We start from the raw sequence: 72,089 nt of genomic DNA, 5'->3' as shown, positions 1-72,089 counted from the left end.
AATAAGGGGTCCTTTAGACACCAAGATAATTCACCAACACCATCCAGTATTTGACATCTTCAGAAACCACCAGTGGTTGGGTTTCTTTGATCTACTAAAGGGGTATGATGATGATCTTGACCATGAATTTTCCATGGAATTACACTCTCAAGGGGAGGACAGTGCCACAACTGTTGTCAGAGAGTCGGAAATTTCTCTCAGTCCAGAAAATATCAACAAAGTGACCACCTTTCATTTAGGAATTAGATGGAGAAAAGAAGATAAGAAAGTAAGTGTCACTGCTAGGAAAAACTTCTTCCTTTCAAAAGAGAATCGTGTAGAAGACAAGAATGGAGTGAGGAGAGAATTTTTTCCTTACCGTTGGGATGATGTATCTTACCATATCCTTAAATACATATCTTGTGAAGGGAGATTAAGTGTAGTTTATGCCTACCGCTTCAGGTTTCTCCAGGAGATGAGATTCAAGGTAGAATTACCCATTTCTCAAAGACTTAGTGTCCCTCATTTCCTTTTGCAGTAAATCATGGAGATGAGTTAGAAGGTAAAGGAAGGAAAACACCAACATTTAGCTCACCATGGCCTCATCAAATCGATAGTGGTATATGCCCTGAACCACCTGATAATCCTTGTCCTATGGAACAAATTTGTAGACATGGATAGAGAGACTTTCATAAAAACACAAGACCACACACCAAGAGAGACTCTATCCTCTAGTGTTGGAGGAAGACAGGGAAAGATAGAGGAAGAAGAAGGAGAAAATATAGAAGAGGAGGAGGAAACAAGATTAGAAGAAGAAGAAATCAATACAGAGGAGGAAGAGGTAGAAAGAACAGAAGAAGAGGAAATAAAAGGAGAGGAAAAGAGGCAGCAGAGACAGAAGAAGGAGAAGTGCAAATGAAAGGAAAATAGGAGAAGAAGAAATAATAAGCCCTGAGAATACTTCTCCACCCCAAGGAATGGAAGAAACTGAACAGGAAGCATCTGCAACCTTAGCTACATTGGGCACTCCTATCAAGCCCAAGAGGAAGCAATCAAGACCAAGTCAAATGTATTTCAAAACCAGGAAGAGAACTAGAATTAGACAAGGAAAGCCAAAAACTCCTACAAGGGTTCCTATAATTATTGATGAGTCACCAAGAAAAAAGGAAGAAATTGGACCCAATGAGGGAAAAATTGAGAAGTTCACACCTCCTAAAACCAAAACCAAGTCACCCATAGCACCTATAAGTAGGCCTACCACTATATCTAACACCTTCAAGAAGCCAACTACATAATATTCCTTTGAGGAAGAGGAAAAATAGAAGCTATAGGAGGATTTTGGTTTTCTACAGGGGAGACAGGGTTTGCTACAAGAGGGGAAAAGTTTGCTATAGGTAGAACAAGGGAAGCTACAAGAGCCCAAGAAAGACTCACAATAGGTAGTCACCACCTCAAAAAAATGTTGTAAAATGCCTAAAATAGCTCCAAGAACATAGCCCACAACATAGATTGAGCTCCTACTTCAAATTCATTGAAGGAGGGAGGATTATTAGTGAAAAATTTGTAGCCCCACTCCTTTATGAGCTAGAGATAGAAAGAGGTAGAACCACAGATGGATGAAAATTACTAAATCTAATAAGGTAGAGGATGTAGGCCTCATGGAAGAAAAGGTCATTGAAATTAGCAAAGAATTAAGTGAGCTGAGAATGGGAGAGTCTATAATGAAGGAGAAACTACAGGAAGAAAACATGAGGTTGAGAGAGAGACTATAGGAGAAAGGAACACAACTTTCCACCATGGCAAGTCTCTCCATTGAAGCACTGCAATGTAGACAACCATCAAAGTCTTATGCCCTATTTCTCAAAAAACAAAACTTTGGCACAACATGGATCTATGCCCTTTCAGGGTTACAAGAAGTTCATTGAATTTTGCAGCAAAGCTAACATGGAAGATAAAGTAAAATTGGATGAATTTTACATGCACAAACTCACTTTGACAAATATGTATTTTTGGGATCCCAATGCAAGATTGGAAGATATGCAGCTGATGGCCTTAGCATCATAGATGACTCATGATGAGACAAGAGCTGAGAAAGTGAAAAGGGTAATGGCAAAGGAAGAAAAGGAACCATTGTATATTAGGACAGATCTAATGAGCCCAAGGGCTATCATTAGAAATCGTGGCCTCATCTCCAATGATGTTTCTTTAGCACCTAAATACTTTACTACCTAGGAGCAAGCCATTCTAGACTTTGAAGACACATTCAGGTTGTTGGGAACAGAAATTCTACAAGCTTTCCAAAGGAGATGGCATGTCTTACCCCACAGTCTATAGATCATAGAATATCACTCTCCTGAAAGGCTAAGGAATGCCTTGGAGAGAACACCATTATACAAGAGGATCATGCAGAGGATGAAAATTAGGTGGATAGGACTTAATCTCAGTCCACCCTTGCTGCTAGGCTTACAAGAAGGAAGAGATGAAGCATGAGAGTAGAAGGAATGGACATAAATATAGAGGAATGCAGGTGTTTACCCCCAAGAGGGAAAAACATCTTAGGAGTCTTGGCATGTCAAGGAGGCTAGAAGGGCCATGAAAGAGTTGCACATGGATGTCTGAGTTTCTCAGAGGATGAGAAACACCTTCAACATGGGGGTGATGATTGTTGGGACGAGAAAAAGGTATGTTTTCTATTGACTTTTACTATCTTTATGTGCAGAAGACGCAGATTGGACGATGATTGTTCAATTGACAGAACAACAGTAGCCTGTAAAGGAAAAAGACAGTGTCTGAGGCAAAGCAGTACAATGGAAGACCAGGCAGACCAATGCTATTTTATGATGGAATCAGATCGAGTATTGTGAAATCCTCAGGATCCCTTGATCCTAAGGATTCCCTTTTATCTATTTACTTTTCTAAACATTATATATAAGGCTAAAAGGCAAACTAGAGGGCTAGTTCAGAAATACACAGTTTGTAACTGTTCTTTTTGACATATAATAATTTCATCTTCATGATGTTGTAACTCTATTGTTTTAATGAAGAAGATTGTGTTTAATTCATAATCATCTTCTGAGTATCTAATCACGAGGACTTCCAGAGACTTTGGGACCAGTCAAGAGAAGATTTGTTGCTTCACCTATGTTATAATCCTTTCTGTTTATTCTTTATTGTTTTTTATTGTTAAGTTAATATCATTTAATTGCCGATAGGATTGATGATTCTGATTAACATTTGTTGTTTATTCAAGATTCAGATTTAGATGCACGTTAGATATGTGTAATGCTCTTGATTGAATTGCTTATGTAAGTTCAAGCACTAGATCATTGTTCATTCCAAGTAACGTTATCATAGACTTCAAAGACAGAATTGATTGCCTTCTGTAGCATGCTTACATTGTTATTTGATGTTCACTTATAACTTGTTGTTCATTTATCATTTGTTGTTCAATTACTATTTGTTTTTCAATTGTTTTAGTTCTCTTTCATGATTAAGTGAGTTAGTTTCAATTCTAATTAAGATTTCCAAGTGTGATTATTTCTAGTTGCAATCATATTTATTTGCTTTCATAATAGATTAAGTAGAATTGCAAAGTGTGTTATGAATCTCTCTTAGAGCTTTCAAAGTGGTTTGGATTGGATTTAAAAGAGGTAGTCATTAGCAATTGCAACGATTCCAATTTCTTTCATTGTCAGTTAACCTCTGAATTCACTGCATATATAGTGTTGACACTCTTGAAATAAAAAGACTTGCCCTGGGTTGATTATTAATGTATGAATTAAGATTTCCTGTAAAAAAGACATCTTAGTGCACCAACATTTTGGCGCCATTGTCGGGGAGAGTGTTTCAAAGTGATTCCCTTTTATCTTGTTGTAAAATAATTGGGTTTTAAAAACAGGAAGCAAGAACCTACATAACTAGCAAGTGCTTGCTCTCCAACCCGTTTTTCATAAAAAACATAGAGGTTAAATAGGAATAGGTTTTTTTATGAATGACCAGGAATAGAAAGATAGAAAAAGATCAGCACCCCCCATATAAATCCACAAAACCCAAGGGATTGGTGAACCTTGGGAGAACAACTTTTATAGACGAAATCGTAAGAAAAGAAGAGTCTCAAGCATCAGTAAGATTCCAGACTGTATCTGGGAAAAGCCCTACTATAATCCCTCAAGAACTAGGCTCTATCTGCAGCCTACGCTGAGATTCAAAGCCAAATTGGAGGATCTGAACAGAGTCTTCAGGTTACAGCAAATTTACATTATGATCCTCTACAAGAGGGAAAATCGTGTAACTTAAGAGAAGGAGAGGGAGAAACTAGTTGAACTACTAAAGAGGGACCTCAATTGTCTGAACAAGGATCTCCTATGATCCTAGATCTAGGCAATGTTGCAAAACCAACTCAGATTGCTAATCCTCTGCTTACTCAAATAGCACCCCCTAAAATCCCTGAAGGATATTGGCACATCTTTGACCAAATGGAAAATTAACCACCTCAAGGTCAAACCTCGACATTAGAATACCCCATAGTCGACCAAGTGGAAAATGCCCCTATGAAGGCTATTCCTTTGCAGAGCATCCCAACTTTTCAATGGATGATCACGGAGGATCTAGATGCCTTCCTGTTCAAGTTTGATGTCCTTTGCAGAGGGTATGACTACACCACAGATCCTCAAAAGCTAAAATTGTTCCCTTCTACTCTGAAAGCAGTAGCTTTAATATGGTTCATGGATCTGGGTGGACATACTATTAACTCTTGGGATGATATGAAAACTTCCTTCCTCACAAGATACCAAGAATTTTGCAAGACTAGGGAGCTAAAAGATGAAATCTTTAAGATGGCTGCAAAGGATAATGAAACTCTAGAAGAATATGTCGAATGGTTTCATTATAATTTGTAGAGATCTCCACACACCACCTTACCAAAAGAATTCCTAAAAGCTATCTTAATTAAAGGAATGAAAGAAGAATGGATAGAAACTCTAAATTTAATGGGGAAAGGAGATATTTCTCAAGAATATTATGATGAAATCATTCTCTTGTGTATCAGGTGTTAGCAAAGAAGCACACTTACAGGAGCAAGAAGCCGATATCCCATGAATAGGGGAAGCAAACCACACAGTGGAGGCATAACACAAATGGAAATCAGTAACCTCATGGAAGATTTAAAGATGGGCATTCTGGGCACCCTCATAATGCAGTTGGACATCCTATAGGCTAAACAGAAACAAGCATTAGCAGAACAAAACTTGGCCATTTTCTGCCCACACTGCCGAAAGAAGCACAACCAACGGGAGTGTCCATTGGATATGGTTAAGACATGCGCTATTTGTACCAAGGATCACACCACTGAACAATGTCCTTCACTTCCAGGGCTGAAAGAAGTCTTCAAGGAAGCAGAAGAATAGACAGAGCCAATGTATCTAATGAACCAATGTCGACAGTGGCAAGCCAAACCTACAGGTATGTCACAAGACACATCCCAATCTTTCCTTCTTCATTGTTTAATCAGCAACAGAACACTAGGGTAGCATGGCAAGGACAATCACCTTACTAGAATTGGCAATCCCTTCCATTCCCTATGACACCTTGTCCAACTCAATCCTTTATGGGTAATGGCTAGCCAAATTCTCCTTTTACTCCTATTTGGAAAAGTAATCCCTATCCATCCCAGTGGCCTGCCTCCACTTCTGAAAATCGAAACTGGTCTACGAATTGGCAGCGACCTTTGGGAATATACAATACTCCTATTGGGATAGGTCCTCAACCTCAACCTACATTATTAGCTCCTTATCCATTATAGCAAAATCCTCAACCTCTTTTGCACCCTCAATTGCCAGCTCAACCGAATCCAAATCCTAATAACAGACTGGTTCAGCTGGTGCAATTGTCAAAAGCTCGGACTATGTGATTGAACAAAAAGAATGTAATGAACTTAGATTGAGGTCGGGATGTATCATCACCCCTGAGGAAAATAGGGACCAGCCATCAATTGAGATCGAAACCCCACCTATACATATACCACCACCTGTAATTGATACAGAAATAGAGCAAGGAGAAGAGACAGATCAACATAAAGATCCTGAGAAACTCACAGTCACTTCTCCCCTATTTCCTAAAAGGTTAACAATACCTACACCAATTTTTTATCTAGATTTTGATCTTGTAGGGGAACTAAAAAATCTTTGTATAAAAATTCCTCTCCTTTGGGCCATCCAAGATATTCCCATCTATGCTAAAACAATTAAAGAGCTATGTGTAAAGAAGCCTGTGAGGAAAGAAAAAACTTCACCCACCATTCATGTTGTAGGAACCTTATTTGATTTACTCTTGGGAGGGGAAACTCTAGTAAAGTATGAAGATCCTGGGAACCCCATAGTTACAGTTCAGATATATGGTCGTTCCTTTCCCAATACACTAGTGGATCTGGGTGCAACCATTAACATCTTAACAGTAGAAACTTCTCAAGCACTTGGTATTATAGCTCTGGAACCAACCACCACCCTACTAGAACTTGTTGATCGTTCGGTGGTAAGGCCAGAAGGAACTTTATAAGATATTATGGTTTATGTTTATTCATGGGAGTATCCAGTATATTTTCTTGTTATAAATCCAAAGAGTCGAATGGATGGGCACCCTCTGATTTTGGGCCGACGTTGGCTGGCAACAGTTAATGCTTATATAGGTTGTTGAGAAGGAAGCATGACCATTGCTAAGGGGGATGCTGTAAAAAATCTTGTTTTATATCCTCCTGCCAAACCAAGTCTTCCCATTGTAAAAATATGTAAACAACCACCTCCATACTTGGAAGAAAGAATCTATTCACCACTCATAGTAGCAGAAGCACTTGAATTCAAAGATCAGACTGAAGATGATGTTATCAACAAATTTATCAATCAGCCAGCTAATGTGAGCAATGTCAAATGTCAAGTTTTAAAAGAAATTCTTGATAATGAATCCTTGGAAGATCCTTTGAAGGATTCTGATGATTAGCATATCCAGACGACTGTTGTTCATAACAGCAAGCCTATTGAGATTGAACTAGGAAAAGTCCTAAATATTAATGATAGTATGGACAGTGATCAGCAGCAAAAGCTCATTCAGGTCCTGCAAAAATATAAAAGGGCTTTTGCCTGGGATTATCCTGACATGAAGTTTATAGACCCACAGTTGTGTACACATCACATCTACACCGAAAAGGATGCTCGTCCTATCTGGCAGCCTCAGCGGAGATTGAATCCGCATCTCAAGGACATTGTAAAAGAAGAATTACAGAAGTTGTTAGAAGTGAATTCGATTTATCTTATTTCGGATAGAAAATGGGTCTCTCCATTGGTGGTTGTCACCAAAAAAAATGGGAAGTGGCATATCTATGTGTATTATCGAGAATTGAACAAGGCAACACATAACGAACACTTCCCTCTTCCATTTATTGATCAAGTCCTTGATACTTTAGGAGGGAAGCAAAATTTTTCCTTTCTAGACGGCTTCAGCGACTAATCAGATTCAAATCCCCCCTAAAGACCAAGACAAAACAACCTTCACCCGCCCCTAGGGTACATTCTCTTACAAAGTGTTACCATTTGGCTTATGCAACGCCCCAACTACATTTCCGAGAGATATACTCAACATTTTTGTTGATCTGATAAATGAAGGACTTGAAGTTTATATGGATGACTTTACCTCGTATGGGGATGACTTTAATCAAGTACTTCAAACACTAGAAAAGGTTTTAGAATGATGCATTGCTACCAGGTTATGTTTAAGCAATGTCAAGTGTCACATGATGATGACCGAAAGCGTAATATTGGGACACTACATTTCTGCAGCAGGGATACAGGTAGATCAAGCAAAAATATAGGTAATTATTTTACTGCCTACACCCTATACTCAGATGAAGGTACGTAGATTCTTGGGATATGCAAGTTATTATCGCAGGTTTATCAAAAAAATTTCACAAATTGCTGCATCTTTATATGCTTTAAATGGAAATGTTGATTTAAAAGGTTTGACAAATGTGACACATCTTTTACAAGTTTAAAGAAACTAGTCTCGACGGCACCAGTATTATATGTACCAAATTGGGAGTTGCCTTTTCACATATCCAAGATGCAGCAATAGGCATTGTCTTCAGCAGGAGGAGGACAGAAAACCTTATGCTATATATTATATTAGCAAAAATCTTGTTGTTGCAGAACTTAATTATACAGTAATAGAAAAAGAATTCTTAGCTGTCATTTATGCCATAAACAAATTTAGACATTATATAACTGGATACCAAGTTTTTCTTTATGCTGATCACTCTACCATTAGGTATTTAGCTAACAAACCTATCACAAATGGTTAAGTGACTCATTGGATATTGCTTTTGCAGGAGTTTTACATTACTATCAAAGATCGTCCGAGGAAGGAAAACCTAGTTGCTAATTTTCTGTCTCGAGTCCCAAAGATAAATGATCCACTAGTAGTGGATGACCAATTTTTAGATGAGCATTTTCTTGTCGTATCATTCAAGGTGCCATGGTATGTAGATGTAGCAAACTATCTGGCAGTGGGGAAGTTGCCCAAGCATTTGACAGCAAGGGAAAGGAAACAGATTGTCCAGCACAAGCCCGATTCTCTTGGATTGGCGGATATCTTTTTCACATAGGGTTTGATATTTGTATACGTAGATGCATTCGCAAGGATGAGATTTATGACATCCTGGAGGCTTGCCATGACAAGCCTTGTGGGGGACACTTTGCAGATCGAAGGACAGGGCATAAGGTACTACATATGGGCTATTATTCACCCACAATTTTTAAAGATGCTAAGAAATATGCCTAGGCTTGTGATATCTGCCAAAGGATGGGCCGGCCTACCCAATTTGATGAAATGTTGTTGCAACCCCAACTAGTCATAGAACCCTTTGAACGATGGTCATTGGAATTTATTGGCCCATTCCATCCGCCATCAAATCAAAAGGCCTATATACTAGTTGCCATAGATTATGTGACGAAATGGGTGGAAACAGTGGATTTTCCAAGAGCTATAGAGGAAGCTGTGATTAACTTCCTTTTTGGGATATTTGTGCGGTATTATTTACCGTGGGAAGTGATAACAAATGGGGGAGGACAATTTGTAGGACACAAGATTACAACCACTCTCAGAAACCATCACACTGCACACAGTATCACTTCCCCGTATCACTCGCAGGCAAACGAGCAGGTTGAAAGCACCAATAAGGTCATTGAAGCAATTCTTACCAAGACAGTCTCAACACATCAGTGAGACTGGGCTACTAGACTGCTAGAGACCTTGTGAGCCTATCACATGACTTGGAGGAATATTAATGGATACTCTCCGTACCAACTCGTGTTTGGCAAAGAACCTATTTTTCCGATTGAATTCGAAATAAATACTTTAAGAATGGCTCAGGAAGTGGGATTGGATTTAACATAAGCCCAAACCAAGCGACTTCAACAAATCAACGAACTAGACGAGGCTCGACTACTTTCTCTCCAACAGACTACAATTATCCAATAGCAAAGGGCAAAGTGGCATGACAGCCTTATCAAAAAGAAGACATTTTAGAAAGGAGATTGGGAACTCCTTTATGACTCCAAATTCCAAGACTTTCTGGGCAAGTTACAAACAAGATGGCTCGGCCCTTATGAAATTCAAGAAGTACATAACAATGGTACTCTCAATTTGACTACCATTGATGAGTATGGGCATTATTTCAACGTGAATGGGCATCAGACACGTCTCTATCAAAAACCACTCACCAAGGAGTCTTTCTGCCAACAGGTACGTGAGGACCCCACCATGCAAATTCTAGCTACAGGGAGTGATGACCTGGCAGCTTTTCTTTCGTAAAATTGTGATTTTCTTTAACTATAAATAACGTATATATTCCTTTTTTCTTATTGATTGCAATTTAGTTAGGCATCACCCTGTAAATATGAGGATTTTTCTTGTTTTAGGTGTTTGATAAGTTTTGTTCAATCGATTGAACAATTGTTGTTCAATCAATTGAACAACACTTATGCTTGTGTTTGTGTTGTTGTTCAAGCGATTGAATGATTGTTGTTCAATCAATTGAACATCACTTATTTTTTTTTGTGTGTTGCTTTTCAATCAATTGAACAACACTTATTTTTCTATTTATATTGTTTTTCAATCAATTGAACAACACTTTTTTTTGCATGCGTATTGTTGTTCAATCGATTGAAATATCGTTGTTCAATCGATTGAATGATCGTTGTTCAATCAATTGAACAACGCTTATTTTTGCACATGAGTTGTTGTTCGATCGACTGAACAATTGTTGTTTAATCAATTGAATAACACTTTGTATGTTTTGTTGTTCAATCAATTAAATGGTTGATGTTCAATCAATTGAACTGCACTTTTTTCGTTTTTTGTTTTGATGTTCAATCAATTGAACAACACTTTGTGTGTTTTTCTATTCAACAGGTTGAATGATTGTTGTTCAATCAATTGAACAGTACTTTTTGCATTTTTCAATTTTTTTGTTCAATCAATTGAATGATTGTTGTTCAAACAATTGAATAGCACTCCTGTGTTTTTAATTTGGCTGTTCAATTGATTGAACGATTGTTGTTCAATCAATTGAACAACACTGTTTGCGTTTTACAATTTTTGTTGTTCAATCGATTGAGCGATTGTTGTTCAATCAATTGAACAACACTTTGTGCGTTTTATGATTTTTTTTGTTGTTCAATTGATTGAATGATTGTTGTTCAATCAATTGAACAACACGTTTTTTCCTTTTTCGATTTGGTTGTTAATCGATTGAAAAATTGTCGTTCAATCCATTGAACAACGCTTTCTCATTTTTTTCCTTTTACGATTTTTTTTGTTCAATGGATTGAACGATTGTTTTTCAATAAATTGAACAACACGTTTTGTAATTTTTCGATTTTTATGTTCAATCGATTGAATGATTCCCGTTCAATCCATTGAATAGCACTTTTGCATTTTTTCCTTTTTTGATTTTATTGTTCAATCGATTGAATGATTGATGTTCAATCAATTGAACGATGCTTTTGCATTTTTTTCCTTTCAATTTTGTTGTTCAATTGATTGAACGATTGTTGTTCAATCAATTGAACAGCACTTTTGTGTCTTTTTCTTTTCGATTTCATTGTTCAAACAATTGAATGATCGGTGTTCAATCAATTGAACATCACTTTAGCACTTCTACGATTGTTGTTCAATCAATTGAACAACAATTTTTGCATTTTTGTGTTGTTGTTCAATCCATTGAATAACATTTTTTTGAGTGAATGATTTTCAATCAATTGAATAAGCCCTGATTTTGATTTTTGTGTGTAATCGGTAGAACAAACAACTGTGATTTATCTTTGTTGTTTCTTCGTCGGTCACTCTTTTTTCCATTTTTATTTCTCTTTTATGTTTCGAATAAAAACCATCTGGGTGGATTTGTGCCTAAGATAAAGAAAAATAGTAAGGTTAATATCATTATGACCCATAAAACCTTTGGATGGTCATCTTTATTCAAAAGCTGACACAGTGCATCTTTATAATGACTTGCTGAATATCTTTTCTTTGGACATATCATAAAATGATTTATTATTTTAATACCATGTTGATTTATATTTCATACTTTCAAATGGATAAATCCCTTTGATATGATGATATGGGGGTAAAAGTATAAATTTTCATTGGCATTTTTTTTACTTCTTACACCATCCTTGACTCTTAAGGAGTAAATGAGCCTCCCTCTTTTTACAATAAAAGCATCAAAATATGAAAATATGAAAATAAATAAATATGAAAATGCAACAAACATTGTCTTAAAGAGGATAGGGGGTCTCATCATGAGCCAACCTACCATGATCATAAGGATGTAACAGGTGACATTCCATTTTGGCCACCAAACCAAGGTAATGACCTTCTTGATAATTAAAATTGTCAGAAGGACAGGGGGTCTCATCACAAGCCAACGTGATCACTTTTTTATATCCTGGTGAATGGCACTATGATTATTTGGTCACCATGCCAGCATAGTGGTCTCTTTATGGCAAGAAAATAAAGAATCATCTACATACTAAAAGGAGGACTCTGGCTCATTTGTGGGGTTAAAAAGCAACCCTGTCGAGGCTATGAATGCCTGCTGGCAGCAGTGGCTCTGCTTGTGGTATTGGAGTACTATGTAACATTGCCAAATTCTCTCTATTATATTACCACCTATGGATTCGTTTCTAAAGGAAATTTCCCATTTGAATAACATTCCTAAAAAGACAACATGCATGGTAACTTATATTTTATATTCATTATATCATATATGTCCAATCACTTTAATGACAGTCATTAATACTTACCGTCGATCATGCATTTGTTACTAATACCACTTAAGGTAAAAATATTTTGACATAATGATTTAAATATCTATTTTAATTTACGGCCATTGCAAATCTGATGACGTGTATTGCTTTAATTTCCTTGTCGTATATTGCGCCACTTTTTATTGATTGGTTGCCTGCATTTATGTATTACCGACGCTTTCTCCTATTTTTCCCATGCTTTGTAGATGTGGACACCCTTTTCCCATTGGAGGGGGGATGGTTTGCATATGAACAACATGTGTGATAATTATTAAACTAATTTTCGGTTTAAGGACGACATGATGATTGTGTATGTGTAATTATTATCAAAGTATTTTTTATTGGAATAAGGATGGCAACCATTATGGATCACATGCGGATTGATTATGCGCCTGCATCAAATATTTCTTACGAGACAAATGACTTGACTGTATATGATATTAATTCCCAAAACAACATCATTTCCCTGTTAATTCTTTAACGTTCTCTGCTGCTGTTCTAAACTGCGAAAGTGCAAGAGAAGTGCATGCAAGTGAACTAGTCATAGGAAAACATCAGCCATGGGAGGTACAGCTATCCAAAATGAACCCACAATTCTCATGTTATCAGACCTGGCTCGTGCAATTCTCGAGCGTGTTGGTTGGCTGCAATATTTGAATTAATTGCAGGGATTTCACGAAGAGATGACACTTGAATTTCTGCAGAATTTGCAGAATGGCAGCACCATGGTAAGAGGCGGGAACATAATGGTCTCCAAAGCAGTCATACCCAAAGTCACTAGACTTCCAGCTAAGGAAACAAAATGGATAGATAAACATGTCCTTATGTACAATGCGGTCGTAGTATTTCAAGACCCAAGCGAGAAATTGGTGTGAACAAGGAAATGGATTCACCCTTCAGCGTTAATATAGCCATGGAAGGAATTGGAATTCATTGTGAAAAGGTACATCACATGCGACGATCGACAACATGTGGTAAAGTCCTGCCAACTCAAACGGTTAGCCATCTTAAAACAGAAAATTTCAGTAAATTTGTTGTTTTATTTGGATTCCCCATTGCATGATGTTGCTCGTCGAGTTAGAAAAGTAAAGGACCCACACACAGTCATCAGTCATCATGGGTTGATCAAATTGATTATCATGCATGGACTGGCCCAGCAGCAGCTAACCTGGGACAATATTGTAAATCCTACTTTGGCCCCACCTATAGAAAACCCAACAACAGAACAGCAAGGGCCAAGAACCCTAGGTCCGAGAAGGACACTGAAAAGGAATAATTCCTCTGTGCCCTTGAACCCAGCAAAACGAAGGCGCTCTGTGCGGGTGAAGTCACAGCGACAAACCCCAATTCAAACAAATGAGGCTAGGCCATCTCACACACCACCTCCAAGTCCGCAAAATGATTCCTTGCAATACTATGAGGAAGAGGTGGCCAGGGTGCTGGAAAACATGGGGATATTTGTTCAAGGAAGAGAACAATATGAGAATGTTGAAGGACATAATTGTGCCCCCAACCAGTCTACCTCTGCTGAGAACCCTAGTTATGATCAAACCCTATCATTTACTAATTCTTTGGAAGAATAGAGGGAACCAGTCCCTTCTGTGGAAAAACCCCTGGAAGCAGAAGTGCATGAAGAAGAAACCATTAGAGAAGAAAATAAATTAGCAGCAACCAGTCCATCGGACTCCCCAGCTGAAGAAAATCCTACAAATGAAACCCTCGGAGATGAAAATCAACCAAGCAATGCTACTTTTATGAAGTCCCCTGAGGACGAGGCCCACCTAGAAGAAAGCCCAGAGAACGATAATTGCTTAGGAGACACCATTCCATTGGGGTCTCCTACGAGAGAAATTCATGATGAAAAAGAACTGGAAAGTGAAGCTCCATCGGGAGATACAGTTCCAATTGAAACCCTCCCTAATGCCGACATAATTCCACCTGAGCGTGAACCTAAGGTAAATGAAATTGCACCACCGCCAGTCAGAAGTCTCACAACAAAGAAAACCTACAAGGACAGGCTCAAAAAAATGCTTAAAAAGTATAGGAAACAAAAGAGAATAATTGGGCAGCTAAGACAGTGGTTAAAGAAGCAGACAAGGTCAGAAAATTGAAAGTGGAAATGGAGACCATAGGGACACAAACAGAACATTGTTATGGAAAAGATGTTGAAACCTAGACTGAGATTCTTTTGGTTTATTCAAAGGAAACTCAGACAGAGCCATGTATTGTAGAAGGAAATGAAATGTAGACTGAATACCCCTGTGGTTTCCCACAGGAGACCCAAACGGACTTCCCTACTGTGAACGATGTCATTCAAACTGATGCTAAAGAAAGCATCCTAGTTGATTATTGCATGATTTAAGAAGCAACCTCGCCTGCTGTTCAGAATGAGCCTATGAAAACACAGGATAATCAGGCCCAAACAGAGGAGACACCTGCTTACATTCCCCTAGTAAGGGAAGAAGTCATTAGAAAATTGCAGGATGAACTAACTAAGGTCTAATAGGAATTAACTCAGCACAAAAAGGAAGTAGTGCCCCTACGTGTACATCAAGAATTAAGGAAGAAGTTTGAGGCACTCACAGCCACTGAGGATGAGACCTTCGCTCAGTACAAGGCTAAGCAGAAAAAGGTTGAAAAAGCACAGGTCAAATTACAGAAGGCTAAAGAGAAATTGGAGACTATTTTCTCTCTTTATTCAGACACCCTGTCATGCTGAGCTCCTACTACAAACTATGCATTATTCCTCCTAGAAAGGTACCTCCTGCTGAAAATAAAAGTTGTTAAGGCTAGCAAGTCTGTGGAAATCAAGACTACCCCAGACTTTTTCAAGTGCTTCAGAGAGCAGAATGAGCAAGTATAACGCCTCTTGTGTGAACTTTACATGCATAATTTCTTTTTAGAAGATGAAAGAGATAGCAACCCTGGCCCCTTTATAGGGGATATCCAATTCCAAGCCTTTCTTTCCTTTGCTACTAACCAGATAAAATGGGCCAAGGCCCATAATACTTTTAGAAAACGGGAATATGGCATCAACCAATGGGTTAGGGGGATCCTACAAAACCCCTGCATCTCTCTGCCAGGCACAAGCAATTTATGAAGCGAGCTGGTGTTTTGGGCCAATTAGGGCCATTCCAAACAGACATTTTACAAGCTAGGAAGGAGTACTTCCAGGAGATCAAGGAAGAAGCCTTGTTTGTAGCCAGACAAAGGTGGGAAGTCTCTAGCAATACTATTAGGAACATAGAACCATTAAGATACCGGAACTTTAAAGTTGCCTCCTCGCGCTTCCATAAATATAGTAACATGGTCTTAACCACGGGTCTTGAGTGGATAGGATGTTGGTATAGGATCCCAATCATATGGTATCCCCCAGACAGGTATCGCTGTGATTATAACCTAACAGATCAAGAAGTGAACTAGGCTTTTGTTGTGCTTAAGAAGGAAAATGGTTTCAAAGTTTATAAGGAGGAGGTATATCCTGCCTATTCCCTAACTCAGATGCACCTAAACCATTTAATTTCATGAGGACATGCAATAAGGTAATTTTTTGGAGAATGTTGGGACGAGAAAAAGGTACCTTTTCTCCTTGTAAATAGCTTTATTTAGCATTCATCTTCACATGTCTATCTTCATTTTATGGATAAAAGTAGAGGAAAAAACAACTGAAGTTGGGTAAAAGAAATCAATAACAAATTAGATGAATCTAAGAACGAAAAACTGACTTTTACTATCTTTATGTGTAGAAGACATGGATTGGACGATGGATGTTCAATCGACCGAACAACAGTAGCCCATAAAGCAAAAAGACACTGTTTGAGGCAACGCAGGATAGTGGAATACCGAGCAGACCGATGTTATTTTATGACAGAATCAGATCGAGTATTGTGAAATCCTCAGGATCCCCTGATCCTGAGGATTCGCTTTTATCTATTTACTTTTCTAAATGTTATATATAAGGCCGAAAGGCAAACTGCACAGCTAGTTCAAAAATACACAATTTGTAACTATTCTTTTTGACATATAATACTTTCATCTTGGTGATGTTGTAACTTTGTTACTTGTTTTAATGAAGAAGACTGTGTTTAATTCATAATCATCTTCTAAGTATCTAATAGCGGGGACTTCTGGAGACTTTGGGCCCAATCAAGAGAAGATTTGTTGCTTCACCTGTGTTATAATCCTTTTTGTTTATTCTTTATTGTTTGTTATTGTTAAGTTAATATCATTTAATTGGCGAGAGGATTGACGATTATAATTCACATTTGTTGTTTATTCAAGGTTCAAATTTAGTTGCATGTTAGATATGTGTAATACTCTTGATTGAATTGGTTATGTCAGTTCTAGCACTAGATCATTATTCATTCCAACTAATGTTATCATAGACTTCAAAGACAGAATTGATTGCCTTCCGTAGGATGCTTACATGGTAATTTGTTGTTCACTTATTACTTGTTGTTCATTCATAATTTTTTGTTCAATTATCATTTGTTGTTCAATTACTATTTGTTGTTCAATTGTTTTAGCTCTCTTTCATGATTAAGCGAGTTAGTTTCAATTCCAATTAAGATTGCCAAGTGTGATTCTTTCTAGTTGTAATCAAATTTATTTGCTTTCAGATTAGATTAAGTAGAATTGCAAAGTGTTTTATGAATCTCTCTTAGAGTTATTTATTTCAGAGTGGTTTGGATTGGATTTAAAATAGATATTCATTATCAATTGCAATGATTCCAATTTCTTTCATTGTCATTTAACCTCTGAATTCACTGCATATATAGTGCTGACACTCTTGAAATAAAAAGACTTTCCCTGGGTTGATTATTAATGTAGGAATTAAGATTGCCTATAGAAAAGACATCTTAGTGCACCAACAATGATGAGTCCCATCAATAGGTACATTTTGAAGATTAATGTGCCATCCTCCAACCTTAAAACTATTCTTCTCTTGCATTAATTCACATTTTTTGTTATATTATGTTTAGTAAGATGAGTAAAAGGTTTTTTTCATAGTATGTAGCCTAATGTGGTTTAATTACAAGAGAATGGAGCATTTTTAAGGCTATTACTATGCAGGGTCTTAGTGGAGAAAAATAGGATAGAATCTAGGGGTTTTTTCCACCTCCTTAACTCCCTAAACTCAGCTTGGGATCACCATATCCTCTATCACCAGTTTGAGTTCATTGGTAGCTGAGTGACTCCTAGTCCAAGTGAAGATCAAGAAGGAAAGCATCCACCATTTTCGAGATCAAGGAGGGAACCATTCCTACTTTCAAGGGGGCTGCTTTAGTTGCCCATTTGTATAAACAAACTAGAAGAAGAGCTCATTAGGATTCAAAATTTTTTCCCATTGAGTTCCAAGCTTGACATTGTTATTTTCAACTTCTATGGGATGTATTAGCCCAACACTTTTTTGATAATGAGAAGTTATATTTTAAGTTTCATCTGAGTTAGTTTCAGAGGGACAGGACCCTTAGTTTTGGGCCCAACCCAAAGGCTTTGGTCCCTCTTGTGTACTTATGTTTCTTATTAATTCCATGTAGTTCATAATTTCTGGAATTTCAGTAGAAATTAACCTATAAAATCTTGTGGTTGTAGCCTCTACATCATCTCTCTTGTGGGAGAATGAGTGGAAGGATTCACACCCACAACCCAAAAATATTGTGTTTATTATTTCTTGGAGGTAGATTAGTGTTAGTTTTCCTATTTTAAATTTGTTTTGAGTAGCTTAGAATTCATTTTAGTGATTAGATCAGTGGTCTTGCATGAATTAGACGTTATTGAAATTCAACTCATCTTTTACATCATTATTTATTTCATTTTGTTGATGATAAATGGATGCATGCATGTGATTGATTACAGGGCTGGTTGATCTATAGGGAAGGGCACCTTCACCACTTCCATCCTAATCTCTCTCGTCTTCTCTTTCCACTTCCAAACATTGTCCCAAAACACTATTTTATAAGCCACTCTACCTAGGTCACTAAGAGCACTCATCCTAGTGCAAGGCAGGCCTCTAAGAGGTCCTGAGCTTGGATAGGGGATCAAATCAACCTCCTTTCATTTTCTTCAACTACTATCCACCTCTCCATACCCTCAAAATAGCATTTTCACCTTCAAATACCATTTGGATGCCCTCCTATAGCATTACAAGCTTGCCTATAGCATTCTAGGCCTCCTGTAGCAATCGCCTGTAGAAAACTTGTAGCAACATTTTCGACCCCCACTGAAAATTTGACTTAGAATAGATGAATAATGACCCCCAACTATGATAATATGATCAGGGAAATCTCCTTGGCCACTCCAAACCTTCCTTTCCTTCACTGCAAAAACAAAGTAGAGTTAGTTTCTTTATTATGCAAATAGGTTTTTGATTTATGAGCAAGTATGAATTAGGTAGGTGGTACATGCAATTTTGATTTGTAGTTTGATGAATTATGAAAGATAAATTAGTTTCCTTTCTGAAAGTAGATGAGATAATTTGATGAATTCTGCAAGATAACATAGCTTTATTTCTGTAATTAGGTTAACCTTTGTCCTTTCATGAATTGATTAGTTAGGGTTTTACAAGTTGAGTAAATGGCATTTCTATTTTCATAGCTAGAAGAAATTTCCAATTGTCTTTTTATCAAGATTTCATTCTAATTCAATAAGAGGAAGGGTCTTTGAGCACTTGTTGATGTAATGTCATAACTAAGGGTGGCATGAGTGGAATCCTATATGTTGTGCATATAGCATTGTCACCTCAACATTTGTACGAACCCTGGGTTCATAATTTGAGTTGATGATCCATTAGGAGTTGCAACATTCTTGGTGCAATACTAGGGCTCACCAGAAACTGTGGTTGTGACTAAGGAAACAACAATTATGACTGAGGAAACAACAGTTGTGGCTACGAAAACATCAACTGTGACTAAGAAAACAACGGTTATGGCTAAGGAAACAACAAATGTGACTGAGGAAACATGGGTTGTAGCTAAGGAAACAACAACTGTGACTAAGGAAACAATAGTTGTGGCTAAGGAAATAGCAATTGTGACTGAGGAAATAACAGTTGTGGCTAAGGAAACAACAACTGTGACTAAGGAAACAACAGTTGTGACTAAGGAAACAAAAAATGTGATAAAAACAAATTAACGATGATTTATTTTTATTTATTTATTTTATTAAGAAATATATATATACATTATGTACAAAATAAAGAAAAATTGCTCAAAAAGATTTACCTGATTGTGGCCGCGGGGAAATTGCCCCGATCAACTACAACCTGCAGATTAGCATCAATACCAATTTTGTGAATAAAAAAATCTTTGGTAAGTGGGTGATGGTATAGACAGAGATGATTCCCATTGGCAAGGAATGAAATACCATCATTATCAATTGAAAAAAGGAATATTTTTCCATTGACATAAACTTCGGTAATTTCGTAAGGGCTAAGCCACCTCATTTGAAGTTTATCTGGGAAATCTTGGAATATAGAATCATATAGCAGCGCCCAATATCCTTTCTGGAAATTTTTATTTTTAATCAATCTATCATTCCATTTAGCCCTCTGCTACGAATTACAGCATCCATTGTAAAGCAAGAAGACGCATTTCATCTCATTCGTTGAGTAACTGTAACCAATGTGTCTATGCTTCTGTGAGGTCCAATTCAACTTCCTTGGTAGTTTTGAGAGTCTTAACTTCGATATCAATTGGAAAAATGGGTTCCTTATCGAAAACGAGCTGATAAGGTGAATAGCTAGTAGTATTATCCCAGGTTGTTCGATAGGCCCATAAGGGCTCCGAGAAGCCCAATCTCAATGATTCAGAGATATTGTTTTAGTTAAAATTGCCTATAAGACTTTATTAGTGCTTTCCACTTTCCCATTTGCTTGCGTATGATAAGGAGAAGTAACTTTTTGTTTAACATGGTAATTTTGCAACGTGGTTGAAGTTTTGTGAGTAGTGAACTGTGATCCCCTATCTATTACAAGCTCTCGAGGCAGCCCATATCAAATAAATAGTTCGAACATAAAACTAATGACTGCTTCTTTCGTGGCCCTTGGGTGTGCTACTGCTTCCACCCATTGTCCACCCATTTAGTAACGTAATCTGTACAAACCAGAATACATGTTTTTTTATTTGAAGGCAGGTTAAATGGGCCTACAAAGTCCATTTCCCATCTTTCAAATGGTTCTAGTACAATTTGCGATTGAATGGGAATTTCATCAGAATGAATGGCATGAACCATCCTTTGATAGATATTTCAACTCCGAACGTATTTCTTCACATATTTAAATATTGTGGGCCAAAAATAGCCCATGCATAATACTTTGTGTCCAGTTCTCCGATCAGCAAAGTGACCCCCACAAGGCTCATCATGGCAGGCCCTGCATATCATAAATTTGATATTCTGTAACACATCTTTGAATCTGAAGATTAGCCCCTGTCTAAAAAAGGTAACCTTCCATCCATGAAAAGTGTGTGTTCCACTGGATAATAAGCTTCTTTTCCCGAGATGAAAAACGTGATGGCAATTTTCCAGCTGCCAGATAATTTGCTACATCATCATACTAGGGTGTTTTGACAGTTACATCAAACAAATGATCATCCAAGAATTGGTCTTAAATTGGGGAAGAATTGACTACAGCTGGAATTCTTAACAAAAAATCTACAACAAGGTTTTCTTTTCCTAGCCTATCTTTTATGGTAATGTCAAACTCCTCCAATAGCAATAACCAGCGAGTTACTCTACCATTGATAACAGGTTTGTTATCTAAATAATGAATGGTAGAATGATTAGTGTACAAAAAAACTGGATATCCTTTTATGTAATGGAAAAATTTATTTATGGCATAAATAATAACTAAAATTTATTTTTCTGTCACAGTGTAATTTAGTTCAATCGGTGTAAGGTTCTTGCTAATGTAATAAATCGCATGTTTTTTATCATCTTCTTGTCTGAGGATTGCTCCTATCGCCATATCTCATGCATCTAAGGATATATGAAATGGTAAATTCCAATTTGTTCCCCACAACACAGGAGTTGTTGAGACCATCCTCTTTAAATCTGCAAAAGAAGTATCACATTTATCAGTCCATTCAAATTCCACATGTCCAGTCAATACATACAAAGGTGTTGCAATTTTTGAAAATTTTGCTATAAAACAGTGATAATAACTAGCATAACCAAGGAAACTATGTACCTTTGTCTGCGTTCGAGGAGTAGGAAGTTTAAGAATTACCTCGATCTTAGCTGGATCTACCTGAATGCCTATAGCAGAAATAAAATGTCCCAGAACTATGCCCTCTGTCATCATCATGTGACATTTTTCATGACTGAGACACAACCTGGTGGCTATACATCGTGCAAGAAACTTTCTCAAGATTCTGCAAAGCTTGGTCAAATTCATCACCATAGGGGGTAAATTCATCCATATATAGTTCAAATCCCTCACAAATAAAGTTAGAAAAAATACTAAGAATTTCCCTTTTAAAAGTGGTTGATGAATTACACAACCCAAATGGTAGGACTCTATATGAAAAAGTTCCCCATGGAAGGTGAGTGTAGTTTTGTCTTGGCCTTCAAGGGAAATTTTTATTTGATTATATCCACTGAACCCATCTAAGAAAGAAAAATATTTTTCCCAGCAAGAGTGTCGACTTTATCCACAAAAGGAAGGGGAAAATGACCCTTCTACGTGAATTTATTTAATTCTCTACAGTCGACACAAATTCTCCATTTGCCATTATTTTTGGAGAGTACCACTAATGGTGAAGCCCACTGACTATCAAAAATAGGATATATAAAATTTACATCAAGAAGTTTTTGAATTTCTTGTTTTACTATCTCTGAGGTGTGGATTTAGTCTTGTTTGTGGTTGATGAATGGCATTGGCATATTTCTCAATATAAATATGATGTGTACATAGTTGTGGCTCGATCCCCTTCATATCTAAATATTCCCAAGAAAAATCTTGTTTATATTTTGTAAGAATTTGAATCAACCTTTCATATTGGAGGTAATTAAGGTCAGCATTAATGTTTAGGGTTTTTCCATGCTCGAATTGAATAGGAATATTGTTGTGAAATGCAGTCGTAGGTATGCATTCTGTGTTCTAATTGTCTAATGGATCTCCTTAGGCTTCATTTTCAAGCACAAATTTCAACATTTGACAGGTTGGGTTCCCAATAATAGAAGGTTGATTAATGAATCCATTAATTACATCATCCTCGATCTATTTTTTAAATATAATGGCTTTATCAACAGTAAGAGGAGAGCATAAATTTCCTTCCTGATATTTCAATGACTGCTCCATACAAAGTTTATCATTTTCTGATTTCTCTTGATTTTTGAGCGATCTTTTGAAAAGATGGTTCTTCCAGATCTTAGACATAGTTCATTACATTATAAAGAAGAAGGGGGATCTGAACTTTCCAGAATTTCGAAAAATTGCACAGGTCTACTCTTTGTATTCGGGTTTTCTTGTGCAGGTAACTAAGGTTGAAGTGGAGGTGGAGTGTTTGAAGGTAATTGAAGTGGATATTGTACCAGTGGTTGATTTTGTTTCTAAGTCATTGCCCATATTGATTGATTAATTGGTCCAGTGGGGCGTTTCCAATTCTAGGACCATATTAACCCTTCAGTAGATTGATGTGTCCATTGCGGAGGATACACATTATTTGATGTATTTGGACATGAAGTTATGGAATATTGTTGATTCGGCCAAGAGGGGTCGCAGAATGACTGATTTGTCCAGGGTCGTAAACTATATGGTTGTGGCTGCCAAGAATTAGGAGAATGTTTCTAGCCCTGCCAATTTGATCCAGGAAATTTTTGTTGTGAAAATTGTCCAGAAAAAACCATAGAAGTGTCCTGCGGCGTACCTGATGGGTGATTCTTCCATTGTCATCATTTTGCCACAAAATATGATGGTTTGGTTCTTCTTCAACTTCCTTAAATATAGCCTTCATCCCAAGAAGTGAAGGGTAGTGATCAGTTTAATGATTTTTGGTGAAAATGGTGCATGTCTCAACTGTGTGCAATGAATATTCCTTATGACTATGCTTCTTTCGACAACGAGGTCATAAAATAGCCAATACATGTTCTTCTTCAGCCTATTTTTGTTTAACCTGAAAAACATCGAACTGTGTTGTGAGGGTACTTAAAATATCATTTTTAAATTCTTCTAAAAGATTACCAATTTTTGTTCATGTAACTCCACCTGTGGTTCTGCTAGATCTGCTAAGAGGATCATGAGTTCCAGGTTTTGTTTGTGTACTTCCTTGTGAAAACCTTATACATATTTTTATGTTGTCTTCATATTCTTCTTTGGAAATGTCACCTTTCCCCATTAAATTAAGTGTTTCTATCCATTCATCTTTCATGCCTCTAATCAAAGCAGTTTTTAATACATCCTTAGGTAGGGTAGTGTATGGTGATCTTTGCAAATTATATTGGAATATTTCAAAATATTCTTCCAAAGTTTCATCTTCTTTTGACATAGTTTTAAATATTTCTTCCCTTAAATCCCTAGATCGACAATAGTCTTGATATTTAGTAAGGAATGATTCTTTCATTTTATCCCATGGGGTTATGGTACCACCTCCCAGCCCCATGAGCCATCGTAATGCTACTCCTTTTACGATAGAAGGAAACAATTTTAATTTTTTAGGGTTGGTAGTATAATCATAACCTCGACATAAAACATCAAACTCAAACAAAAATGCATCAGGATCTTCAGAAGCCATTCCATGGAAATTTGGAAGGTTCTGCAATGGAATAGCCTTCATTGGTGCATTAGCCTGTGGATCAACAATAGGATATTCTATGGTTGAAGTTTTTGTTCCTACTGCTACATTTTCCATTTGGTTAAATATATGGCATTAATCTTCAAGAATCCCCTAATCAGGATGTACTATCTACAAAGTAATATATTAACGGGGTTTTAGACCTTAACCAGGTCTCACGACACTATTCATATCAGGAACTTCAATTTCTCTCCTTAAAACAAGTGTCGCAGGGAATTCTGGATCAGAAGGTCATGGGTATGGTTCACTTGTCTCACCTCCCCCTTCCCTTAAGTTACAAGAGTGCCCCTCACTCTTACTAGAAGGAATGAGATGCCTAACATATATGTTTTGGAAGTTATGCTCGAACCCTATAGTTTTATCATGAATCTCAGTGTTCGTTGCAGCATATGACCCTTCCCAAGTACTGCTTCTGGACCTACCAACGCTTCAAACCCTGATTTGCGAATGATTTTGTCTATAAAGTTCATTCTTCCAAGGCCAACTTGACCTTGGGTTTTGGTGGTTTTCGGGGTATATTTATGATCTATATCTATCTGGTTCCTAATCTTTGGCTTCTTTCTAGTCATACACACTAAACGATCTAAATGTATCAACTAAGGGTAGGCACTAGCACAATATTTTTACTTGAGTGCATGCGAAGGTTCTTACCTTCTGTCTTGAGTACCCATTCCTCAAAGATACAATTAACACTCTCTTTGACAACCTCCCTGGAAACGACACCAAAATTTTGGGCCAATTAATTGTTCCTAAAAGGGACCAACTAATCTACTACACATTAATCTATCAACCCGAGGTTTCGTTTTGTTATTTCAAGGTTATCAATATTATTTGTGTAAGATGAATGAAATTATGACTAGTTTTTATGGTCCTATGGAAAATAAATACTACAATATTAAAGGAATCAATTCAAAATGCAATCTCCAACAGAAAATTATTAAAATTATTAACTTTTACAAATATTAGAAGGAAACAGCTAAAGAAAACATATTGAACAACAAGCTGTTTCTTAGGGAACAACTACTACACATTGAAAACACTGCACGATCATACTAACTAACAGTGATTGATCAAATGAAGTAGAAATCTATGATAATTCTACTGGAAATGAAAGAAAAGAATACTCCTTAATGAATTAACCACAACAAATCTATCCTTATAACAATTCCAATAAACCTGATTCAAGACAGAGCATTCAATTTAATAAATCAATAGCGAGAAATTAAAACCATTACACAAATGAAAATATATGGAACAGAGAAATCAAATGTTGATTTTAATGGTGCAAAAGAAGACAACGTTGTCCCACGATCGGGCCCAAATCCGAAATCAAACTTCCTTACAGAAAAATAAGCACAGTAGAGTAAGTCTGAATAATAAATTCTTCCATTCAAATTGTTGAGAAACTAATTGCCAAATAATCATAAGTCAAAGTTTGTATCCAAGATAATATTCCAATTCGAACAACCTCTTTCGAGTTTCAACACTAGTTTGTTGGGCGCAGCCCAACTTGGCCTAAATTTTGATGAAGACTCTACATTTTGGGGATCGGAGTGCAAAGTAAAGGATGTAGTGGAGCGCTAAGTGGACCGCGCAGTGCAGCTATGAAGCGCCAAAGTGGACCACGTTGTAGATATACCACGCGGTATATGAGCTTTGAAGCAGGTCAAAGCCCCTCCCTTTTTTAAAAATAACATTATTTTGTATATGATGAATGGTTTTCAGACCATGGTAGCTTGTATTAGGAGAGTTCACAGTATATGGATTGTGGTATTGCGATGATATATCCCTCAATGCAATAGTATATATAGGGATGAATAATAAAGAAGAGGACAGCCTAATCTTGAAGGATCACATCTTGTGTTGAATGGTTGTATCTTTGTGAATTGTGGTTTTGGGCAATAAGGTGAGGCTCTGCAACTCAGTGTTCAGAGGCTTAAGTCCACAACTGAGTGTGTATACTTCCTGTATCTGAGTGTGTAGGCCAAGAATTGTTTGTTGTAAAAATTCTCTGTTATAAGCAACAATTCTTGTGGATGTAGTCCCACATTGGGATGAACGATGGTAAAATTTATGTTTTCATGTGTTTATTTGCTTATTATCTGTTGTAGCGTAACAGTTGCGCTTTATTTCAGTACAGTTTCATTTTATTGCAGCGGAATAATGGTTAAGGGTTTATATGATATGTTTTAAGTGATGAATGTAATGTGGCAAAGTAATGTATATGAATGCAAAGTAATTTATGAATGTTAAGTATAAGAAAACACAAAAATTACCACAAGGAATCAACCCTCAAGGCTGCATAAACCTAGTTCTGCATCCTCCCATAGTCACTTCGGGTGAGACTACGATTTGCTTACAGGTCGTTGTCGAAAGGGCCAGTGATTAAGGGTTTTTTTGGTGTGCAATAAAATATTTGAATCTGGATCATCCCAACCTAAAGCCAACAAATGGTTTCGTTTTTGGGATCGGGGTCCATTTGAGGGATATGTTTATGTGGAATCCGTCGAAGAAGGAAATTCAATATTGGGTAGAACAGAAGGAACGTGAATTTGCAAATCAAGAGAATAGAAGTCCTCATCTGTCATATGAAAGGTGGTTACAGAAGTATATTTTCGAAGATAAATACGAAATTTTCTTCAGTTCGTTTTATGTGGAGTTGTACAAGTCGATATCAAGGTTGACTGAAAGAAATTATTATTTTAAAGAAGATGAACCTAGCGAGTGGACTTGTGAACTAATACAAAATATCAAAAACATCGACAATAGGATTTCAAGAGCTGTTGATTTCTAGATTGATAGCATCTTGGGAGGATTCATTACTGAGTTCGCGATAGAATTAAATATTTCCTATAGTGAAGCATAACAAAAAAATTTCAAAGTACCGTGAGGTAAGTACTTGAGATCTTTGAAACTCTGGATTTAGATGCTTTTGTGTGAAAAGGGAGTTTTTTGAATGCAATCAAATTATTAGTTTACTTATGTTTGGAGAAGATCTGAAGAAGAGACTTGAACAACACAAAGTGGAAAAATATATAGAATAGACACTAGAACGAGATCTCTTGGCCAAGATCCAAAGACTATCATAGAAACTGACTATAGCCATCTTTTAATTGAATCTAAAAGTGAAGAAATCCTTCCTAAGAACCCTGAGGTAACTCTCTAGTATTCACCCTTTCAGCCTGAACGTTCGTCGAAGCTACAATCTAGTAATAGTTAGGGTAATTTTGGTTTTCCCCATCCCCCTACCCCCCATCCCCCTCCCCTTACGAATCCCCCTCCCCCTCCCCCTCCGAGAACAAATATGGTCGATGATATTAAGCTACCTTTTTTTAAAGGAACTCGATCGAAGGATCCAGAATAATTTTGGTTTTTATGCCAATCAGTATGGACAATGAAGCAGGTCCATGATGAAAATATAAAGAAAGCGTGGATTGTCATGACATTCTGAGATTGAGCGTTAACATGGTACATGAAGTATTCAAGCGATTAGATCATGTCATTCACAGATATTAAAACAACGCTGGTAAAAGAATTCAAGAAACCAAAGTCTGAATCGTAGTGCATCACAGAGCTAAAAGAAATCAAACAATGGCCTATTGAATCTATTTGGGAATTTTACCAGAGATTCAAGGTATTATTAGATCAGGTGATCTTCGACATAGCTCCACAACAGCATAAGGAATGGTTCATAGTTGCGCTGCTTCCACATATCAGATTTTCTCTGACACAACATAAGATAAAAATTCAAGCTAAAGCTCTAGAGATGGCGATGAAATTAGAGGCTTTTCTTATAGAATATACTAATGCAGGTATGCAACAGATTCAGAGTCAACTAGAAAATTTTGTAGAAATTTTGAATAATATAACACTTATTCACAGAGATTATCCTGATTATACACTATTTGCGGAATGCATGCATAATACATAACCTCCTCTACGTTGATCATCAATTTTACGGAATTAAAAAAAAATGAAACATCAATCGCATGTGCACATTAACACAGTATGTAATGGGGAAAGCATACAGCTGAAAACCCCCAACTATTTGTATATTATAATGATAGAACATGTAACAGTACATAGTACAATACTCCTCACAAGTACTCAGTACTATCTCCACCTGCTACACACAAACTAGCTCAGATCTGAATCAAGTCACAGGTTCAAATCTCCTCCACTGTTTTCCTGCCTCTGCTGCGCAATCCAAAACAAGAATAGGATCCAATCCAAGCTCAAATTTCCTTGGCTTGTACTGCACAATCCTCATTGGCAATCTCAATCAATGATTGTTCAAATAGCATGCACAGCTATAGTCACAACTGATAGTAGTCTCACTCTTTCACCCACCTCTAACACTTGTCTCTACTGAACTGTCCATGCACTGAGTTAACTGATGTATTCTTTAGTTGATTTATGATTTAATAATTAGTGAATTAATTAATAATTAATTCACATCACTCATCACTAGTGTATTTGACAGTTAGACTAAATACAACTAGTTCAACTAAGTCAAACTAAACACAATTCCATCAACTCCTCAATCAACTCCACCAAAATCAATCACTTGAGTTCTAACTGAAGTCCATCATGCAATAGCTCAACTGACCCATAAGAAAAGCATATTTCCTTCTGGCAGTTGCATGTGCCACATCCGTAGCTCGAACTGAAGTGCTCCAAGAGGATAAGATAATGTTTATAGTCCAAATATTATTAAGAGCTAATAATATTCGACTGTTCTATTTTTAGACCGGCAGTCTAAAAATAGACTCCACCCATATGTCTAAAAATAGAAGTCTATCTATTTTTACCAACATGACCAATCATCCACAAATAGCATCCTGCAACTCATAGACCATGATCCATATGTCTAAAAATAGACATAGTCTAAAAATAGACTTTGCACCAAAAATAGCCTGCGGGCCCACTTAGTGAAGGTGACTTCTTTTCACTAAGCTCCATCATCTTGTTGCATTTTCAACACTCCATCTCAACAATATATGGATTATTTGCAACCCCTATACTGCAACTCTGGAATGTTCTGCATGCAACACATTTGCCCGATCCACTTGTTCCAACAACACTTAGAACAAAAACACTCCCAACTGACCACTATGTTGGGCTAGGAACATACTCTGATGCTGAAGCTCTACTTGGTGCTGACAAGTGCTCCCTCTTTGACATCTACGCTACTGCAACATCTCCATGCATCTCACACCATTGCACACCTCTCTGTGCCACCTAGCACTGTGCAAAACACTTGTGCCTCTCGCATTGTTGCAGACTACTAGCTATGTGCTGTCCTGGGATTCCCTACACTATCGCTCTCTCTGCTACTCCATCCGCATATGTCTCTACCCAATTAGTCAATTCTTGCTACTACACATTAGGGCTCCCGTAGCAAGGTCTCATCCAAGAGGTTGGGTACCTCAAGGATCCTGCCCCTCCTCCTTGGGACGATCACTCTATATCGCCCCACCTCCTACTTGGAGGCATGGATGCATGTGATCCCTCAGCCCACTTGGCTCGAAGTTTCCCCCTACTAGAGGTCTCTGCATGAGTAGATGTCTCTACTCGATCTCCTCTCAGCTTCCCTTGTTGTGGCTACTCCACAACCTCCTGAAGCTGTTGCACCAATCGTGGCTCCTCCAAAATCGTCTGAGACTTCTTCTAGCTCTGCATGTTGAGAGGTAATATACGCTCCCTCTCAACCACCAAGTCTCCATCAGTTGCCTCACTGCTCAAGGCTTTGTATGCATCTTGAACCTCAAGAGCATACAGGTTCTTGACTCGTGAACCAATCTTCTTCACCTATCTAGTGATGATGTGTCCAAGGAAAACCTTTCCCTTACTGAAGACTACATCATAGCCTCTATCTTCCAGCATCGCGATCGACACCAAGTTTCTCTTCAGTCCTGGTACATACTTGACATCGGTCAAGGTAAGGTGAGCTCCATGCTCCCTTTAAAAAATAATCGTGCCTACACCTGAGACATTATACTTCTCATCATTACCCATTGCTATGAGTATCTGGAGATCTTTCTCCTCCAAAGTACTGAAAAAAATCTTGTCACTGGTCATGTGGAAAGAAGCTCCACTGTCAAGAAACCAACCACTTCCCACCATGAAACCATGCATGCAAAGAGTGTGAAATCCAACTCAAACTGTGAAGCAAGTGCCTCACCTTCAGATCCTTCCTCGGATCTCGTCCTGGATTTCCTCCATGGAAAATTTGAAGCATAATGGCCCACCTCGTGACAACGAAAGCATCACACTTTGGATTTGTCAACCTTCTTCCCATCATTGGAAGAACTAGATTCAGAAAGAGAACCCTTCTCCTTCCCCTTCTTTGCTTTGGCAGCCAAAGAGCAATTTTCTTCATCAGATGCCTTTGATGAAGATCCGTCCCTGGTATTCCGCCTGATCTCCTCTTGCACAAGATCAGACCAAAGTCTCTCCCATCCTGGCAATTTCTCCCGACCATTGACAGAGTCTTGATAGGAATGCCAACTCTTCAAAAGACCAAGGAGAGTCAAGCTCACAAAGTCCTCATCATCGACAGTCACCCCCACACTTCCCAGCTCATCCTGGCATTGTGTGAACTTCGTGAGATACTTGGGCATACTGTCTCCATTCTCACACTTAATGTTTCTGAGTTTATCCTTGAGCGCCAACTTCCTCTAGTCGCTCTTTCTTTGGAATAAATCTGTCAATGCTTTCCACATCAAGTATGGAGAAGCCTTTTCGTGCAGGCTGGATAAAATGTGATCCTTCACGCCCTCCAATAGAATCCTTCGACACTTTGCTGTCTTCTTTTGCCAAGCCTCAACGTGAGCAGCATCAGTAGGATTTGGGACCTCAGCCTCTATGAACTCCTTCAACCCATTGTCATCTAACACTGCCTATATCCTGTCTTTCCATGCAATATAATTCGAGCTTCCTTCAAGGGCATACTCCAATTGCAATTCTTTGAAAGACATTTCAACTTTGACACCAAGAAAACACTGCTACAAATTCGAATTCCACCAGCTCAAAACTCAACTGCTTCTGATCTAAAATTCATGAGAACAAAGTATTTCTCGTACAGAGATTGACTGTATGGGCTTTTACCGGATATCTCACCTTCCAAAAGAAGGATGAATCCAGAGGCTACCTAGCCCGATTACAGACTCTGCCTGAAGAAATAAAATGTAATCACTTTCTAAATAAGAGATCTGATGATCAACTTCGCTCTGATACCATGTAGAAATTTTGAATAATATAACACTTATTCACATAGATTATCCTGATTATACACTATTTGTGGAATGCATGCATAATACATAACCTCCTCTACGTTGATCATCAATTTTGCGGAATTAAAAATAATGAAACATCAATCACATGCGCACAGTAACACAGTATGTAATGGGGAAAGCATGTAGCTGAAAACCCCCAACTATCTGTATATTATAATGATAGAGAACATGTAACAATACATAGTACAATACTCCTCACAAGTACTCAGTACTATCTCCACCTGCTACACACAAACTAGCTCAGATTTGAATCAAGTCACAGGTTCAAATCTCCTCCACTGTTTGCCTGCCTCTACTGCGCAATCGAAAATGAGAATAGGATCCAATCCAAGCTCGAATTCCCTTGGCTTGTACTGCGCAATCCTCATTGGCAATCTCAATCAATGATTGTGCAAATCTCATGCACAACTATAGTCACAACTGATAGTAGTCTCACTCTTTCACCCACCTCTAACACTTGTCTCCACTGAACTATCCATGCACTGAGTTAACTGATGTATTATTTAGTTGATTTATGAGTTAATAATTAGTGAATTAATTAATAATTAATTCACATCACTCATCACTAGTGTATTTAACAGTTAGACTAAATACAACTAGTTCAACTAAGTCAAACTAAACACAACTCCATCAACTCCTCAATCAACTCCACCAAACTCAATCACTTGAGTTATAACTGAAGTCCATCATGCAATAGCTCAACTGACCCATAAGAAAAGCATATTTCCTTCTGGCAGTTGCATGTGCCACATCCGTAGCTTGAACTGGAGTGCTCCAAGAGGATAAGATAACGTTTATAGTCCAAATATTATTAAGAGCTAATAATATTCAATTGTTCTATTTTTAGACTGGCAGTGTAAAAATAGACTCCGGCCATATGTCTAAAAATAGAAGTCCATCTATTTTTACCAACATGACCAATCATCCACAAATAGCATCTTGCAACTCATAGACCATGATCCATATGTCTAAAAATAGACTTTGCACCAAAAATAGCCCGCGGGCCCACTTAGTGAAGGCGACTTTTTTTCACTAAGCTCCATCATCTTGTTGCATTTTCAACAAATTTGACTCTATAGTTACAAGATATAAAGAAAAGAAAATAAGTCAGAGAAGAAGTGTGGTGTACAAAATGAAAATCAGAAGGCCACTCTAAAGAACAATGCTCTCCCTTCATAAATTACTTGGCTAGTGGAGCACTAAATCCTTTAAATGTCGAATCCAACCTATGGTGCGAGATATGAAAAACTAGAGATGAACATCGCTCCGAAGATTGTTATTTTTTTAAAAACTATGTGCAGGCTCCCAGGAATTTATATTGCAAGTTTTGCAAATTAGTAGGATGTGATGAGAACCATTGTTGAGCTTATGAACTAATGATGGGTCATGGTGATGACACTTAAAGAATGAAAGTAGAAGAACTGGACATGAGGATAATTGACAACACATTAGTCGAGGTGGTCATCAAGGAAGAGGTCAAGGTGGCAGAGCTGGTCGAGGACGTGGAAAAATTATTTGGTATAACTATGGGCAGCCAAGACACTTTGCGAGAGACTATCAGAATCCCACTACGACATGTAAGTATTGTAAATTTTTGGACCATGTAATAGAAGAATGTCTGGTACTTATGGAAAAAATGCAAGAAAAGAGAAACCAGCAGCCGACACGGAATATCCAGATGATCCCCTCCGAAAGAAGAACGGATGGTCCCCAAATCAATATTGTTACTAGAATTGGAGTTGCGACAAGTGATTACAAAGTAAATGAAAATAAGGAATCTAAGATTGCATGGATCAGAAATACTGCTGAAAAAGCTCTTGTCTTTGATATTCATAAGGAAAAATAGGTGGTTATGGAAGCCAAGTGAAGCTTTATGGATGTTGGAGCTTCGACATCTAGTTCTTAGCCAAAATAGAAAATTAACTACCACATAGCATCAGCTTCGACACAAAAATGAGCTTTGACAAAAAATCAGGAGTCAGTGAACCAAGAAAGTATTTTAAAGTCTTTTTTGCAAACTTGTATGAAGTTATTAAGAGATCAAAAGTTTGTAGAAGGAATTTAGGAATTGATAGATTCAGGTGTATCTAAATAAATACCGTGAAGTGAGTTGCGCACAGTTAAAAATTTGCATCAGCAAAAGAGAACATGTAGAGAAATTAGGCTTAGTGTGTAGATAGGAGACTATGAGATGGACCAAGTTATTTTAGATCTAAGATCTAAAGCTAATGTTGTGATGAAATAGACATGGGATTTAATGGGTAAGTTGAAGTTACAGTGGTCACCTATTTAGCTAAGGATGGAAAATCAGCAGAAGATCTTCCCCTTAGGAAGACTATTAGGTGTGACAGTGGACATTGAAGGAGTTCGCACTACCGTTGACTTTGAAGTAATATAATTGTGGATGACAGTAACCCCTATCTTGCATTGCTTGGACTTGATTTGGCATTTGATAACATGGATATAATTAATCTAAAGAAGTGACAAATGATATTTGAAGGGAATAATATGAGGGTAATTGTTCCCTTGGATCCATCAGAAGGAGCGAGGTATACAAAACCAGTTAAAGAAGAATACTACACAGCTGATATAGATCATATTTATCCATTGACAGCAAAGGAATAGGATTTTGTTAACCCTACTGTAGTGGGAAACTTAACTTGGGAGCATGACATTTCTTGTGCATCAGACTCAGAACAAGAATTGGAGAATTGACAAAACATACCACATGAAGTATCTACAAGGCGTTGTGCAAGAGTTACTAAATTAGTTCGCTGCATGACATCTGAGGTATGTAACCTTCCTTATTATGATGGCTTGGGTGATGTGAACGTTTTTCTTGATGATTATGAGGAATAGGTTCCAGAAATTCAAATATTATTAGCTTTGGATATAGCCCTAAAGTATACTACTGCTAGATGGTGGGGTGCACATAAGAAGAATATAGAAGGTTTGCAAGAAGGTCGAATATTGATGTGGATAAGGTTTGGTCAGATAAACATAGAAATGGAGCTTAAATATGATGGTGAAACCAATCCCAGGGAGCATATCCAGTTATGTACTACATCATGGAAGGAGATTCCACAACAATAATGGGTACATGGTTTCATTCATACATTGGATACTATTCCTCAGAACTGGTACTTAGAAACAGAGCTTTGACATGGTACTGTTATTTGGGAAGATATGGTTGATGGGTTTATATTGACATTTAGCTTTGAAGGTGATTGTCGATATATAGATTAATCCCTTCAAACATTTATGAGGAATATCTTTGAAAATATAGCTCCAAGGACATGACAGCAACCTGATTAGGTTGCACAGATAGAACATGCACTAGAATGCTACAACCTTATTGTAGAAAACTAAGAAGATCCTCACAACATTGACATAGCAGAAACAGAAGGACACCATGAACTAAATGGACGTGATCTAGAGATACCAGATATAAAAAAAAAATCCAGTAAAGACAAAAAAGGTGAATATAAGATCAGAAGAGGAACCAAAGTTTGCAACTATAGGAGAATATTGGGACGAAGAAATAGTTAGCAAGGTTACATAATTACTTCATGAATATCAAGAGTTGTTTCCCACTAAGTTTTCAGAAATGAAGGGTATAGTAGGAGATTTAGGAGTTATGAAGATCCCCCTTAAGCCTAATATGAAGTCAGTCAAGCAAAGACCTTACAGATTGAATCTGAAATATAAGGAGAAAGTAAAAGTTGAATTGGATAAGATGATAGCAGTAGGAGTCATCGAACCTGTGGAAGAATTAGAATGGGTAAGTCCTATGGTGGTACAAGAAAAGAAAAATCAAGGAGAAAACAGGATTTATGTTGATTTGAGGAATTTAAATGATGCATGTTTACATGATCCTTTCCCTATCCCTTTCATAGATGAAGTATTAGACAATGTAGGAGGTCAAGAATTTTATTCATTTACAGATGGATTTTCAAGATATCATCAGATTATAATTGCACCTAAATATCGACATAAGACCACCTTTGCTACAGAATGGGGTTCATATCAATACACAGTGATGCCTTTTGGATTGAAGAATGCCCCTGCTATATTTTCAAGAGTGGTGGTCGTAGCTTTCAAAGAATATATCCACAAGTTTCTAGAGGTATACTTTGATGATTGGACAATATTTGGGTTGTTAAGCAAACATATTGGAAGTTTAAGACTTATGCTTGATACATGTAGACAATATCATATCTCCTTGAACTTGAAGAAGTGCATATTTTGTGTACCTTTTGGCATATTGCTGAGACATATTGTTTGCAAGCAAGGATTGATGTTGGACCCCGTGAAAATTGCTATCATTATAAATCTACCTCCACTAAAGACAGTAAGACAGCTTCACACTACATTGGGACATACACGATATTATAGAAAGTTTATCAAAGGATATGCTCAGATTATTGCACCTATGGAAAAATTGTTGAAAAAAGATGTCACTTTTCAATGGGATGAAGAATTTCAAAGGAGCCTGTCGGCCATAAGTTATTCTTGCGGACAAGACCGACCTCCCTAGTATCTAATGATATCTAGCGACAAGCAAACCAAACAAATTCTATCTTTCTCTAAATATGAAATTTATAAATAAAGGCAAACAAGTGTTCTAGGCCTACCTCGGGTCCAGTGCAACTTTGTGGAAGCCATGCTCCATTGATCCAAATGAGCTCCCTTGTAAAGAATCTACAAACACAAACAAGCACACACATTAAATAGCACCTGAAAAGCCAATATAATAAAGCATACTTATCATGATGATCAAGGAATTCATGAAACAAACCATATAAGATAGTTTGTTGAGAAAAATGAATCTGATTGTATTAACTTTAATCAAAGAAGAACTTTACAACCTTGGTGCCTTGATGTTGTACAAGTTCCTCCCAGGGTCCAGCAAAAATCTCCTCCACTTTGACAAGTTTCACTCTCTTCCCAATGAAGCCAAAAGGTATGTAATCTCTCTCTCTCAAGCTTAACTAGTAAGTCTCAATTCCAACAGCATTTACCCTCAAAAATGTTCAGCTTCTAACCTTCCTAGCAACTAGCCCAATGCCTTAATTTATAGTGCAATGGAGGGAAGTTACTAGGTCCACCTTCAAAGGGATAAAGCCCTCCTTCAAAGGGATAATCTCCTCTCATCAAGGGATTAGCTCCTTTAATTTTGGGATGCATGAACCACCTGGGAGCGAACCATCCACATCAAGATTCCTTCTAGAATCATCCAGAATTAACCACAAGTGATTTTTTAAGAATAAACTTGCGCCTTTTTTACTTTCACAGGGGTCCGCGCCCACTCCTTTAGAGACAGAGCGGGCAGGTCCGCAGGTAACATGAACCAGGGGTGCGGGACCGCAGGTAACAGTAAGAGAAAGTGCGGAACCAGAGATTTATTGATTTTTAAAGTCTTTCTCTCATTTCTAAAGCTTGACATGAAGAGCTGAGGTTTGAGACTTGCTAAGGAGGACAGTATGAATGATGATAGACCCATACTGACTGCAAATTATCATGGTGACAATATTTTGTGTAACAGATTGCCCCCTAAAGTGCGAAGTTTGTAGTAGATGAGGATTTCATTTATCATCTAAGAAGAGTGAAGTACTTTATCATTTCGAGGATCATCTTGTGGAGAGCCCGTTGGAACCTTTAAAAACATTCAATACAAAATATATATATGAGAACATATCATCACTGAGGTAGGCATTCCCATACTCAGATCAAAACTGACTAGAAAACTAACTACTGCTCTCATATAGGAATGATCTTGTAATACATCACAATTATAGACACATGTAGACACAGTATGGATGCAGCCATCTATTTATGAATAGTCCACTGTATAATGAATACAAAATTCCTCGCAGCCTGGATGGTGGAAACTAGATCCAGGGTCTTGATTTCTACTTCCAGAAACAGTACGATTCTATCCATGTGAATGAATGTGTCGAAGTCGAACATGGTAGAAACCACTTGATTACCAGTCAATGATGTAAATTGTTAACAACTGTGAGAGAAACCACCAGTAATGTCAATGGCTCTCAAAGTACTCAATACAATCCATGAAATGTGAATAGATGTGTTGATGTCGAACATGTCACGAAATCCTTTGATCGAAGGTCAATGATGTAACCTATCGTCGAAGGTGAGAAACCTGCCATTGAGGCATGCATATTCTAAGGCACTGACGATTTCTAGATAATGAGCTGAAGTCGATAGAAAGCGATCCGTCGTAGGCAAGCCCACAACACAAAATCATAGATCAAGTTTGAAGAAATATAGTTGCAAGGACTGACTCAAGGATGGTCAATATGGATGATAGATATTTTTCAGATGAATGGTTTATTTGCACTGACCTCTTGAACACATAACGACACAGTAGATGGTTTGGTGACAATTGACCCAAAGTTAATACCCAGAAACCGGCTGAAGACTTTCAATATGGTTTGATCAACTATTAGGCAAAGGATTTCCCAACCCAGGTGAATAAAAAGTGTCGTGTTCAAGAGTAGTTACAAAGTATGACAAACAGGCTCATTTTTCTCTCTTTCCCCCACCATTTCTGGCAAGTACCTCTTTATTTTTGACAAGCTTGAGGAGGATAACATTTGTTTGATTATAAGCTCATCCTTCGGATGAGTCCAACTTAGTTTAAATTCAAACCCTAAGAAGGAGTGGTCCATTCCTGTTTGTAATTGAACAGGTCCTTTACTGTTAAATTTTAACGAGTCCAGTATAGGAGAAACTCGGCGTTTTTCAATTTTAGAGAGTCTGAAAAAACTTAAGAAAACTCCATGGTTGTCCTTTTTCATAAAATTGTGTCTCCCAAGCCTGAAAAGGAATAAAATAATACTTTAGAGAACCGCTTGATCATTATAACCAAGGAGTACTTTTCATAATTAGTGCCTCTGATCCAAAAAAGTAAAAAAGCGACCAATGACACGTCATTTTATAACCAATATCGAATTTGAAACGACAAAAATCCAGCAATCTTTTCATGTTTTTACGGTCGGAAAAGGGTTGTAAGTGGACCGTCTTTTTAGTTCCATTTTAACGAGCTTAAAAAGAAAAACGCGGCAATCTTTTCATATTTTAGGAGTCATAAAAGAGCTTAAAGGTGACTCTAATGTTTTTTGTCGAAAATGACCAATTTTTCCTAAAAAATCTGTTATCCTGCACAAAAACTCAAACATTACTCATACCTGTTTAAAATAGATAAAAATGCCTCGAAAGTTACCTCTTTAAAGTGAAAAATAAACAAATTAAAAACTCATTTATTCAAAAAATCTTATAAAAAGGGCTCTTGTAAATTCATTTTTACCATTTGACTTCAGAGTGAGAAAAGAGAGCTTTTGGTCAGAAACTTCCCGTGAAGATTGGAATCGAACGCCATCTCCTCCAGGTAATCCATCATACTCTTTCATTTCATCCGTTTGAAAATTGTTTTTAGGGTTTTATTTTGTTTTTTAGGAAATTTCTAGGTTAAAAACCCGCGCGCGGGGGTCCGCGGGCATAGCATAGGAAACCTGTGGACCCCGACTTTTTCGTAAAAGGAAAAAAGTCAGGGGTCCGCACTTGCCGTGAAGGCAGAGTGCGGGCCTACGCACTGTCTCTAGCAGAGAGGGTGCGGTCCCCGCAGCATAGGTTTTCAAACCTAAATTTTTCAAATTCCACCCAAAAATTTTGATTTTATATATTCTAATCTTATTTTTTATTGAATGTAGGGTAAACATCATGCTTGATTGGCGGGAACGGGAGCACGAGGATGTATATCTCGCCGCGATTAATCATCAACCTTCGATAGATGCATTGAAGGCATGCAGTTTATACAAATTCTGGGCCATACCTGGCATGAGGGCCCAGGTGGACTTTTTGCAGTGGCTGGTAGACAGGTGGAATATACAAGACCAATGTTTCTTTATTGGTGGCCACCAGCTCAAAATGGAGTCGGAAGACATTTACTTTCTAACTAGTTTGCCTAAGAGAGGTGAGCATTTGACTCTATTCGGGACTAGGCCAGGTGGCCAATCTGTCGATAGCCTCCGGCTAGAGTTTTGCAATGACCAAACTAGAGACAAAGGGATAGATATCAAAACCATATCCAATCCTGAGCTCAAAGTGATTACGTTTACTGTTACCAGGCTCTGCGGAAGCGCAGCACTACATGTAGCCACTGGATCCCAAATGCGGATGGCAGTACACTGCTTTCGAGGCACCATCTGCAACTGGTGCGAGGCTGTGTTGGCTAATATAAAACGCCAGCTGACTAGAGCAAAAAACGGACAACTGAAGACCTTTGGATATGGTGCTTTAGTTGTGAGCTTTGGTCTAGAGAGGGTCCCAATGTTGGTCCCACAGCATCTCACTGTTGGAGCTGGACTTCCCCGAGAGCCCAAACTGATGCGTTGGGTTGCATTTATGGCCCGTCATCCTGAGGAGGGAACAGAAGTCGTTCGATTTACTCCTGAGTACTTTCATTGGTTGGAGAACCAAGTTTTTGTTATTGAGGGCTTTCCTTATGCTAGGGTAGATTATCATGGTGACCCAGACATGGCTCTTCCACCAGGAGAGCAATGGGATGACTCAGGTAAAATCATTTTCAACATTTTCTAATTTAATTTTATTTTTTTTGTTTTTATAAATCATCCCAAAATTGATAGTAAAAGTTTCAAATGCAGATGTAGGTCCAAAGTGACCAGCCACTCTCCAGCCCTATGAGAGGAAATAACCAGCTGCAGCAGCGCCAGTCCCACAGGACGAATCTATGGAGACTTTGGCCGAATTGGAGAGCCATCTAGAGCGTTTGACAGCAAACATTCCAGAGGCCAGCATAGATAACATTCCTCTTAGGCTACAGCGCTATGTGATTGGGGTCCCAGGACCTTTCAGGAGGTTCCTTTGTAGGGTGGCCCGTACAGTGGTTTCTTATCGTGATCATCACCAGTGATAGGATGATCGCCTGTTGTAGACACATGTGACATTTTTTGCTTTTTGTACTATCATTTTTGACGATCATAAGGTGTTTTTCAACCTACAATCGAAGACGATGCATATTTGACACACTTCTATGCTATACTATATCACTATTACAGGCTTATCTTGTAAAACATGTTATGGAATGTTTTTAAATTTACTTTTATGATTATTGCAAATGTCTACTTAACATTCGAGAAGAAATTGCATCTGCTAATGTATTTAAATATCTTGGAATATCCTAATATTCAATATAGTCAAATTCACGTTCCAAGAGACGAACTCTCAAAAATAATCTCAATAACACTGGATTTCTAATGGCATATACTCTATTAAGTTGTAATACAACAAGTTCAGAATCTAACCTCACTATCAAACTCCGAATCCCTAATGAGATGGATTCAGATAATAACTCAATCACTGCACTATACTCTACAATGTTGTTCGTTGTTTGACCGAGGCTTACCCCATGCATAGATACCAACTCATCAGAGGGCGAATAGATAACCCAAGCTGCGGAAGAAATGTTCCGTGTATTACGACAAGCACCATCAGCAAAACCAATGTATGTTTGGAGAGACGTCGACATATGCAATATCAAGAGTAAAATCAAGAAAATCATGAATAATGACAAAAAACACTCTCTAAGCTAAGCACACTTTTTAATCTAAAACACTCCAGCTAGAAAGAAAACTAACCTAACTAAAAATCTCCACACCCAGATTTAAGCATAATACCTCTTCACGTAAAGACCATTTCTGGGTTTACCTAAAGAGACCTCGTCAAAGTCTACCAATTCATAGGCCCCCTTTGCCAGCTTTCGCTTAACAACATAAGGACCATGCGACATGGGTACGAATTTTCCAACGCCTACTTTATCATTTTCTTGATCGTACAATAAGACTAGGTCTCATTCCGAAAAAATTACGAGGGGTAACATTTCGATCATACTGAGCTTTAATACGTTTGGCATGAGCTTCGATTGCTAGTGCAACATCACGTTGATTCTCATCTAGCTGAGCCAAGTACAACAAACGTTTTTCCTCTTCAAAAGTGGTTGGAAGTAATTCTATGGCCATTTGCAATGATGGGATTTTGCATTCAATGGGTAACACAGCTTCCAAACCATAAACTAGTTGGAAAGGAGTGAAACTGGTTGACGGTTTTACTGAGGTTTGATACGCCCAAAGCGCTGAAAATAGCATGTTATGCCAATTCAACCTATGAATCCCAATGATTCGTCGGATCATGATGACTAGAACTTTGTTGATGGCTTCAACCAGACCATTAGCCTGTGGATAATATGGAGTTGAACTATCGTGACGCAAGCCAAGTTGGTCTATAAGTTCAGTCATCATAATATTTCGAAAATGATGCCCATGATCAATGATAATCGCTTGTGGAACACCAAACCTAGCAATTATATGATTGAACATGAAAATCACAGCAATTTTGCCGTCTGCCTCAAATGTAGGCATCGCCTCGGCCCACTTGGTAAAATAATCTACCGCAAGGATGCTATATGCATGCCCCCCGGCCGAGTGAGGGTTACATGTAATAAAATCGATACCCCATTTCGCAAAAGGACCGACGGCAATTATAGGGTGGAGAGGATCAGGTGGAGCGCGCATCTTTCGATCAAAAATTTGGCAGTCGTGGCATTTTCGAACCACGTTAATACAATCTTTAAACAAAGACGACCAGAAATAGCCAGCGCGCAATATCTTTTAGGTTGTGGCAAACCCAGACATATGACCGCCACACGCTCTAGAGTGACAGTCATTTAGAACCCTTTCAGCTTCCTCATGAGTTAAACAACGTCGGAAAACAGAGTCCGCCCCACGACGATAAAGTGTATCTCCAATGATTTTGAATTGTTGGGACTGGAATCGTATTTTTCGACTTTTTGTTCTTGAAATTTCTGGCCGAAAGGATTGGGTTTGGAGATAAACTATGATATCCCCATACCATGGATCTAAAGTGCTTATTAGAAACAAGGATTCGTTCGCAATGGGCTCCTCTGCCACAGTTTCAGTTTTAGCACGCAGGAAGTCACACATCAACTCCGCAAAAACTAAAGATTTCTTTGACTTAGACTTTTCAAATTCCAAGTCAAACTCCTGCAAGATCACAATCCATTTGGAGTACTTGCCCCCTAGCAATTGTTTGGTCAAAATATAGAGCATAGCGCTGCAATCAGAAATTACTATAGTTTTACGTAGTAAAATGTAATGATGAAAATGTTGGGCAGCTTGAACAGCTGCCAATGCCAATTTCTCCACATGTGAATATTTTAGCTCAGTTGGATTTAAAGTTTGACTAAGGTAATATATCACATGTTAACTACCGAATTCATCTTCCTGAACTAACACCATTCCAATGGTGGAATGTGAGGCGGCGAGATATAAGAAGTAGTCCTGGTTGTAGTTGGGAGGATGCAGTAACAGTGCATGGGTCAACGCGTGTTTTAGTGCATCAAAAGATTTGTCAGCTATCTCATCCCAAAAGAATGGAGTATTCTGTTTCAACAACCAGGTAAAACCCTTTGTGATCTCGGCGTAGTTAGGAATGAATCGACATAAAAAGTTTTCTTTCCCTTGCAAACTTTGGAGTTAGCGAAGACTCGAAGGAGGAGGCAATTTGACAATAGCTTCAACCTTCGAGGGATTGACGCAAATGTCGGCTTTCGAAACAACAAACCCCAGTAACCGACCAGTTTCTATACAGAAAACACACTTGTGTGGATTCAACCTAATTCGATAATGCCTACACCTCATAAAGATTTCTCGTAAATGGATGAGATGTTCAGCTCTATGTAATGAATGAGCAGGTAAATCATTGAGATAGGGTTGCACAATGTGCTTGATGTCATGAAACGCGTAAGACATGGCTCTTTGAAAAGTTTCCCCGGCGTTCTTGAGCCCAAAGGGTAATTTGCAATAAGCAAATGTCCCCCATGGACAAATGAAATCCGTTTTTGGTTGATCAGCAGGTAGAATATTTATTTGATTGTATCCAGAAAAACCATCCATGAAGAAGAATATTTCACTGCCGGCACAATCATCAATGATTTGATCGATATAGGGAGTTGGGTAATTGTCTTTTGGACAGGCTCGATTAATATCCCTATAATCGATACATATTCTTATTGTTCCTTGCTTTTTGTTAACAGGAACAATATTCGATACCCAATCTGTTAACGGAATTGGATAAATGAAACCTGCTTTAAGTAATTTTTCAACTTCTGCTTTAATTGCAGCAGCTTTTCGCGGGTGAATCTGACGCAAACGTTGCCGGACGGGTTTAGCATCCGGGTAAGTTTTGATTTCATGAACAACAATTGCTGGGTCAATTCCTGGCATTTCCTCATATGACCAGGCAAACACGTCGCGGAATTCTCGAAATAGGGCCTTATATGTTTGAATTTCATTTTCCGTACAAGAGGCACCTGTATGAATGTTTTCAACAATTCCAGGCTTACTCGAAATATCAATAGGAATAGTTCGAGAAATGTTTCCCAAATTTAATTCAGAATCTGGATTTTTCATTGGATTCTGAGGTTCCTTGACATAATCAGTCGTAAAAATAGATGAAAAATTATTTTCAAAGCGATCAATCTCAGGTAAAAATGAAGATCTATGATGAAGATCTTCCCATGGTAAATCATCAACACACAGGATTTCACGAATTTGCTCATTAGTGTGAACAAGTTTGGAAAAAGTTGTCGAATCTGAGTTTGATGTTGAAAGTGATTCTTCATGGACCACATTCATTAAGTCAATTTCGGCTGAAGAAGGGTCGGAAAACGACTACACGGCCTAATACGCAATTTCATATGGACTCAAAGGCATAGCATTACCAAATGAATCTATCTTAGATTCGAAAGGTACGATCCAAGGATCATCATAAACAATAGTACCTAATGAAATCATATGAATGGTTGTAGTAGAAGACGATGCGTTGAGAGGAGGAAAGGGAAAAGTTCCTAGTAAACCAGAATCTTTTACTAGTCCTACTCCAACATCCTTATAAGGGATAGTTGTTTTGCCGACATGCTGAATACTTTCAGAAGAGGCTAGGTCGGATGAAAAGTAAGTTAGCTGGTCTATAGTTACTATCTTTCCATTATGAGGGAACTTTATAAGCCGAAAGACCGATGAGACAATAGCTGTCATAGCGTAAGACCAACTACGACCCAAGAGAAGGTTGTAATCTAGAGGGGCATCAACCACCTCCACATCTAGATTAACAGTTTTGCCTTCAACCCCTATAGGTAAATCCTGGAGAATGCCAAAAGGATGGAACCCACGGCCATCAAAGGCCTTTAGAATTATTGGGGATTGATTAAGTGTAGGAGAACCAAGTGATCGCCAACACTGGATCGACATAATACACGTTGAGGCTCCCTCATCAATCACAATCCTATAACAAGGTTTGTTTTTGACTAACACTGGAATCTGGAAAGCCATTTGATGAGGTAAGCGAGGTGTACTATTTTCTAGATCGAAAATTATAAGGTTCGAGTCCTAAATGTCAACAGCTCCTATAGCTGACAATTAGCAATTTACGTTGTGTTGGACATGATTGCAGCACCTCCAAAGCCGACATTGCTGAAGGTGAAATAGCCTAATCTTCAACAATGTTATAGTTTTGAGCCGCTCTCGCATGTGGATTGAAATCTGAATTTCGAAGTATACCCTTGGCGGGCGGTTTGATTACTAAGTCTGGGTTAGGTTTCTTGATCTGTAGTGGATCGGAACCGGGAGCTGAAGTTGATGGGTTCGAATTAGAAGATTCTACTTCCTTACCACCAACAGGACTTTTACTTCCATAATCTTGCGATCGAGTCACAATCCTAACATGGGACATCATCATTATGGGTTCTTCTAAGGCATTTGAGGAAGAACCTATTATCTTACTGTCTTGACTAGGAAAAGGATCCTTCAAAACAGCAGGCGTTTGGGAACCTTTGACGATTTTCGCAACCTCAACGCGATGAGGGCAGTCTCTTGTAAAATGTTCTTCGTCACAAATGAGACAAGGATAACGAGGTTTGCGTTTCTCATCAGTAGATTCTGTTTTTTTCGGGTTTCTCTTTCGAATTTTTATCTGTTTTATTTTTCTTCTTCCCTTTCTTTTTACCACCGGATTTTGATTTGGCTGTAGATGACTCTACAACATGAATATCGGCAGAAATTTCCGCGGAAGAATCTCCTGTCGGGGAATCTGGTAAAGTTATGATAGGAGAAGATTTCTTGGAAGATTTCTTCTTACATTTGGTATTAACCATACCAATCATACCATCAGCGGCATGAGACCCTGAAGGAGCTACAGTTATTTGATTTTGTTTAGGAAGGTCGGGATTTTCTCATGTAACGTACCTGACTGCGTATAAACTAAGTCAAGGTACTAAGCTTGATCATTTACTTGCTCTTCAGTAACGACTCCTGCCTTAGCTACATCCTCAGTGATTTTCGGTAATAAAGATTTGACAAACCATTCTGCTAAGATCTGATCCGGAATAAAAACTTTCACTAAACGCCATCGACGTCTCCATTCATGAATGTGATCTGAAATGTAAGTGGACGTTGACTATTTTAATGAAGTTAATAATTTCGTGCCATTGTCATATCTGACTGGCAACTAAAAATGACTTAAAAACGAAGTAGCTAACTGACTAAAGTTATAAAAAGTGGCTCGCGGTAACTCAATGTACCACTTGGCTACAAGACCAATTAGAGTGCATTGAAAAAGCCTTAAACGGATTGAATCATATGAAATGGAGTTAGATGCACACCAGAGGTGATAAGTCATCACATGGTTCGACAGGTCCTCTCCTGATTTGCCTTCAAACTTAGGAATATCACTAGGCAACTTATTTGGCATTGGCAGCCAAAACGGAAGATAGTTAATTGGATCGTTCATAAGGCGCGACAAGTCAGGCAAGTCCAAAGTTGCAATGAATGGTAACTGACGATTAGGGTCCCTGAAACCCTGGGTCATGAGACCAGCCCCAGGAGGAGGATATCCAGGATAACTAGGAATGGGAATTGCATTTGGGATATTATATCCTCCTGGAAAACCAGGATTAACCGGACCGTACTGGGGTTGTTGAGGTTGTTGATATGTATATCCAGGGTACGGTTGATACTGATAGACTGGCTACTGCACAGCAGGACCGAATTGGTACTGTCGCTGGTACGGTTGATAAGTAAATTGAGGTTGACTTGTGACAACCGTACTTGAACCAGGTTGTCCTACAGGCATTTGAACCAAAGTCTGAATTGTGGGTCCAGACTGGGGTAAATATGCTTGAGGAGTTGATACAAGAATAGTAGAAACTAGAGCTGTCGATACTCCAGAAGTAGGTGGGGTATATTGAACAGATGTTACAGCAGTTGCAGCAGTCGTTTGAGGCGGAGTTCGAGGTGAACTAGGCCCAGGTTGAGAAACTACAGAAGGTGCAGAGGTTTGAATAGTAGGCTGGACAGGTTGCTGGGGTGAACCAGAAACCAAGGGTTGTCCAGATTGATATGACAACTGCACATTTGATTGCAAGATATGTTGAGATTGAGATGGATCCCATAGCAGGTTGAGCATATTGGGGACCATAACCGGGTTGAGGGTATGGTTGATAATTCAAAGGTAAATTTCCAACTCCTTGGACAAATGATTGACCGGAAGGTGGTTGGAAACCTTGGGTTGGGTACTGACCTTGAGGTTGATAACCTTGAGGCACGTACTGATACTGGGGTTGACCTTGAGGTACATATTGATACTGTGATTGACCTTGAGGTACATACTGAGTCTGGGGTTGACCTTGAGGAATGTACTGTCCCGCGGGTATGTGTTGTCCTTGAGGATGCCCCCCAGGTGGTAATTGGGTACCTTGAGGTTGCCCCCCAGGCGATAATTGAGGACCTTGAGGCTACCCCCCAGGTGGTAATTGGCCACCTTGAGGTTGCGGATTCGGAATGGTACCTGACATCATAAGAATATCTTCTACACTCAATGGCTTAGTTCCGTTATTACCAGTTAATAACCCTTGTTCAATAGGTTGAGGAGATGCTCCCGAAAAAGTACAAGTAAGTGACTGATACCTAGAGGGAACAAAAGGACCACCATATAAAACGTTTTCTGGAGATTGAGAAAACATGGATGATTGTCTCGACATATTTAACGGAGGATAATAACCCCTAGGTGTTGGATGAAAAGGAATGCCAGGTGGTGAAAAACTTAGTCCCAGGTTTTCCAAAAAATTGGTCAATGAAAGATACCAAGCGTCCCTCCTAGGTGGACTGTAAAAGATCAATTCACAATCCCTAAGTTCTATAGCTGGTTGATTTTCAGGGATAGGGATACCTTCTTCTGGAGTAACAAGTTCTTCAATAGCTATAAGTCCAGAAGGAAGATTTTGGGTAATGACGCTTTCTACCCTGGGTGAACCAGGACCACTGGAAGTTGGAGAGGCAAATCCTAATGTTGGAGTAGCAACAGGTTCAGTTTCAGGTTCAGATATTTCAGGTTCCTCAGCTAAATCGCTAGTAGAAGAAAAACTACCAGTAACTTCGGAAAAAGAAACAGGTTCTAAAATATACTTTGGTGCTTGAACTTGGTGATCAGGATGTACAACCAAAGAAGACTCTCCTTCTTCAGGTGACCCAACTCTACTGTCACTAGGAGTTACAAGGGCTTGAAGCCCTTCAAGCTGGCTCGGTGAAGACTCAAGAGGTTGGCCCCGAAGTCTACGGGACTTCCTCGGTAATTCATCCATGATTATATATTTTAACTACTTCACACGCAAACAAAGAAAAATCTCAATGAAAACCACCTAAAGTCTCTAAAGAACCAAACAATTTTGAATCACACGCCTAAAGAATCTAGGAGGTCAAACCACACACAAACAGTAACTTTCCGTACCGAAAACACTAGTTGGTGATGAAATCCAACGTCGCAGAATTCAATACAGAAATGGCGGTTGGAACAGTTACCCCAACAACCTGCTTAATGAATAGACTGGCACAAGTTTCTCCACTAAACCGTCTCGAGTGAAGAGAACCCCCCAGAAAATCGAAGTGAGTCTAGACGACGTCTGCTCTAGGTACAGTGGGATCTTCCCTCCACCATCACCTTAGGAAAGAATCCTATAGAATATGGTCACTATGGTTACCAACGGAAACAAATATACATGGGGGAACAGTCTGTGATCCGATACACACGCAAGGGCAGAGTAGCAAGCTCAATCCCCTTGAAGGCTCCTTGACATAATCCAAGGTTTACCAACAAGTGACCCCAGGCTCCTCGACAATGGTTAATCCAAGGTTTACTGTTTTTAATACGTGTATATCTAGTATCGTTCCCAATGAGGAAGGATTGATTACCCCACTGGTTCGGACACAATCTCGTGCTTGACTCCTATAAGAGGAGCTTCGCAGAGCATAGATGTAACAATTGGAATTTATCTCCTACCGCAAGATACAGCTACTTGTTTGTTTTACTATCTTGGAGAGTTAATTACTCCCTACTCCAAGATACTAGCCTAAGCTATGTTGGTGATAAAGAGCCCTAGAAATAAAAAGATTACTATATAGATTTTACTTTAAGCGTTATTTTTATTGGTTTTTTCTTAAGTCAAAAGGTGCGGAGATGAAACTTATGGTGTGAAGACTTGACTCCAAATCACTAAAAATGCACTTAAGATGAAAAACAATCCTTTTTCTTCAACGAATTTCTAGCTAGAGAAAGAGTTGAGAATGCAAATGCTTGTAAAAATAAATCTTTCCTTGACAATCAAAATAAAAAGAAGAGCTTTTTGTCTTTTTCAATACACTCAAAAACGAGACAACTAGTTATGCTCACGAAAATTTCCCTTTTCTTTTCAAACACTCAAATACTACAAAAACAAACTTTTTCAAAAGAGATTTTTTTTATTTTTATAAAACACTCAAAACTATGGAAAAATCTAATCTTGAGATCTATAAATTCTAAAAAACTATTTGAAGTAAAGCTTACAAGATTTCTTTTCAAGGATGTTTTACTTAGTTATGAGCAAACTAAGGACTAATTTGTCTAAAATCACAAATCAGTCAAAAAACAACCAACTTTTGTTTTCTTTTGTAAAAATGAAATCCAAAACTTTCAACACGAGTTCTTTCGAAGTTTCACAAAGAGAAAAACAAGATGGATTCTTCAACAAAGGCAGATTTTGCAAAACGGTCAGACTCATAAGAAGGCCAGCAAAGACCAAGGTGATCTGAGGTTTCTAAGGCTTCTAAGCTCTGAGTTACTACAAGACCAAAACGAAAATCAAGCCCGGCACACAAAACCTCTAGGAATTTCACCTGAAACCCTAATGCCAATGGAATTAACCTAAGAAAAGTTCTTGACAAGTCACGTACAGATCTGGGCAGAGCCAAAAAACACATAAACAAAACCTAAGCTGACTGAATGAGAAAATTTCAAGTTTTTCAAAATTTTGACAGGGTCCACAGGCCCCCAGTTTACCCACGTGCGGTACTGCTCTGTGTGTAAAGCAAAAGTGCGGGTATGTCCGCACTGTGTTACAAGCAGAGGGTGCGGTCCTCTCCCAAAAGTACGAAAAACAAAAAATAATTCAATATCTACTAAACCTACCCAATCCCACACACATCAAGCCAAAAACAGAAAGAAAGACACAGTTTCTCAAGTCAAAGTAAAAGCAAAGGAAAAAATCAAAAATTCAAGTCCCCAATATGGTCGCCATTTTGTCGGCCGGTTAAGTCGTTCTTGCGGACAAGACCGACCTCCCTAGTATCTAATGATATCTAGTGACAAGCAAACCAAACAAATTCTATCTTTATCTAAATATGCAATTTATAAATAAAGGCAAACAAGTGTTTTAGGCCTACCTCGGGTCGAGTGCAAGTTTGTGGAAGCCACGCTCCGTTGATCCAAATGAGCTCCCTTGTAAAGAATCTACAAACACAAACAAGCACACACATTAAATAGCACCTGAAAAGCCAATATAATAAAGCATACTTATCATGATGATCAAGGAATTCATGAAACAAACCATATAAGACAATTTGTTGAGAAAAATGAATCTGATTGTATTAACCTTCATCAAAGAAGAACTTTACAACCTTGGTGCCTTGATGCTGTACAAGCTCCTCCCCGGTTCCAGCAAGAATCTCCTCTACTTTGACAAGTTTCACTCTCTTCCCAATGAAGCCAAAAGGTATGTAATCTCTCCTCTCAAGCTTAACTAGGAAGCAATTCCAACATCATTTACCCTCAAAAATGTTCAGCTTCTAACCTCCCTAGCAACCAGCCCAATGCCTTAATTTATAGTGCAATGGAGGGAAGTTACTAGGTCCACCTTCAAAGGGATAAAGCCCTCCTTCAAAGGGATAAGCTCCTCTCATCAAGGGATTAGCTCCTTTAGTTTTGGGATGCATGAACCACCTAGGAGTGAACCATCCACGTCAAGATTCCTTCTAAATCATCCAGAATTAACCACAAGTGAGTTTTTAAGAATAAACTTGCACCTTTTTTACTTTCACAGGGGTCCACGCCCACTCCTTTAGAGACAGAGCGGGTAGGTCCGCAGGTAACATGAACCAAGGGTGCGGGACCGCAGGTAACAGTAAGAGAAAGTGCGGAACCAAAGCTTTATTGATTTTTAAAGTCTTTCTCTCATTTCTAAAGCTTGACATGAAGAGCTGAGGTTTGAGACTTGCTAAGGAGGACAGTATGAATGATGATAGACCCATACTGACTGCAAATAGTCATAGTGACAATATTTTGTGTAACAGATTGCCCCCTAAAGTGCGAAGTCTGTAGTAGATGAGGATTTCATTTATCATCTAAGAAGAGTGAAGTACTTTATCACTTCGAGGATCATCTTATGGAGAGCCCGGTTGGAACCTGTAAAAACATTCAATACAAAATATATATATATGAGATCATATCATCGCTGAGGTAGGCATTCCCATACTCACATCAAAACTGACTAGAAAACTAACTATTTCTCTGATATAGGAATGATCTTGTAATACATCACAAGTATAGACACATGTAGACACAGTATGGACGCAACCATCTGTTTATGAATAGTCCACTGTATAATGAATACAAAATTCCTCGCAGCCTGGATGGTGGAAACTAGATCCAGGGTCTTGATTTCTACTTCCAGAAATAGTACGATTCTATCCATGTGAATGAATGTGTCGAAGTCGAACATGGTAGAAACCACTTGATTACCAGTCAATGATGTAAACTGTTAACAACTGTGAGAGAAACCACCAGTAATGTCAATGGCTCTCAAAGTACTCAATACAATCCATGAAATGTGAATAGATGTGTTGATGTCGAACATGTCACGGAATCCTTTGATCGAAGGTCAATGATGTAACCTATCGTCGAAGGCGAGAAACCTACCATTGAGGCATGTAGATTCCAAGGTACTGACGATTTCTAGATCATCTTTCTAGATAATGAGTTGAAGTCGATAGAAAGCGATCCGTCGTAGACAAGCCCACAACACGAAATCATAGATCAAGTTTGAAGAAATATAGTTGCAAGGACTGACTCAGGGATGGTCAAGATGGATGACAGATATTTTGCAGATGAATGGTTTATTTGCACTGACCTCTTGAACACATAACGACACAGCAGATGGTTTGGTGACAATTGACCCAAAGTTAATACCCAGAAACTGGCTGAAGACTTTCAATATGGTTTGATCAACTGTTAGGCAAATGATTTCCCAACCCAGGTGAACAAAAAGTGTCGTGTTCAAGAGTGGTTACAAAGTATGACAAACAGGCTCATTTTTCTCTCTTTTCCCCCACCATTTCTAGCAAGTACTTCTTTATTTTTGACAAGCTTGAGGAGGATAACATTTGCTTGATTATAAGCTCATCCTTCAGATGAGTCCAACTTAGTTTAAATTCGAACCCTAAGAAGGAGTGGTTCGTTCCTGTTTGTAATTGAACAGGTCCTTTACTGTTAAATTTTAACGAGTCCAATATAGGAGAAACTCGGCGTTTTTCAATTTTAGAGAGTTTGAAAAAACTTAAGAAAACTCCATGGTTGTCCGTTTTCGTAAATTTGTGTCTCCCAAGCCTGAAAAAGTATAAAATAATACTTGAGAGAACTGCTTGATCATTACGACCAAGGATTACTTTTCATAATTAGTGCCTCTAATCCAAAAAAGTAAAAAAGCGACCAATGACATGTCGTTTTATAACCAATATCGAATTTGAAACGACAAAATTCCGGCAATATTTTCATGTTTTTACGATCGGAAAAGGGCTGTAAGTGAACCGTCTTTTTAGTTTTGTTTTAGCGAACTTAAAAAGAAAAACTCGGCAATCTTTTCATATTTTAGGAGTCAGAAAAGAGCTTAAAGGTGACTCTAATGTTTTTTGTCGAAAATGACCAATTTTTCCTGAAAAATCTGTTATCTTGCACAAAAACTCAAACATTACTCATACCTGTTTAAAATAGATAAAAATGCCTCAAAAGTTACCTCTTTACAGTGAAAAATAAACAAATTAAAAACTCATTTATTCAGAAAAGCTTATAAAAAGGGCTTTTGTAAATTCATTTTTACCATTTGACTTCAGAGTGAGAAAAGAGAGCTTTTGGTCAGAAACTTCCTGTGAAGATTGCGGAAAATCTGTCCGTTGGAATCGAACGCCGTCTCATCTAGGTAATCCACATCATCATACTCTTTCATTTCATCTGTTTGAAAATTGTTTTTAGGGTTTTATTTTGTTTTTTAGGAAATTTCTAGGTTAAAAACCCGCGCGCGGGGGTCCGCAGGCATAGCATAGGAAACCTGCGGACCCCGACTTTTTCGTAAAAGGAAAAAAGTCAGGGGTCCGCACCTGTCGTGAAGGCAGAGTGCGGACCTATGCACTATCTCTAACAGAGAGGTTGCGGTCCCCGCATCATAGGTTTTCAAACCTAAATTTTTCAAATTCCACCCAAAAATTTTGATTTTATATATTCTAATCCTCTTTTTTAGTGAATGTAGGGTATACATCATGCTTGATTGGCAGGAATGGGAGCACGAGGATGTAGATCTCGCCGCGATTAATCATAAACCTTCGATTGATGCATTGAAGGCATGAATTTTATACAAATTTTGGGCCATACCTGGCATGAGGGCCCAGGTGGACTTTTTGCAGTGGTTGGTTGGCAGGTGGAATATACAGGACCAATGTTTCTTTATTGGTGGCCACCAGCTTGAAATGGAGCCAGAAGACATTTACTTTCTGACTGGTTTGCCTAAGAGAGGTGAACATTTGACTCTATTCGGGACTAGGCCAGGTGGCCAGTCTGTCGATAACATCCGGCGAGAGTTTTGCAACGACCAAACTAGAGACAAAGGGATAGATATCAAAACCATATCCCGTCCTGAGCTCAAAGTGATTATGTTTACTGTTACCAGGCTCTGCGGAAGCGCAGCACTACATGTAGCCACTGGATCCCAAATGCGGATGGCAGTAGACTACTTTCGAGGCACCATCTTCAACTGGTGCGAGGTTGTGTTGGCTAATATAAAAGGCCAACTGACTAGAGCAAAGAACGGACAACTGAAGACCTTTGGATATGGTGCTTTAGTTGTGAGCTTTGGTCTAGAGAGGGTCCCAACGTTGGTCCCACAGCATCTTACTGTTGGAGCTGGACTTCCCCGAGAGCCCAAACTGATGTGTTGGGTTGTAGTTATGGCCCATCATCCTGAGGAGGGAACAGAAGTCGTTCGATTTACTCAGGACTTTCCTTATGCTGGGGTAGATTATCATGGTGACCCAGACATGGCTCTTCCACCAAGAGAGCAATGGGATGACTCAGGTAAAATCATTTTCAACATTTTCTAATTTAATTTTTTTTTTGTTTATAAATCGTCCCAAAATTGATAGTAAAAGTTTTAAATGCAGATGTAGGTCCACAGCGACTAGCCACTCTCCAGCCCTATGAGAGGAAACAACCAGCTGCAGCAGCGCTAGTCCCACAGGACGAATCTATGGAGACTTTGGCCGAATTGGAGAGCCATCTAGAGCGTTTGACAGCAAACATTCCAAAGACCAGCATAGATGACATTCCTCTTAGGCTACAGCGCTATGTGATTGGGGTCCCAAGACCTTTCAGGAGGTTCCTTTGTAGGGTGGCCCATACAGTGGTTTCTTATCGTGATCATCACCAGTGATAAGATGATCGCCTGTTGTAGACACATATGACATTTTTTGCTTTATGTATTATCATTTTTGCCGATCATAAGGTGTTTTTCAACCTATAATCGAGGACGATGTATATTTGACACACTTCTATGCTATACTATATCACTATTACCGGCTTATCTTGTAAATAATGTTATGGAATGTTTTTAAATTTACCTGTATGATTATTGTAAATGTCTACTTAACATTCGAGAAGCAATTGCATCTGCTAATGTATTTAAATATCTTGGAATATGTTGATATTCAATATAGTCAAATTCACATTCCAAGAGACGAACTCTCAAAAATAATCTCAATAACACTGGATTTCTAATGGCATATACTCTATTAAGCTGTAATACAACAAGTTCAGAATCTAACCTCACTATCAAACTCTGAATCCCAAATGAGATGGATTCAGATAATAACTCAATCACTGCACTATATTCTGCAATGTTGTTCGTTGTTTGACCGAGGCTTACCCCATGCATAGATACCAACTCATCAGAGGGCAAATAGATAACCCAAGCTGCGGAAGAAATGTTCCGTGTATTAAGACAAGCACCATCAGCAAAACCAATGTATTTTTGGAGAGACGTCGACATCTACAATATCAAGAGTAAAATCAAGATAAGCAGGAATAATGACAAAAAACACTCTCTAAGTTAAGCACACTTTTTAATCTAAAACACACCAGCTAGAAATAAAACTAACCTAACTAAAAATCTCCACACCCAGATTTAAGCATAATACCTCTTTAGGTAAAGACCATTTCTGGGTTTACCTAAAGAGGCCTCGTCAAAGTCTACCAATTCATAGGCCCCTTTTGCCAGATTTCTCTTAACAACATAAGGACCATGCCACATGGGTACGAATTTTCCAGCGCCTAATTTATCATTTTCTTGATCGTACAATAAGACTAGGTCTCCTTCCAAAAAATTATGAGGGGTAACATTTCGATCATGCTGAGCTTTAATAAATTTGGCATGAGCTTCGATTGCTAGTGCAGCATCACGTCGATTCTCATCTAGCTGAGCTAAGTACAACAAACGTTTTTCCTCTTCAGAAGTGGCTGGAATTAATTCTATGGCCATTTGCAATGACGGGATTTCGCATTCAATGGGTAACACAGCTTCCAAACCATAAACTAGTTGGAAAGGAGTGAAACTGGTTGACGTTTTTACTGAGGTTCGATATGCCCAAAGCGCTGAAAATAGCATGTTATGCCAATTCAACCTATGAATCCCAATGATTCTTCGGATCATGATGACTAGAACTTTGTTGATGGCTTCAACCAGACCATTAGCCTGTGGATAATATGGAGTTGGACTATCATGACGCAAGCCAAGTTGGTCTGTAAGTTCAGTCATCATAATATTTTGAAAATGATGCCCATGATCAGTGATAATTGCTTGTGGAACGCCAAACCTAGCAATTATATGATTGAACACGAAAATCGCAGCAGTTTTTCCATCTGCCTCAAATGTAGGCATCGCCTTGGCCCACTTGGTAAACTAATCTACCGCAAGGATGATATATTCATGCCCCCCAACTGAGTGAGGGTTACATGTAATAAAATCGATACCCCATTTCACAAAAGGACCGACGGAAATTATAGGGTGGAGAGGAGCAGGTGGAGCGCGCATCTTTCGATCAAAAATTTGGCAGTTGTGGCATTTTCAGACCACGTTAATACAATCTTTAAACAAAGACGGCCAGAAATAGCCAGCGCGCAATATCTTTTGGGCTGTGGCAAACCCAGACATATGACCGCCACATGCTCTATAGTGACAGTCATTTAGAACCCTTTCATCTTCCTCATGAGTTAAACAACGTCGGAAAACCGAGTCTGCCCCACGATCATAAAGTGTATCTCCAATAATTTTGAATTGTTGGGACTGGAATCGTATTTTTCGACATTCTGATCTTGAAATTTCTGGCCGAAAGGATTGGGTTTGGAGATAAACTATGATATCCCCATACCATGGATGTAAAGTGTTGATTAGAAACAAGGATTCGTCCGCAATGGGCTCCTCCGCCACAGTTTCAGTGTCAGCACGCGGGAAGTCACACATCAACTCCGAAAAAGCTAAAGATTTCTTTGACTTAGACTTTTCAAATTCCAAGTCGAACTCCTGCGGGATCACAATCCATTTGGAGTACTTGCCCCCTAGCAATTGTTTGGTCAAAATATAGAGCATAGGGTTGCAATCGGAAATTACTATAGTTTTACGTAGTAAAATGTAATGACAAAAATGTTGGACAGCTTGAACAGCTGCCAATGCCAATTTCTCCACATGTGAATATTTTAGCTCAGTTTGATTTAAATTTTGACTAAGGTAATATATCACATGTTCACTACCAAATTCATCTTCCTGAACTAACACCATTCCAATGGTGGAATGCGAATCGACGAGATATAAGAAGTAGTCCAGGTTGTAGTTGGGAGGATGCAGTAACGGTGCATGGGTCAACGCGTGTTTTAGTGCATTAAAATATTTGTCAGCTATCTCATCCCAAAAGAATGGAGTATTCTGTTTCAACAACCGGGAAAACCCTTTGTGATCTCGGCGTAGTTAGGAATGAATCAACGTAAAAAGTTTGCTTTCCCTTGCAAACTTTGGAGTTGGTGAAGACTCGAAGGAGGAGGCAATTTGAAAATAGCTTCAACCTTCGAGGGATAGACGTGAATGTCGGCTTTCGAAACATCAAACCCCAGTAACCGACCCATTTCTATACAGAAAACACACTTGTGTGGATTCAACCTAATTCGATAATGCCTACACCTCATAAAGATTGCTCGTAAATGGATGAGATGATCAGCTCGATGTAATGAATGAGCAGGTAAATCATCGAGATAAGGTTGCACAATGTGCTTGATGTCATGAAATGCGTAAGACATGGCTCTTTGAAAAGTTGCCCCGGCGTTCTTGAGCCCAAAGGGTAATTTGCAATAAGAAAATGTCCCCCATGGACAAATGAAAGCCGTTTTTGGTTGATCAACAGGTAGAATATTTATTTGATTGTATCCAGAAAAACCTCCATGAAGGAGAATATTTCACTGCCGGCACAATCATCAATGATTTGATCGATATAGGGAGTTGGGTAATTGTCTTTTGGAAAAGCTCGATTAATATCCCTATAATCGATACATATTCTTATTTTTCCTTGCTTTTTGTTAACAGGAACAATATTCGATACCCAATCCGTTAACGGAATTGGATAAGTGAAACCTGCTTTAAGTAATTTTTCAACTTTTGCTTTAATTGCAGCAGCTTTTCGCGGGTGAATCTAACGCAAATGTTGTCGGACGGGTTTAACATCCGGGTAAGTTTTGATTTCATGAACAAAAATTGCTAGGTCAATTCCTGGCATTTCCTCATATGACCAAGCAAACACGTCGCAGAATTCTTGAAATAGGGCCTTATATGTTTGAATTTCATTTTCCATACAAGAGGCACCTATATGAATTTTTTCAACAATTCTAGGCTTAACCGAAATATCAATAGGAATAGTTCGAGAAATGTTTCCCAAATTTAATTCAGAATCTGGATTTTTCATTGGATTCTGAGGTTCCTTGACATAATCAGTCGTAAAAATAGATGAAAAAATATTTTCAAAGTGATCAATCTCAGGTAAAAACGAAGATCTATGATGAAGATCTTCCCATGGTAAATCATCAACACACAGGATTTCACGAATTTACTCATCAGTGTGAACAAGCTCGGAAAACGTTGTTGAATCTAAGTTTGATGTTGAAAGTGATTCTTCATGGACCACATTCATTAAGTCAATTTCAGTTGAAGAAAGGCCGGAAAACGACTGCACAGCCTGATACGCAATTTCATATGGACTCAAAGGCATAGCATTACCAAATGAATCTATCTCAGATTCGGAAGGTACGATCCAAGGATCATCATAAACAATACTATCTGATGAAATCATATGAATGGTTGTAGTAGAAGACGATGCGTTGAGAGGAGGAAAGAGAAAAGTTCCTAGTAAACCAAAATCTTTTACTAGTCCTACTCCAACATCCTTATAAGGGATAGTTGTTTTTCCGACATGCTTAATACTTTCAGAAGAGGCTAGGTCGGATGAAAAGTAAGTTAGCTGGTCTATAGTTACGATCTTTCCATTATGAGGGAACTTTATAAGCCGAAAGACCGATGAAACAACAGCTGTCATAGCGTAAGACCAACTGTGACCCAAGAGAAGGTTGTAATCTAGAGGGGCATCAACCACCTCCACATCTTGATGAGTGACCAAGGTTCACATTTCTTGAACAATACTATTGAAGCATTAACTGAGGAATTTAAAGTTTATCACGAAAATACTAACCCTTATCATCCTCAGGCCAATGGAACTATGGAAGCATTTAACAAGATTTTGGAGAGTGCACTGACTAAGATATGCAATGTAAAAAAACATGATTGGGATCTTAGAATTCCAGTAGGATTATGGGTTTACAGGACTACATGCAAGAAGTTGACAGGCCAGACACCCTTCAAGTTGGTTTATAGGAAAGAAGCAGTGATTCCCATGGAATACATTGTCCCTAGCTTAAGGACAAATATGGAAAACGCTGACATATTAAAGGAAAGAATGTCGCAGTTGATTGCTTTGGAAGAAGACAAATTTATAGTCGGATTCCATTAGAAAGTACAAAAAGAAAGAGAAACCTCCTGGCATGATAGGAATATTAAGAAAAAGAAGTTCCAGATAGGAGACCTTGTTCTCCTCTATGACTGTAACTTTGTGAAGTTCCCAGGAAAATTCAAAATGCATTGGTTATGCCCATATGTTATATGGTATATTACTGAGGGAGGCACAATTTAGTTAGCGAAGTTAAATGGAGAAGTGATTTGGGGAAAATTAAATGGAAGCAGGTTGAATTTGTATAGGGACAGCCCTGCCCCTAAAACTTCGCTCTAAGGAAAAAGGCAAAAAGTCTTAGTGCCACCTGCAGTTGAAAGTGGGCATTAGACTAAAACTACGTTGTAAAGAGCTTCGACGTAGGAAGTTACTTCGGTACAGTCTGGGGTATGTCAAAGTTCAAAGAAGTCGCGGCATGGGATGGGATGTGCACGACAGTGTAGAATGTGTCGAAGTTCACCAGAAAATAGAAATATGATCGTTAAAAGGGAAAAATACGCGGAAAGTTGCATTTATAAGGACAAGTTGGCAAGATCTAAGGATAGATATGAAATTAATGAGTAAATCTAAACGCAATATGGAAAAAATAAAATCTAATGATGGGGTTCGAAGTGAAAAATTATTATATATAAGTTGCCTTCCACCCAGATTAAGAACTTTTCTTAATCGAGAGCTCAAATGTTCATAGTGTGAAGAAATATTAGAGAATTTCTGCATGAACATTTTCCAACTGAATAATTTGTGTGTATATTCGACGAAAGAGGCATAGAAGGAGTAATGGAAGCAACCATCACAACAACTGTTGGTACTCCCACACCATCAGCTCAGATTCCCATAGTAGCAACACCCACAGTAGCATCAGTTAGAGCATCATCACCGCAAAAACAAAGGAGATCACGAAGAAAGAATTCGGCTAAGGAAGTGAGAAGAAAGAAGAAACAATATAAGAAAGTCACTAAACCTCAGCAAAAACCTAATCCAATCAAATAAAACGATGAAGAAGTAGAGGAGATACAGGAGGAGGAAGTTAGCACAGTATTTTTATCACCCCTATCACCATACATCCCATTGAGGAAACCAAATGCCAAACCTGTAAAAGAATCAAAAGATGCGAAGTATGGCACATTTACACCCTTATTGCCAGAAGTAGTACCCTTTAAAGGAGAAGTTTTAGAAAAAATCCACAACTCAAGTTCACAGATTATGATTTTAACGACAAGAAGAAGTACCCTTAGTTCGCACCAAATCGATATTTGAAACTAGTGCACTACCCGGACAACGGAGTGACAAGGTTAGAGCCACAAAAATGGGTGAACGGGTTGGCGCAATCAAGACAGTTAAATATGTTGAATGTGTTGCACTTCGGAAAAAGTGCAGGAAGCACAGCATGTGTGAGGCAGTTGCTTGTGCTGATGCACGATGGAAATTTATGGTTGGGGAATAAGATCCCCATAGACCCTATGTTGATCTGTAGGATCACAATATTACCATACCAAGGATGGAACCCCGTGGAGGAGTTCATTGGAAAAGACCGAGACCATGCTATAGTAGAAAATATGAAGAAAAATTTTGGGTTGGTTAAAGGAAAGAGTGGCTACAACATAAATTTGATCAAATACCAAGAAGTTCGCTTTGCGGTGCACATATTGGTCGAGAAGATTATGAGGAAATGTCACGTGAACAAAGTTCTTGTGTCGGTGGTGTCATTGGTCGTGCAGTGTGCCAACAGGGTTCAGTATAACTAGGCTGGATACCTATGCAAAGAGTTCTTGGATGACTGTCGTTAGGTCCAGGAGAAAGGTACAATTTTCCACTATGCTTGGGTTATTTTGATTATTGTTAATAGTTATGTTGGCATGGAGAGAACTAGAGGAGGCACAATTCCCTTAGGTGCCTAAATTTACCTGTGAAGCCGCGAGGTATGCTTCGCTATGGTTTACCACCAACACGTTGCGTGCACAATAAAATAGAATATTTTTTGTACTGTATCACATGGATTTACATATGCTAGTGAACCAGCATCCCCGACTCTTGTCGAGCTTATACGAGAAGTATAGATCTGTGGTGAAGTTCAAAGCACATTTTCACAAGGTAAACATACAGGCGCGTAGGGATATAAAGAAGAAATGGCATGCCTTGCCATATATGGTGATTGAAGACAATATTTCAACGCATATATAGGCCTGGCCCAAAGAATGGATGACTCCACTAGAGATAACAAGAGACATTGAGACAAAAGGAGAAGAGGTGGACACTTCGCAGCATGGCGAAGCCAATGGAAAAGATAAGGAGTAGGATGAACATGAGTCAAAGGAGGAAGAACATCATGATGAGGGTCAGCAAGATCCTCTTGAGGGAGATGAGCAAACCAAGGAGACAAAAAAGGAAAAAATAGAAAAGATTGTCGTGGAATAGAGGAAGGCAGAGGGTGAAGCTGCCTAAAAGATAAAGAAGAAGTAGAAGGCCGATAAAACGAAGGATATCATGGTCCTTACTAATGAGGACTTAGATCAAATTGGGGGAATGATATAGGAAGCAACAACAAAATCCTGGAATAGATTCGAAGATCGCTACGATGCACTTCTGATAAGTGTTGCAAAGTGCATCGCAGAATTGAAGATATTAGCGCAGACGATTAGACAACCTGCATAGGTAGAGGAAAGGGTTGGAGAAAAAAGGGAGATAGAGCCTACGCTTGCAGAAAGGCTATCATAGATACTTGCAAGAGCCTTACAGTTTGACTTTGAAAAACTACAGTAGCAGGTTAAAGAATGGAAGCACGTCAACATGAACATTGTAGCAGTGTCACTGCCAAGACTAAACAAGCTACAAATGGAGATAATTGAAGAACTGAAGATGAGGGAACAACATACATTGCAGATAAATATATAGGTAGAAAAAGAGAAAATTAGGCTTTGGCAGAAGCTTGAGCAGGTGATGCAAGAAAAGGATCAAATGGTAGAGGAAGGCCAAAAGATCAAGGAGGTGGTTGAATCCACATGTAAATATATTTCAAACCTTGATGTCCGAGAGGAAGAGCCAGTAGAAGAAAAGGTCACGAAGATCGGCTTTGCAATGAAGGTGTATAAGGACAAAAATTTTGAAATGCAATTCAAGTACGAATTGTAGATTATTGAGTTGCAAATGAAGTTGTAGCCAACTACGCCACAGGAAGTAAGGGATCAGAGAGAGACTGACCTAAAGACTGTAATGGCCAGCATCTCTGCAGCATTGAAAACTGTGGTAAGTTGTTAGATAAAAGTTTGCAAGTTTGGATTTTGCTGCAAGAAGAAGTGCAGCAGAAGCAGCAGTAGTTAGAAGAGATTCGGGAAGCTTCAAAGACCTTAGCAATCTCACAGAGGCTCGTGAAAATCAATGAGAGTAAGGCCCTCCAGAAGAACATTAAGGAACTAAAGAAGGAGGAGCATATTTTGATAGAGAGGACTCAACCTTGGCAAGATGAGGCCCTCCAATTATCATAGGCAGTGGATGAGAAGCTTTAGGAGCTTCAACAAAGGGAAACAGTGTTGGTGCAGAAGGCTGCAGAACATGTAACAGAAGCATTGTTGGAAGAATCACATAGTGAGGACAAGAAGGTGACATAAACACTCTAGCAGTTCAACCAAGCCTACAACAACATCGCAGCAAAAATTAGAGGCAAAGCAACTAAGTGACTCGGGACGAGTCACATGTGAGTATTGGGGGCTTGTTGGGCGCAACGTAACTTGGCCTAAATTTTGATGAATACTCCACACTTTGGGGACAGAAGTGTGAAGTAAAGGACACAGCAGAGCATGAACTGGATCGCACAATGGAGCAGCGAAGCACCAAAGTGGACCGCGCAGTAGATATATCGCGCAGTATATGGGCTTAGGAGCGGGTCTAACCCCATCCATTTTTGTAAAAGAATATTATTTTTTATATGATGAATGGTTTTTGGACCATAGTATCTTGTATTAGGGGAGTCCATAGTATATGGACTGTGGTATTGCAATGATATATCCCTCAATGTAATAGTATATATAGGTATGAATAATAAATTAGAAGATAGCCTAGTCTTGAAGAATCACATCATGTGTTGAATGGTTGTATCTTTGTGAATTTTTGTTTTGGGCAAGAAGGTGATGCTCTGTAGTTGAGTGCACAGAGGCTTAATTCCATAGCTAGGTGCGCGAACTGCATGCAGCTGAGTGCGCGGACCAAGAACTGTTTTTTGTACAAATTCTCTATTATAAGCAATAGTTCTTGTGGACACAGTCCCACATTGGATGAACCACAATAAAATATGTGCCTTCATGTGTTTATTTGCTTATTATCTATTGTAGCGTAGCAATTGCATTTTATTATAGCGCAATAATGGTTAACGGTTTCTATGATATGTTTTAAGTGATGAATGTAATGTGGCGAAGTAATGTATATGAATGTGAAGTAATTTATGAATGTTAAGTATAAGAAAACACAAAAATACCACATGGCATCATCCCTCAAGGCTGCAAAAACCTAGTTTCTGCATCCTCCCATAGTCACTTTGTGTGAGACTACGATCTGCTTGCAGGTCATTGCCGAAAAGGCCACTGATTAAGGGTTTTGTTGGTGAACAGTAAAATAATAAAACCTAGGTCATCCCAACCTAAACCAAACACAGTTCTTATATCATAACAATAGAGGATAAAGGCCAGAGAATCTATCTTTAATAATGAGCCATCCAAAGAATCTGAAGATTCTCAAGATTTCTCTTTTAAGTTACAATGGTCTTAATTCATCCAAAAATCTAGGTCGATAAGTCATCCTCAACTAAATTGTTCCAAACAGGGTGTAATAGTTTGAGGCTTGCGCGATATTCCCTGACCGTTCCAAGAAACAACAACAAATATTAATGAGCCAATAGATTCTTGTCAATATCAAGGACATGTTTGTTAGAAATAGAGTTTTATTAATCAAATTCATTCAAGAAATAATAAGATGATAAATACAAATAGAATACATCTAAATTACATACTGTACTCATTAACATGATTAAATTTCACAAAAGACTTTAGAAAAATGATATGAAATTGACAAATAAGTCAAGGAAAATATGACAAATATAAGGCCCACTAATAGGAAGCCTTTCTCTCCTTTCACCCTTTATTAATTTATTTTATATAAAACTATGCATCAACACTTACTTATTTCGTGGGTGGAATAGGGATCCCAACTTATTGAGAGCAGAAGAGGTTGTTCCTTCGTAGAAGCATATGTAAGACCTATGATATTGGTTTTATTGTTTAGGTTTTCCCCTTGTCCTTCTGTACTTGATTGGATTAGTGTGGAAAACACTGAAATGTAAAGAACCAATCATAGGCATGAGGTTTCTTGAATAGACACGGATATCATGGTTCGGCACAAAGATTTCCTCATGCAAGAATCTTATTTTTCGACAAAACATCATCGATCAAAAGATAGCCAAGACGGAGAAGAAGGGATGAAGGTTAGACAAATGTTTCAATGTCACAAAGTTCTCTTCTATTTTTCCACATTGTCTTTGGAGCCAAAAGGAACATCCTTTATGCAAAGTCTTATTAAACAAAACATGAAAGAAGAGACAAGACACAACAAAAGACCAAAATCGAAAGGACAAACTAAATGGGGGCTAACTAGAAAGGGGACACAAGATAAAAGTTAGAAAGCAAAAGAGAGACTATAGAATACGAGTGTAGGATGAGTGCAAGAGGGGGAAACTAAAATGTAGCTAGACCTACTCCTAATATAACCAACTAGAAGTTTAGGGTCAAGTGTAATGAAACTTCTAGTCAAGCCATCATAGTTGTTATCGACTTGCAATCAAAAAGATACGATCAATTAAAACTAATATAAAGAAACGTGTAACAAAAAAGATAAGATCGTGATTAACTTGCACAAAAAATAGAACGTTTTTCTTGTCAGAAAAAAGATGTGTCATAGCCACTACTTGTACCCAACTTGCGATCTTACCTTTTTGATGAAAATTACAAATAGAAAAACCTCGAAATATTCTTATGAATGCACCTTCATCTGTGCCATCCTTCTTAGCAATCATGAGAAAATACTGAAACTTGTTATTAGCAAAAGGACTTTATAAGTAAGATTCTTCCAAGAAATCATAGATTGGATCGTGAAATTTGAAACAAACCTCTTTAAAACCCCCAAAACCTTGAAAAAATGAACTTTCAATTAGAATCACAAGGTCAGGATGAGAATATTTTGAGGGAAAATGGATTTGATCACATTCAATCGGCATGTTAAGAGAGTGAGGACATGACATAACCATCAGTGAAGGTTGAAGTGCCTCAAATTCTTGGCTAGTATCTAATTATTGAGATGAAAAACTATAAATATCGAAGGATTTAAAACAAATGTCATTGGATGTGCTGATGGTAAAATTGTAAGTTGAATGACAATCATTAGACACAGAATCATGATCAAATGGGCCAATTAAAGCATCAGACTCCCAGTTTGTTACTAACAAGGATAAATCATTTTTAACAGTTTCGTGAATGCTCTGAATAGTACAACAAAATTCCTCGCATGTTGAATGTGACAAATCATCTTCCCGTAACTAGTGACAAATTGTAAAATCATCGTAATCATAACAAGAATTGAAGAGGAATGCTAGTATAGAAAATATATGAGACTAGTTAAGGTGTAATGTATGAAAAAGAGGAAATTGATTCAAGAAATAAGTCAAGCACTTGATAACACTCAAGATGATTTTTGGTTTCATCAAAACATCCACAAGAGAAACTAGGATCATATTATTCACCATAGCACTCAACAGATATGAATTCTTCGACCAAAGATAATCTTTAAATCAATCAGCTTCGAAATTCCACGCATTCACAAAAGGTATAGACTCCAAAAATGGATTCGATACAAGAGGTTTACATGGGGGATGAATTCACCATAATAGTATGATCAAAGACTCAATCTTGAGAAATAGGAAAATTGTAATGAGAAATCCTGAAAACCATCAAGAATGAGTTTGCATCTAGCAAAACAATACGAATGAAAGTATTATGTGAGAAAATCCATATCTGACATGGTTTAGGGATTTCACCACGATTGCAAGATCCTAACATAACAATCAATTAGAGATGAAGTGCCTCAGCTTCCTGAAAAGTTCTGGAACTTTGAAAAGACAGATAAAAACATTTTGTAAACTGAGTCAGATCATAGATTGCATGTGGACAATTTCCATCGATTAAGTTAACACGATGAACGTTATCTGGATGGGAGTTATCTTCATCACTGGTTTGATCAAATTTTACAACTTCAACAAACATATTACTCAATTCATAATATTATTTTGATTGCAAATCTGAAGATGTATGAATTGAAGAAATCTCACGATCCAATTGATTCGAAGGGTTGTCCCCAAGAAAACAGGATATGTTAAGGAATTGAATGGGTGCTCTATAATTTCATTGTTTTCTTCTTCCTTGTGGATAATATCACTAATTTGTGTCAATTAAGAGGTTAACTCATCAGATGAATAGCTTGAAGAGCATGTAGTATCTTCATTGCAATTTGGTGCATTAAAAATAGTAGAGCACAACAAATAGGGAAGTGAAGAGGAAGAAGTCTTCATAAGCGAATTTTCTTTGACCGAAACAAAATTGAAATCTAAATCTTTCAATACAAAATATTCTTGAGAAAATAAAAAATAATATGGTGCACATGGGCATCCATCATCATATATGTCAACAGAGTAATCCTCATTAGAATGATTAGTTTCCCAAGACTTCATATTGATTACGAGAATTGATTATATTTGATTGATGACCAAGATTACTAGATTCATTATCAGCCAAGAATGAGGAAATACTATCTTCACATGGAGGATTTTGAGAAAGAGAAGAAATATCGAAATAATCCTCACCTTCCTACTCCTCTATCTATGAAATGTGACTACCGCCCACCTAATCACTTTTTGGATTTGGAATAGGTTGATCAAGAAAATAATGGGGCAAGGGATCATGGGAATAGGTGATAGAGGATGAAAAGGATCAAAATCAAATCCAAGACTAAATTTATGAGTGTTATCACCATCATGAGGAATGGAAATATTAGTCTTCACCATAGGCTTCATGAACCATTCTGGGATCTCCACCATGGGATCTGAATCATGAAAAGCAGAAGGAGGATGAGTAGATGGATTAAGAATTTTATTTTCATATTTGCCAACTTTATTATCATTTCAAAAGGGCACCCACATTGGAACTTAAAAGGGAGGACGACAAGGAACAAAAGCAATAGTAGGTTCCTCCTCTAAAATTAAGGGTGTCTCATGACTTACAATAGTTGGGGAAGAAGAGACATCGGGTGGTTTCGGTTCACTCTGCAAAGAGATATGAACCAAACACTCAAAATTTTGTTTAAATAAATCCCAATCCGTGTCTTCTTTAGGACATTCATAATAGATGTGAAAGAATTGATCAGATATATCCTCAGTTGGTTTATTGGGCTTCATTCTTAGTTGACTAATCCTTTTATAAACATCTCGGTAATCATACCTATCAAATGCTAAATGAATCTCTTTGATGAGGTGTTCAAGAGAATGAATGGAAGAAGGTGGTAAAGTGTGACACCATTGGTTAACTCAACCTTGAAGGGTGAGAGAGAAGAGAAATCAATTTCATATTATTCATAAAACTTAAGGAAAATAGATGCATGCTCGGCAATGGATGTATCACCCTCACCATCAAACTTGAAATGAGACAACTCATGGAGAGGCTCATCGGGGTTTGAAAGTTTATTGGGGGATAGGTTAGGAAAACACATTGGGAGTATGATTTGAGGATCATCCAATTAAGATATGAGATTCAAAATAGACTCAACAGGCACAGCTTGTCATTTTCCCTCCTTCTAGTGCCATTTGTTGATGGTGATGGAAAATTTTCAACCAAGGGGGTCTCCCTGATGTGAAGTCCCAATTATGCCTCACACCATTTGGAATAGGATCCTCATCCAGGGTGTCAACCCGGATGGCATATATTCTTATAGATTTTCCTTTGATACACAGTTCAGCACAAGAGAGAAATGCATAGGTAGTTTCAGATCAACGAGTGAGTATGCCTTGTGAAATGTTAAAATATGGAATGTATCAAGGTCATAATTCTATTGAAAGGGAAGATCAAAGTGGGCCCTTTAAAGATAAGTAATACTACTAATCTAGAAAAGGCACACAAGCATACACACAAGAATGAATCGTTGATCAACCAGCAAAATAGTTCATAAGGAAGCAGCAATTGTTAAAACAAATACAACAAACCATCAACAACATAACTACTAAATCCATCAATATAGTTCAATTTCCTTGGTACAGATGAAACAACATACATCGCAAACATTCAAAGAATAGTCTTATAATATTCATGACATATGCATGAAGGCATATTGGCTAAACGAGCATATGAATTAAGTAAAAGTTCCAAGATACATCAAGACAGTGAACACCACTAGCCCCAACAGTCGAGCGTTAGAGCAATCACTTACTCCTCCAAAATAAAAAAATTTCCTCTCTAATGCTTGGTAGCAAGAGCCAATGTCAAAAAGTCCTTTTGCATGTACCATGAGGGTATATGTAACAAATGTGGTGCTCATTCACCTCCCTTGTGACTCTTGGACTACTCTCATGATTGTTTGACTTCTCTATGACCTTTTGACTTCCTACATGACTTTTCACATTACATGGATGACTCTTGGACTTCCACTTCACATTACATTTCTCTAATATTTAATTTACATAATCCACAAAATGATGTGGCATATGATGACTCGTGACATGACATGACAATGATGACATGGACTTCAAGATGACATGACGATGTCAAGTTTCTCTTTGCTATTACTTTCTTTCTGTCTTCTTGAGAGATGGGACTTGCTCTTCTTCTTCCTTCTCCTCATGGCTTGAAGATAAGGAGTATTTAATGTGATCTTGGTCTTCAGATTCTATTGCAAACCAATTCCCCCTTTGTCTTCTCTTAATTTATCAACTTGTATTTCCATCTACAAAGGTGTATTCTAGCATGGTCTCCTTCTCCATTTCCTTCATCATCATACTGTCATAGCATGATAGAGTTCCTGTGACTGCAATCCACTCATGGAAAGATGATATCAGTCCAACAACCCCTAGTCTAAGATGCTTCATGATGATTCATTGACTGAGTTGGAACGGGGTGACAGACTGAGAGAGAGGATCTAGGGTTGTGCAGTTGCACAACTCAAGCAGTCAAGGGTCAAGATTGAGCCTTGAGATTGTGCATTGTATAGTTCAAGTTGGGTTGGGCATGTCAACTACACAGTTGAGGGCTTTAGCACTGAGTTTTCCTACTGTGCAGTTCTGGAAGGAGAGGAGGTCAAGTGACTGTTGGGACTCAGAAATGTCATATTTTCATCCACCTTTTTCTTCACTATTCCTTACATTTCATCATTCCATTAACCTTTTATCATATCATTTTCATAAATACATTTGGGTTTCACCTTCTTATTTTCCATTTTATTCATTTTTGTATTACAAGTGAATTTATGATTAAATATTAGAAAATATACATATTTTTATATATATCTCAAGAATATGTGAGTTTTGTGATGTGTAGGAAATATGTGAAGAATTAATATCTCCTCCACCATATTAAGGAGATAATTATGCAAGCCTATTCCTAAGGAGAAAATCATGGAGAATTTGGTTGGCATATCTTATCCTATTCCTAAGGAGAAAATCATGGAGGATTTGGTTGGCATATCTTATCCTATTCCTAAGGAGAAAATCATGGAGGATTTGGTTGGCATATCTTATCCAAGATATGTGAGAGATTTATGGAGGATTCAAAGGGATCATATTTTGTAATAATGGGAAAGTAGTTAAAAATGCTTGAGAGATTTGTGGGATCATATTTTGTAATAATGGGAAAGTAGATTAGTGGATGATCATTATGAGTTTGTTACTCATCCCATTGTATAAATAGGAGTACAATCTCCTCCATTTGTAATCGGGAAGTTTTTGTAATCTTAGAATTTTGGAGTATGTAATCTTAGAAGCTTAGAGTTGTAATCTTAGAGTTGGTTTGTAATGAAGATTTTGAAATAAAGGATCATACTTCAATTTTGCTTCTACATCTGAGTCTCCATTGAAGTGGTGTGCTGGTGGAGTTATGGAGGGCCCCCATGGCCTCACTTGCATGTTTATTTGTTTATAATTTATTTTATGTTTTTGTTTGGTTTCAGCTTTCAAGTTTTGTTAAATGTTCTAATATTAGAAGAGTCTTATTTGAAGGTGTTCTTGTAAGAGAACCATAAGATCTCATACAATTATTAGATCTAGGTTTATTTCATTTCAGCTTTTAATTTCTTATTAGATGTTCTAATGTTGGAAGAGATCTTGTAGAATATGTTCTTGTAAGAGAATCATAGATCTCAAACAATTGTTAGATCTAAGTTTGATTAGTTATTGAAAGAGATCTTAATGAATATTTTCTTGTAAGGAGACTTTAAGATCTTGGACAAATTAGGAATCTTTCTAGATCTATATATTTTAGATAAGCACTTCTAAGTTTACCTTCCCGGGTTGACATTAAATTAAACTCTAATTTGCATCCGCATTTTAGACCACACAGTGACTTCTTAGTTTTGTAGTTCATGATCTCAAGGCTGAGGCTTGAGGATTGAGACCCACAATGTGTAGTAAAGGATTGGCTGGAGAGGAAAACTGCATAGTTCTAGAGCTCAGGGGTTGGGCTTGAGCACTGAGATTTCACAATGTGTAGTTTTGGGAGACATATATTGTGCATTTCATAGTTCCAAGAGACAAGGTTGATGCTTTAGGATTGATACTGCACAGTGCACAGTTTGGTTGGGCTAGATGAGGCTGAGCAGCCCAACTGGGGAGTTTTCCTAGTTTTGACTAAGTGTGGGATCAGTGAGATGAAGTTGAATAGGAACAAGACTTGAGCATGATCACACACTTAGATTACTTAACAACACAACATAGGACACCCAGAACATATGAACAACATACTTTCCTCAATGCAGAAATATTGCAACAACTCACTCCAAGTGTGACACTAAAGATACACTTTGTGACGACAGTGACGACACTTGTGTGACAGTGCTTGAAACTTTGGAAATGAGTATGATACATGTTTACATGATGAGAAAACTCATTATCACAAAGATTACCCCTTGAAACACACTAGAACTAGATTTTATACAATGTGCGACACTTAACATGCTAAAAGACAACATGTGTTATATGAAAAGAAAAGTTTGAATGACACTTGCGATATGCGAATGACAATGAAAGTGACACATGTCAAAGATAAGATAACATGAAAAAAATACTAATTAAAGTGAAATAAAGAAAAAGCGACACTCAAAAACATGAAAGTGACACTCAAAAAACCAAAGGTGCACAAAAGCAATAGTTTGAAATACTCAACGAAATAGAAGTACAAGCACAGCCAAAAGTGAGAGACTATCTATCAATGTGGATTGATCATTGTATAATAATTGTTTTGATGGACTATTCTAGTCATGTTCAAGCTTGCATGAAAGAATGTGTTCATGAATTCATTATGGATTTAGCATATGTGATAAGGTGACTTTGACACTTACAATCCAAGAAAGGAGCTCAAAGACTTAACAGATAATTAACCAACCAAGAAGTGACTACAGAATGACTAATCGCAAGATCCACAATAGGCTCCAAAATCATAGTATAGGAAAAGTTTTGGAGGGTGTTTGTCGCAGTGACAACAAATTGTTGAATAATCTTGCATACCTTCTTATCTTTCTTCCATTCTATCCTTT

The sequence above is a fragment of the Pinus tabuliformis genome, chromosome 9 (assembly GCF_031772625.1).
Source record: "Pinus tabuliformis cultivar Carrire ecotype Pingquan chromosome 9, CPIR1, whole genome shotgun sequence".
In the NCBI taxonomy this organism is placed as follows: domain Eukaryota; kingdom Viridiplantae; phylum Streptophyta; class Pinopsida; order Pinales; family Pinaceae; genus Pinus; species Pinus tabuliformis.
Note: the sequence above shows the minus strand (reverse complement) of the source record.